Below are 69,283 nucleotides of genomic sequence, written 5' to 3' on the forward strand. Positions count from 1 at the left end.
CCAAGTGGGGCAAGAAAGGCTGCCCAGGTCCCAGCATTATCAACGTCACCATCAGCCAGGGCTCAGCCTCAGATCCAACAGGGGCAGGCAAAGGTCAGGGAGGCAGGCAGAGCTGCAGGGACCAGTCCAGCACTCACGGATTGGTGCCTGTCAACCTACTCCTTGGTCCCTGACCTTTCCCACGTGGCATTGTTTTTAGGTTCATGGACACTTGAGAGAGCAGAGAGCTCCTGGCTCAGTGCATCCTCTCTGGCCAAGCGGAGAGAGAGCTTCTCCGAGCTCCTCGCCTTTCTGACATTTCATCGGCTCCTGCTCACCACTCAGAGTGTACGCCAGGGGAGGGGAAGGTTGACTAGAGGCAGTCCCCCCTCCCAAGGGGTCCTCTGTCTCACAAAGGAGACAAAAGTAGCCACGCTCGAGCAGAAACGTATACAAGATATCCGATCTCATGCTGGGAAGATTACAGACAGTTTCCAAGGACACAGGCATTAGAGCAGACTGCATACATAAATAGTAGAGGGAGTGAAGACGTTAGTGACAGAGTCGGGCATAATAGAGCCACGAATACAGCCTGTGCACAAAAGGCACTTGATATCCTAGACATTTGCTATGGTTGAGTCGCAAGATCGATGTCGAGCTTCCTAGCAGTCGGTGTGAAAAGGGAAAGTCGGTCAGTTACACAACAATGATCATGTCGTCTGAATAAAGGAGTTGCCCAGGAGAATTACAATAATAGCTAGCGTCTATGGGGCATTTCCTAGTCCTTATATGCCTATACAATGGAGGAACTATCATTACCCTCACTAACTGGTTAAGAAAAGAGAAGGTCACCACCTGCCCATGGTCGTACACCTGGTGGGACAAGGACTGGCCTACATCGAAGTTCAGTGCCTCAGCTCTAACCCTTCTCATGGTCCTAAGACAGGAGTCCCTCCCAAGGGTCCTCCCAAGTGTGGACGCTGCACTAACCAACATCCTTGCAGCGGACACAGGGGGGTTCTCGTCCCATCCCTGAACACATACATTGTCTGCTCTCCCGCCGACGCCCACTCCGGGTCTGTAGCTGAGTTCCCATGGTGAGCCTTCGCTCCCAACTGGCTGCCATCTGGCTGCCGCCGGCAGAGACTGGAGCATATCTGGAACAGAAAGTGGACAATCTGTCTTCCAAGCAATCCTTACTCAGTACTGCTTCTCTCACTGAGCTTTGGCTAAATATTGCCTTGCTCATTCAACAAATGGATCCCGAGTGTGCACGTGGCCAGGCACGCTCCTTAGCTCCAGCCGACCCTCCAGGAACACAGCAGCCAGGACCCCCACCCTCGTGAACTTACAATCGTGCAAAAGAGACGAACATTGAGTGAGTCAAAGCACAGAGGGAACACACCTTCACATGCAAAGGAAGCATAATGAAGGGGGCGTCATTTTGGCTGGGGGCGGGGCCGTGCAAGTTCCCTGGGAGGAAGGAGCATTTGGTCTGGCAACAAAATAATAAAAAGGAAGAGGAAAGCCCTCAAGGCCCAGGGACTGGGCATGGGCAAAGGCCCTGAGCGGGGAAATGGCTCGCAGCAGTGTCGAAGGAACCGCAAGTCCCCTGAGTTGCTGGACCGCGGTGGGTGAGAGGGAGAGCGGCAGCTCGAAATCACAGACATGGGCAGGCTTGGGTAATGAAGGCCGGGGTAAGGAGGTTTGGCTTTTCTGTTTTAGTTTGCTTGAAATGAGACTCTTTGGCAAGCGCATGATTTCTGTAGTCCTACGTTGTAGCTGAGAATGGGCCTGAGCACCAATGTGTTGGGATGAAGGGATGATGGATAGATGGATGCATGGATGGATGGATGGATGGATAGATGGATGGATGAGTGGATGGATGGGTGAGTAGATGGATGGATGGATCGATGGATCAATGGACAGATGGATGAATGAGTGGATGGGTGAGTGGATAGGTGGATGGATAAGGGATGGGTGGCTGGATGGATGGATGATGGATGGATGAGTGGATGGGTGGGTGGATAGATGGATGGATAAGGGACGGATGGATGATGGATGGATGGGTGGAGAGGTAGGTAGATTATAGGTAGGTGATGGATGGATGGATGGGTGAGTGGATAGGTGGGTAGATGGGAAGATGGATAAGGGATGGGTGGATGGATGGCTGATGGACACATGATGGACAGGTGAACGGATGGACGGACAGATGGGTACATGATGGACAGATGGATGACATGGCTGGGCGGAAGACTGTGCACTGGGAGACTCGTGACGCCAGCCCGGGCAGGACAAACTGTCTGTGGGAGAGACAGGAGGCGGGAGCCCTGTTAGGACACTCTTGTCCGCGGTCAGACAAAGCCAGAAGGACCTGATGGAGGAAGCTTCTTGGAGAAGACTTCGGCCCCACTCTGAGAAAGTCATGTGCGGGGTCCGGTGCAGACACTGGGCTCCAAGAATCCAAAGGGGCCCCAGTCCACTGCAGGGAAGACGCACTGGCCCTGGCCACATGAGGTCCGTGGCGACCCTTCTGACCACAGCAGAGAGCCTGGAGGGAACGGCTTTCCATTCGTGCGGAACACGGTGGTTGACGGAACACCTGGACTGCGCGATAACGGTGATGATGATGATCGTCACTTGTTGCGCACCTACTACGTGCCAGGTTCTGTGCTAAGCACTTAAAATGCGTGTGCTCAATTAATTCTCACCGTCATCTGGCCTGGGCTACACTAGGACCACCCACCCCCACTCCCATTTTGCAGATGAGGACACTGAGGCTCAGAGAGGTGAAATGACTCACCCAAGGCCACACAGCTGCTTCCCCAGGACACCCCCCTTATTTGCAAAGCACCTCGGGTACTTCTTACCGCCCAGCTCCACCTTCCCTAAGCACGGGTGTTAGTTGGTGCCGGTTCCCACCGCATGCTAAGGGAGCGCTGTGACATCTCCAGGTGTATTTACCTGAGACAAAGGTAGGAGGGGGGCGTTGGTATAAGGGGTGGGGTGATTGGGAAAAGGTTGAGCAACACGGCAAGGTGCCTTCTGGGAAAAGCTTGGATGCTGTTTGGTGGGTGAATGGATCCACCACTTGATCTCACAGATAAGCAAAGCCAGGCACCTAAACCCTGATTCCCAAATTGCTTCTTAGATACCTCTAATCCCCAGAGGCTTCCAGAAGTGTTCTGAAAGTTGGCCAGAGGAAATTCCAGTTGACTGTAAATTTAATTTTCAAGTCATCCGCCAAAAGTGATCCAAATGAAAAGAGCCAGGAGCTTACCATTAGCCCGCCTACCCGCCGGTGAGATTAGAAGGATCAGAAGGGGAGATAACAGTGGCTGTGGGTGGGGCCGGGTGGGGTGAACAGCCCGGGAGCAGGAACGGATAACGTCTTCCCGGAGGGCGGGCTGGAGTGGCTCCTCCTAAGCCAGCGCTTAGGCTTTGACAGCCATTTCCCTCGGGGGAGTGTGTTCCTAGGAAAAACGGGGCCCAGATATCATCACGGGGAGGGGGGTGGGGGGTGGGGGCCACCGGGCTCATGATGCGTCATCATGCAACAGGAGCCCCACGTCGGCCGTGGCGGGAATGTGGTACCACGGAAAAGGGCAAACGACCGTCTGGGAGCTGTTCTGCAGGGTCCTTGCAACCGTCCTGGGAGGGACCCCATTTCACAGCTGAGGAAACTGAGGGCTGGAGGGTGGGGGGTGGAGTCCCTGGCCCAGAGGGGCAGAGTCTCTAATAGGAGCCTCTCTAATGAGAGGGTGTGCCTCCTTTGGAGCTTCGGGGACCCCTGTCAGGTGGTCGTGGCTAAACGATAACCACCCGCCTTTGGAAATTCGCCTCTTCCTCTCTTCCTCACTCTCTCCCAGGCAGCAAACTCGGTAGCATTCGGGGGAGAAGGGGTGCTCTGACCTCATCAGGACCCTAACACAGCCCCCCGAGAGGGCCTTAGGGATCACTTCGCTGCCCCTTCAATGAGTGGATGAATGAGGAGGCCCAGGGAGACGGGCCTTCTTCCTTCTCCTCCCAGCCTGCAGCCTTGCAGGGCCCGGAAGGGGTCCCGCCCCATGGGGGAGGGCAGGGCAGCTGCCACGCAGCCCCTGTCACTGCCCTCACCTCTCTGCCTGTCACCCTCCCTGGGCAGCCCCACCCCAGCTGCTGAGTCCTGCAGGGCCCCACTCCTGAACCCTGACCCCTGACCATCCTTCCCCCCACCCTGTCGTAGGGTCTGGTGAGGGAGCAGGTGGGCAGAAGAGCAAGCCTGGGCTGCAGATCCTGCAAAAAGCCTCTTCCTGCCTCGGCATGGCCTTCAGTCCCGGCCCGGGCTGCAGGTGGTGAGTGTGAGTCTCAGGGCTGGAGGCACACAAGCCTGGCCTTCTGTGCCCGGTTCCTGGCCACTCCTGGTTCCGGCCAGCTGTCTGCCCAGAGGTGACAGAGAGAAGGGACTCTGTATCAGCCGAGCCTTGTGCCGATCCTGGTTCTACCCCTTCCTAGCTGTGCAATCTGGGCAGGTCACGTTCCCTCTCTGTGCCTCAGCTTCCCAAAGACCTCGGGCCCTGGCAAAGGCAGCAGAGCGAGGGGGTTAGCGACAACCGTTTATCTGGCTGAGGCAGGCGCTTCTGCTTCTGACCACGATGGAGTGACTGACGGGACCTGGGTTTACCCTCCTGCTGAAACAACCCAACACCAGACATGATCTACACACGAACAGTTTCCAAGGCACTGGGTGTGAGTCAAGGAAGGACAGCGATTCCGAGTGTCAGGAAACAAAAGGTGCAGCCTGGGGTGCAGGGAGGCAGGGGAGCCAGGCAAGTCTGTAGGTCTCCCAGTTGAAGGGACAGGGACGGAACTGGGGGGCCAGAGAGGCCAAAGTGGTTAAGTTTGCAGAGCAGGGCGCTGGACCTGGGGAGAGCCGCGCACAGAGAGCTCCGGGGAAGCACAGAGCATCCCCCCCCGCCCCCCCCCACCGCCCCGAGAGAGGAAACGGTCTGAGCTGGGGAGAAAGCCCCAGAGGGGGCTGGACGGAGCTGTGCCACCGGTGCTCACACAGCCAGACTAGAGCCCCTGGGGACCCCCAGAGAGAGGGGCTCCCCTCTGCAGTGAGTCACACTAAGTGCTACTGAAAGCAAGACTTGAAATAAGTAAACTGTTTCTAAGTAATTTAATTTCGTCCTAGGACACAGGAATGCAAAAATGCTCAGTTCGCAACCAGGTAAAATTCACAACGTCTGGCATCTAATCGAAATTTTCCAGGCAGCCCTGGCTGGTATGGCTTAGTTAGTTGGAATGTCATCTTGTAACCGAAAGGTTGTGGGTTTGATTCCTGGTCAGGGCACATGCCTAGGTTGTGGGTTGGATCCCTGGTCTAGGCGCATATGGTTTTCGGTCTGGGCAGTTATGATCCCCCGTCTGAGCATGTACGAGAGGCAGCTGATGGAGGCTTCTCTCCCGCATCAATGTTTCTCTCTCTCTCTCTCCCCCCTCTGCCTTCCTCTCTCCCTAAGAGCAATGAAAAAGTGTCGTTGGGTGAGAATTAAAATAAAAAATAAATTCCAGAATTCCAGGCATGCAAAGAGGCAGGCAAAGATGACCCATAATAAGCAGAAAAATTAATCAGTGGAAGCTGACCGAGAACTGACACGAATGTTAGGATTAGCGGACAAGAACGCTCAAACAGTTATTGTAACTGCATTCCACATGTTTAAGAAGTTACATAGAGACGGGAGAGACGTCTAGAGATGAAAACTACAGTGTGTGAGAAACGACACATCGGGATGAGTGGTAGAAGGTTAGTGAGGTGGGGGGTAGCAACAGAAACTTTCCGAAGGGAAACACACGAAGAGAGAAAAGACTTTAAGAAACGGAGCCCCGGCGAGCGGCGGGACAGCGTCGGGGGGCTCCCTGTGTGTGCCCCGAGGGGAGTGGAGGACAGGGACAGGACCTGAAGAGAGGCTGGCCCCCAGTATCTGACCCGCTGATCTAGCAATGCTTGCAGGGGGGTTGCTATGTGCCAGCTGCTGTCTCCTGTGCTCCCGCCTGTTCACTCACCTACTTCTCGCTGCCTACAGAAGCTCTCTAGTTCTCCACTGACCCCCAGTTTAAAACAAACTAACAGGCATGGAGAGGTCGTCAGCGGCCCAAGTCACACGGATGGTGAGGGGCTGAGCCAGGACTAGAGTCTGGGGACTCCTCAGACTGTTCAGACCTCGGCTCTGCCCTCTGTAAACGTTTTCAACACCAGCAAACAGCAGCCATGTGTTATTTTTGATGGCTGCATAGTATTCCACGGCTATTGTTTGCTTAACAAATTCCCTGTGGTTGAAACGCGGCTTCTAGCTTTTCACCCTGACGGAGGATGTGCCCAGGGCACGCACAGGCCTGAGCTGTTGAGGCTCTTGCCTGATCATATAGTTCCAGTCGCTACAAGCATAGCAACTGGGTCAAAAGCAGGCACATTTCGAAGGTTTTTGCTGCTATAGTCAAGTTGTCCGAAGAAAGTTTGGACGGGCCCCAGAGGCCTCACCATGGACTCCCCGTGCTGCCTCGGGCAACTGACAACCTCTCTGAGCCTCGGTGTCTTTCTCTTTCCTCTTCTCACCACTCAGGGCCGTCGTGAGGGTTAACGAGACACCGGGTGCCAAGTGAGTGTCACATTGCCCTGCGTGGCATGGACGAGGCGATCCCTTCTTTATGATGGGAATGGCGTAGCGGGAGGGGGTCGGCACTTCCTGGAGGGCTGAGTCCCGCCGGGGACGTGGGAGCGCCCCGGGGGGGGCCTCGCGGTGCCAAGGACGGCCCCTGCGTCTCCCTGAGAGAGCCGTGGGCTGCTTGAGCGTCTCCAGCTGGAGCCGCCCCCCTCCCGATCCGCCCGCTGACTCACGGTCGCGCCCAGGCTGTGGAAAAACAAACGCTCACTTGTTTCTTTGTGTGGCGTGGGCCCCTCCCCCCTTTTCTACCAGCTCCTCGCAGGTACCGGAGGTTTACACGTGACAGGTACGCACACAGCGCCCCACTCCACACACACACCTGTGCACACAGGCACACACAGTGTCTCCCCGCCCTCAGTCTCACCTCCCCCCCACTCCAGGAATCCCTTCGGACCGCAGAGCTTTCTTTTTTTCATGGAGACTTCCGGAAGGCCCGGTTAATAAATACCAAGAGGGGACGCGAATGGGGGAGCCGTCGGTGCGGGGGTGCTCTGGCTGCACCCACACCCCACTGCACAGGCGGGCCCTGGGCCACCGGCTGTCCCCGCCCCTCCACAGTTCACGGCACTGGACCCTCAACGAGCATCCCCTAACTCAAACCTCGTTTTCCACTGGACCAAGTTCACGAAGCAATGTCTTTGCTTCCTTTTCCCGTGGACGCAGCTCTGAAAAACACAGTGTTGGCGTGGTTTTTCAAGCCTGCTCGCTAACACGGAGACCGGAATCCGGCGAGAATCCCGTCCTACTGACGAGCTGAATGACGGGGGGCTCCTTGGCGGAGAGGACGGGTGAACGTTCGTTGAGCCCCTCCCGGTGCCGGGTGCCGGGTGCCGGGCCTGCCGCCCCGCCCCCAGCTGCGCCCCGCACCCCTCCACCACACAGGGGCAGCTGTGGTCACTTCCCAGGTGAGGGACCTGAGGTCCAGAGAGGCCGACGGACTTGGCCCAGTCACACAGCCAGTTGTGTGTGGGCCAGTCAAGTGGGGCCGGGCCTCTGGGACCAGGACAAGGGGTGGAGGTGCCCCCGTCTTGGGGCCCCGAGGGTCGAGTGAGTCCTTGTGGCAGAGGCCAGCCCAGGGAGCCAATGGCGGTCTCTCCCCACCCTCACCTCACCCATCCGGGTCCCTCTGCTTGACTCAGCTCGGCACACACAGTAGGTCCTTCTTCCCCAGGACTTCTGTGCCTCCTTCACCCATCCTTTGGTTCACTCAGCCAGCATTTGTCGAGCACCTACTATGTGCTGGTCCCACGCGAGAAGCCAGGGACATAGAGGTGAACAGCTGGGTCTGGCGGCCATGTGCGCAGGCTCACAGTCTGGGGGAGAGGGGACGACTCAGTGACCTCGGCGATAAATGCACACTGGTACCCACAAAAGGAAAAGTGGGGGGTCCGAGATCTCATAGCACGGGGGAAGGGAAGAGGGTAAGGGAGGGCGTCCCTGAGGTCTGAAGGCTGTGTGAGCCCTGGGTGGGGAGCAGGGGTGGGGAAGGCTGTCCGCTGGTGAGACCCTTACACCGTTGACAGTGGGACTGCGAGTCCCTGATACGGAGGGAGGCAGCCCCTCAAGTGACGCTGTCCATGCCGCTGCTGACAGTGTAGGGAACGGGACTCTGTCACGGCTCTGGCTGACATGGGAACCCCTTTCCAGACCAGAGAGTGGTCCACAGAGCGCAGAGGCCAGGGAGCGCTGGTGAGGGGACTGGTGGTGTCCAGGAGGGCGGGGGAAGGTGGTGGCAGCCCACCGGGCCAAAGCAGGACAGGTGACCCAGCAGGGCACTGCGGCAGAGGGGACGGTGTGCAGGGCCACCTGGGGGCGGGAAGCAGCACCCCGGAGAGGGTGGGGACCTCGGCCGAGCAGTTTGGGGAACCCCCATCACGGGTCACGGATGGTCCTCCCTGAGCCTGAGGCCTTCATTCGGGGGATGAAGGCTGGCACAGGTCCCATCAGTTGCGCAAGGATCCACTGTTCACATTTCGGCTCAGCTGACGTCAGGGGGCCCTTACCTAGGCGGTGTCTTCGGTCCATCAGCTGCAGCGTGCCTCCCACGGTCCCCCCGAGGGCTGGACGGGAGAGTGTGAGGACAGCACCTGGCGTGGCATTTGACACACAGTAGGAGCCCCGGGCAATGTGAGCTCCCCTCCCTCCGAGCTGCTCAAAGGTTTGGGAAGTTGGCTTGACAATTGATGAAAGGGCTCCTCCCCTCCCCCCTTCACTCCAAGGCACTCGGTGGTGCCCGTCATGCCCTGTAATGACCTGCCTCTGTGACAGCAAGCTCCGCAGAGCTCCTTGTCAGAGCTGCTGGCCCGCGTGACACAGGTGTCTGGGTGGGCGGAGCGCCTGCCCTGACACCTGTGGGCTGTGATCAAAGCCCGGCGCCCCTGCGCTGGTTAATTAGGTGCAGTGTGCCCAGCCTTTCGCCGCAGGCCCCGCGCGGCTCATTCCCGGAGGAGTGGAGGAGGGCTGTGTCCGGTGCCGGGTTCCCAGCCCCAGGCCCACCGTGGGGCTCATGGGGCCGAGAAGGGTCCCCACGTACGGGCCGTGTGACGTCGGGCGACTCACTCAACTTCTTTGAGTCTGCATCTGCACCCGTAAAAGAGGGAAACCAGCAAGAGCGTGGCCGAGGGTGGCTGTGAGAAATCACTCATTCGTTTGACAGGTGCTTACCGGGCAGCCGCCGCAGAGGTGCTGACGGTGCAGCGGCCAACGAGGCAGACAGGATTCCTGTTCTCACACGGCTGACCTTCCCCTGGGAAGGAAGACAGCAAATGAGTCATCCGACCGATATAGTCTCAGAAGCTCTTCGAAGGAAATAAAAGGAGAAGTGGAGATAACCCACCCCCGAGGGAGGAGAGGCAGGAAGGTTAAGTATAAGTAGTCGGCACGGCCGGGATCCAGGGAGCCTCTCCAAGGGGATGACACTGGAGCCCACACCCGGGTGATGAGACGGGGCCACTTAGGAGACCCCGGGAAAGAACCCTCAGGGTGAACGGCAGGTGCAAAGGCCCTGGGGCTAGCAGAAGGCTGGTGTGGCCAGGACCGTGGTGAGCCCCGGCCAGCCTGGCGGGAGAGGTCTGCAGGACCCAGATCAGGGGGGGCCTTGAGAGCAGGTCAGGAAGTGGGTGGGCTCTTACTCACTGCAAGGGTGAGGGGGCACCCTGGGAGGGGTTCAGCCAGGGGCGTGTCACAGAATGAGGACTCTGGCTGCTGTGAGTAGGGTGGATGCATACGGGAAGGCCAGCTCAGCAGCTGCTAGGCCTCAGCATGATTACTGTCCCTTCCTTGGGGGGTCAGGACAACCCCGATTGCTCACACAGACCACCAGGTTTGAGCCCAGGCACACCCCCCACCGCCCGACATCCACGGAGCCCGCCAATCCGTTCCCGTTACCCTGACACCCCAAACAGTGACTCACAGACGAAGGCGGTCCACGGCTAATGCACTCAGGTTAAAACTATGCAGGCCGCCTGTGATACTGAAACTCCAGGGAGCGTGTATTTTGAGCACAGGGGACGCCAAAATGTAGCTGCTTTATTTAAGGCATTATTCGGCTGGTGTGAGCGGATGTTCATCCAAGCTTTTGCTCCTAGTGGGGAGTGAAACAGGTACATGCAGCTCAGTTGCTAAAAATAGGGGGATCCTCGGTCTGTTTTCATGTGATGGGCCCTGAAATACTGGCCCCCGCCTTTCCTGCCCCCACCGTGGGCTGTGGGTCGGAGCAGCTCACAGAGACCCACCGGGCCGTGGGCGAGCTTTGCCTGGGGAAGGACCTGTGGCCCCAGCACCTCTGGGGTCCTGATCAGGGCTTGGTTCTGGCTCCTGTGTGACACCAGGGCCAAGTGGCTGCTTGTGCCCCTTGAAGACGGGGACGGCGCTGCCCGTGGCGAGGGCTGCTGAGAGGTTCAGATCTGCTCTGGGCTTCCCTCGGGCGGGCATATGGGTTCAAGTCCAGGCGGGGACCCTCGGGGCCTGGCTGCCTTTGACCGAAGGCCAGCGCTGAGCCAGGGAGAGGGAGAGGTGACCGCTGCCTGCAGAATCCATGATGGGCCCATCCCACAGGTGGGCACATCAGCCTGCCAGGCGGGGACATAGGGAGCCCAGCTGAGTCTGGCTTCTCCCCTGAGCCTTGTGTCGGCCAGGGTTCCCCGGGCCGCCTGCCTGCTGGTCCTCCCTTTCATTCCGTCAGCCGTTCCCTCATTCATTCATTCATTCATTCACTCACTCATTAATATTTAGAAACTGCTCTTGGTCCATTTCATGAATAGGTTCACATGCTCATGTGCCAGCCTGGGGGCAGAGTGGCCTGCGTTGACAGGCCTGGGGGTCAGAGAGGGCACGGCCCCTCCGCCTCCTGGGTCCCAGCAGGGCTTAGTTAGCAAGGGCTCCAGCTGGGCTGGCAGGAGCCCCACTCTCTGACAGAGTGGCTCAGAGGGACTGGGTGGCAGAGGACCAGGTTAGAGTCTTCTGCCTCCTTCTTCTGCCCCCCGCCCCGACCTGGTGAGGACAAGGTCAGCGTTGCAGGGAGACCCTGGCAATAGTGGGGGGGCGAGAGCTGGTGGCAGATGGGTGGGAGCACACCCTTTTCCAGGCAGCTGCCAGAATATGGGGCCTGCGTGGTTGCGTCCTTTGAAGAGCTGTGGCCGCACACAGTGGGGGGTGGGGGGGGCGCCAGGGATGCCGCCTTTCCGTGCTTTCTTCTTTTACACCTGCTCAACCGCCTGCTCCTCAGAAGCCTCCCAGCCCCATGCCTTTTCTACCTGCTCCCCCCTTGGGGTGACTCTTCAGGGCCCCCTGTAGGCCAGACGCCCACTCTCCCTCCCCCGACCATGTGTGTCCCAGCACAGCCGAGCATCCCGCCCTGGCCTGTGCACCTCCCCCCCCGGCCTCTCTCCCCCAAACCCTCTACTCGCCACACCTGGGAAGACGGGGCTCTTCAAATGTGGGCCCCACAGAGCCCCTAAAGGAATTTTGAAAACCACAGACGATGCCCAAACATTTTTAGTTGGCATCTAAATGTTTTCATCGTAAATGTAAACCGTTGCAAAGGAAGTAATCCCCAGCCATCCCTACACGTAACAAGTGCTTTAAATACAGTCTCATCAATGCGTTAGAGCTATAGAGTCTGCTCATTGGTTTTCTGAGAAAGTCCACCATGCACACCCGAGGGCAGCAAAGCCAACCCTCCCTGCCGAACTGCAGGGCCAGGTCTGCCTGACTTGCAGTCAGGAAACGACGTATGTGGGTTTCTTTTTCCGTTTGTAAACCCGCTACCTCGCACCTCTGCATTTTTGCTTCCTCTCTGGACTCTATTCTAGGACGGGGGCGGCATGCCCGCATGCAATAAGGCTTTGGTGCCTCTGTGTTTCTGACGGGCACCGCCTTGCTTTTCCTGCCTGAAGGTGCTCCCTTTGGTGCCGGGGAAGTTTTTTTTTTTTTAATCTTTTCAGTGTTTTATTGTGAAATATAACACACAGGGAGAAGCCCATTGTGTGTGGCTAAAGCTTGCATCAAAACTAAAATGTTCAGCTCAATCGTTTATCACAAAGCAAACATTCAGGTCAAAAATGAGAACACGGCCCTGGCTGGTGTGGCTCAGTGGACTGAGTGTAGGCCTGCACACTAAAAGGTCGCTGGTTCGCTTCCAGATCAGGGCACATGCCTGGGTTGCAGGCCAGGTCCCCAGTGGGGGACACATGAGAGGCAGCCATGCATTGATGTTTCTCTCTCTGTCTTTCTCCCTACCCTCTCTCTAAAAATGAATGAAGTCCTTTTTTTTTAGATTTTATTTATTTATTTTTAGAGAGGGAAGGGAGGGAGGGAGAGAGAGAGAGAGACAGAGAGAGAGAGAGGGAGAGAAACATCAATGTGCGGTTGGTGGGGGTCATGGCCTGCAACCCAGGTATGTACCCTGACTGGGAATCGAACCTGCGACACTTTGGTTCGCAGCCTGTGCTCAATCCACTGAGCTACGCCAGCCAGGGCTGAAGTCTTTAAAAATTAAAAAAAAAAAAATGAGAACATGTTCCTAGGAACCCGGTCTGGGCCCCTCCCAATATGTACCCCTCCGTCCTGTTCAAAGGTGACCACTATCCTGCATTTTACGAGGGTCAGTTCTCGCTTTGCTGCACGGTCTTACCACCTCCGACCCCTGCCCGGTTCTGAACGTCACGTGGGCGGAGTCCCGGAGCATGCGCCCTCTGGCCCCTGGCTTCTTTCACAGAGCATGGCGCTGAGGAGTCAGCCGGTTGGCGGGAAAAGCGGTGCTTAGCTACTTCTCATTCCTGAATGGTATCTGATTGCATAAGTACGTCCCAGTTTACCCACCTATTCTGGGGGCGTCGGACATTTGGCACGTGCTCAGTTTGGGGCTGTTCTGAATACACCTGCCGTGAGCATGCACAAGCAGGTCTCTAGCTCATACAGGTAAGCCTTTCTTTGGGTGTCTGTCTGGGAGGTGTTGCTGGATCGTGGAGGTAGCGCTATGTTTAACTGTAAAAGATGCTGCGGAATCGTTTTCCAGCGAGGTTGGACCACCCTGTGTTCCCACGGGTGCCATGGGAGGGTGCCCACGGCTCCTCATCCTTGCGGATTCTTGGGGTTGTCAAAATTCAAGATTGTAGCCAATCTGGCTGGGGAGCCATCCTTATCTCATTGTGACTTTAAATTTCCACTTCCCTGATTCCCGATGAGACTCAGTGCTATTTTATATGTTTACGGGCCATTGGAATACTCTTGTTGTGAAGTACCTATTTTTTGCCCATTTTTATCTTGAGTTGTGGGTCTTTTTTGCATCCGTTTGCAGTTGTGGAAATAAGTTCTTCATTGGCTGTATATTTGCAATACATCTTTCCCCAGTCTGCAGCTTGTCTTTTAATGTTCTTACCAATCTCTTTAACAAAGAAGAGCGTTAAATTTTAATGAAGTTCGTTTTATCGATTTTATCTTTATGGTCAACACGTCCCATGTCTTTGTGTTAAAGAATCTTCCTGCCACTCGGAGGCCACGAAGACATTCTCTTACGTGGCTCTCCAGAAGTCAAAGCGTTTTACCTTTAACGTTTAAACCTACCGTGTCCCTGAAATTGGTGGTGCAAATGGTGTGAGGTGAGGATCGAGTTTCTTTCTCGTCTTTCTATGTAAATATCCAACCGGCCCAGCACTAGTCATCGGAAGGGCTGTCCTCTTCCCCCATGGCTTGGTAGTGCCACATCCGTCCTCAAACACGCGTCCGTCAGGGTGTGGCATCTCTTGTCCATCCCAGTGGTCTTCGTGCTCACCCTGTACCAATGCCACGGCCTCACCTACTGAGCTGTACAGCAGGTATTGGTATCCAGGAGAGGAAATCCTTCCACCTTGTTCTTCTTTTCTAAAAAAATGGCCCTGGCTGGCGTAGCTCAGTGGATTGAGTGCAGGCTGTGAACCAAAGCATCGCAGGTTCAAGTCCCAGTCAGGGCACATGCCTGGGTTGCAGGCCATGGCCCCCAGCAACCGCACATTGATGTTTCTCTCGCTCTCTCTTTCACTCTCCCTTCCCTCTCTAAAAAATAAATAAATAAAATCTTTTTAAAAAAATGTCATTTTCAAAACATGGCCACCCTTCACTTGCCGTGTTTCCACACAGATGTTATAATCTGTTTTCCAAGTTACACACGTACACACCTGTTAGGGTTTGGGTTAGGGCTGTACGCGTTGAATCTATAAATCAGATTGCAGAAAACTGACTTCTCTAAAATACTGACTCTTCTGATCCATGAATATGGTCTATCTTCCGTTGAGGTTTTGGGTTCCTCTCAATAGTGGTGTATCGTTTCCTGGGCATTTTTTAGGTGAAGCCATTTTTTTTAAGTGGGTGATAGCACAGGCAACATTTGGACACAGCCAAGTCGCGATGACAGTGATGTTCCCAGAACGTCTCTCCGAAGCCCCAGCAGCCAGTGTGGCATCACAGGGACTTCAGGCTCCGCCTATTCCCAGGCCCTCCCTCTGTACCCATGTCCCCTGCGCTCTGGAAAGCTGGTTCAGAGCTGGCACCTAATACCTATTGACGTAGTGACCACTCCCTGTCACACTGCCATGCCGCCCAGCGTACTTATGCAATCGGACACCATACCTTCTCTCCTGTTGCTCGGAAGTCTTTGGAAAGGGCAGCCCAAGAGTTCCGCGAGGTTCTGTTGCCCGTCGCCTGTTTACTAAGCCTCTCCCTGTGGTGGGGGAGGGATGTGTGACAGCAGGTGGGGGCCAGAAATTGCTGGTGGGGGTAAGAAAAGGACACGTATCTTCCTACACCTGGGGCCGCATTAATGGCCCTCATTTGTAGAGAGTCGAGAGCTTTCTGAGTTCTGCCCTCTCCTCGGCTGTGAACTTGGCAGTTCCTTTCTCTCTCTGTGCTTCGGTTATTGTGTTAATAACCAGGCTGCTAGATTGTGAGGAAGACCACTCAAAAAGCCTGGTGCCCGCCCTGTGGTGGGCGCTTTGTAACTAGGACCCGAAGAATATTGCTTTGGGGGGTGCGGGCCCGCGGGGTGTGGCAGTCAGAGGTTTGCTGGGCAGGGCTTGCCGAAAAGAAGGGCCTTCCTGTCGCAATCGTGAGGCCGAGCTTTGTGGTCTGACTGCAGTCTGGATTCCCAGTTCTCCAGTTACAGGGAGGAGGCTGAGCTCCCGCCCCGGGGTTCCTGGAAGAAGGGGTCTCTTCCCCCAGGTGTCCGTGGTGGGTACCCCCCCATCAGTGTGCACCCTCCCTCCAAGGTGCACCTGACTGCCTGCTACTGTGCAGGGCAGGGCCTGCCAGGGCACACCCCGAGAGAGCCAGGCCGGGGAGCCCCGCCAGGGCCCTCCCTCTGCCCGCTGCCCTGGAGGCTGCGCCAATTCTGCACAATCCAGAGACAGCCCCGCCCAGGGGCCCCAGCGATCCGAGCAGGAGCCCTCGTGCCAAGGGAGGGTGGCACCGTCCCTGCAGGGCTGGATGTGGTTACGGGGAGGGGGTGGGAGGGAAAGCCAGGAGAGGTTATGGCTGGAGGCTGCCGCCCGGGCCCGGCGTGTTCCTGTCCCCTGCTTCCGTTTGCACACCTCCTGTGACAGGGGTCTCCCTCTCTCCCAAAGCCACCTGCCCGACTTCTGTTCTGGGGACTACACTTCTGTGAATGCACCCCTATGTTGTTGCTCTGTTTGCTTGTTTGTCCCAGCACGTGTCCCCATCGATGACACCGGAGTCCAGCGCTGCTGTCAACTCAAACGCATTCCTGTACAACCCCTTCCTAGCCCTGTCTTCTTCCCTCTCTCCCTGCCTCCCTCCTCCTTTCTGCTCTTCTCCCAGTTCAGAGCAATCCGTCGCTGCGGTCGCTCTGTTCAAATGTGTGTATCGTGTACCTGGGTGGGCCAGTGCTGTCCCGGGCACTGGGGATTCGCCAATGAACACGGCCTGGGTCCTGCCCTCGGGAGGCTCCCCGCGGGGAGCACAGAGGGGTAACAGTCACAGCACCTGCCCCCAGGGTGCAACAGGGGAAAAAGCCACAGCGCGGTGGGCCCTCGGGGGCGGGGAAGCAGCCGCTGTATATGCCCAGCATGAGGAAAGCCCAGTGAAGGTTAAGGGCAGACCCTGCTACCCCAAAGGGAAGATACCCTGTAAGGCCAAGTACTATAACCTGCAAGGGGTGGGGGTGAATGAGACATGGGTGTGCAACGCCTAATTTATGTCTTGACCAGGACATACGTATTTTAAACCTTTTTTGGACAGGACATGATTAATTTGGAAAGACTGCTTATGTCTGGTCTCAAATTACAAGAAATGGTCGGGTGCAAATACTTCGCATGTGGCTTTGACACCAGAGTCACCGTCATCCTGTAGTGTGGGGGCGGGGGGAGGAGTTGTAGTTTTCCAGAGCAGGTCTTGTTCACAGAGACCAGCACGCTAAAACCCAGCCGGCTACTGTGTATGTATGTATGTGTGGATTGATTTTAGAGAGCGGGGAAGGAGGGAGAAAGAGAGGGAGAGAAACATGTGCAAGAGAAACAGATTGGTTGCTCTTGAACATCCCCAGCTGGAGACCCGACCCACAAACCAGGCACGTGCCCTGCCTGGGAATCGAACCTTTGACTTTTCAATCCAAAAAGCCACACCAGCCAGAGCAAAAAAAAAAACACAAAACAAAACAAACAAAACAAAACAAAACAAAAAACACAGAGCCCTTTTGGATCTATGTGTCAGGTGACCACTGGACACTGTGTCCCCGCTGCAGGTGCTATGGGTGTCATGTGAGGGCCGCCGGGGCTTCCTGTGCGGTAGGTGCACACGTTTGTGATCTGCACGACACTGCCGCTGGTTGCGGTGCTCCGACGGTTACCTTTAAAAGGCCCGTGTGTGAGACAACCCCCATCTCTCTCAGTCACAAAGGCCCGTTGCTTCCTGTGAGCGAACGCTCCTCCACTCCTTTTATGAGGATGCCGACTCTGCGTGCATCCCCAGCTCACTGGACCCAGGGCAGCTCGGACTCCCATACCCTTCCCGAACAGGACTTTCTGTTTAAAAAGGGTAGGAGCTCCTACCCTTTGCGACAGCTTGGATGGAGCTGGAGAGCATCATGCTAAGCGAAATAAGCGGTGAAAGACAAATACCACATGATCTCACCTTTAACAGGAACCTAGTCAACGAAACAAAGAAACAAGCAAAATATAACCAAAGCCACTGAAATAGAGAACAGGCTGACAGTGTTCACAGGGGAGAGGGGAGGGAATTTCAGGGGCATTTCAGGGGAAAAGGATTTATAGGAACAAGTATAAAGGACATATGGACAAAAACTAGGGGCAGGTGGAAATGGGAGGGAGGTGGGAAGGGCTGGGTGGGCGGGCTGGGATGGGAGTAAAAGATAGAAAACTGTACTTGAACAATAATTAAAATAAAAATATTTTTTTAAAAGAGAAAGAAAGAAAGCAACTGAGAGAACACCCTCCACGCAAGTTGGTAATACAAAGGCAACCTCATGTTCAGACACATTTGATGACTCAGGGCCTGGTGGGGAATACAAGAAGCCTTCCTGTAGGTGGAGGCTTTGAGCTGATCTTCAAGAATGAGAACCTTCTGGGCTGGGTCAGGCTCCCCAGGCTGAAGACAGGGGACAAACGGAGCTGAAGGAAGAGGGGGGGTCTCTCCCAGATACCCCTCTTTGGTTCACACAGCTCCCAGCCAGCCTTGCCCCTTCCTGGCTGGGGAAACCTGGGCATCCCTTTTCCACGCTCCGAGCCTTATCGTCTATCCACGCAGTGGGGGTAACGACAGATTTCGTAAGGTCTCAGCGGATAGGAGAGCATGGAAAGGAGAGCCAGAAAAAAAAAAAAAGGCGGGTTTGGAACTGGGTCGCCTGTGTTCTGATCTGCAAAATGGAGCCCAGTGGGGGTGGCGGCTAGCAGGCTTCGCTCCCGGGGGGCGGGGGGTGGTGTGGGTTCCTTCGCACACAGGAAGGGTGCCCTCAGAAAGACACCTGTGGGGTGAATGAATGAATGAATGAATGACGGATGCCTGTGACTCTCTCTCTGCCCCCCACACTCGCCCTAGCTCTTCCCGTAGCCCATCAGATGGAGCCATGTGCCCCCAGCTTCTCCCAGAGCCCCTCGGACAAAGTCACCCCATCACTCTTGCTTTATTTTCTTCCTGGCTTTGATCATTGTATTGCATGATCTCCATTGCTGGTTATTTCTGTCTTCACCCCAGCATGCTTTGCCTGTATCCAGAGCGCCCAGCCCAGCGCCAGGCCGTAAGATGGGCTCAGTAAATGAGTGAGTGAATTCATGAATATGGGGGTCCCTCCTCCCAACCTTTGGATTCTGCCTTCATTTACCCTAATTGTAGGTGCGTGATCCCACTCCGCAATCACCTGGCTGGACCGTCTTCCTCAGGCCCTTCAGCATACTGTCCGTAGTGGCCTTCTGCCTGCGTGTATGTCCTGTCTCAGACCTGGCCTAAGGCTAAGACTCGGCCCCTGTGGCCCAGAGCCTGGAAGAGGGCCTGGCACACGCTGAAGGGCTTCCCAAAACGCTGGATTAAATGAGGGAAAGGCCAGCAGGCTGACAAGCCTGGCACGCAGAGGGCATCCGGCTGCGTGGCGTGCCTGCCAGTCCCGGGCGCGGGAACAGCGAGGGCGGGAGTCTCCGCGATTTTGCTCCCGCCACCCGGTGCAAACTTTCAAAAGATGCGGCGGCCGCGGCCCCGCCTCCGCCCCTCCCTGCGCGGTTGGCGGTGGAGGGAGGCGGGGGCGGAGCCCGCGGGCCTAGGCCGGTGGCTCCGCCTCTCCGGCCGCCGCCTCCTCCCTGCCGGCGCCCGCCCCAGCTGCCGCCCGCAGGCTCGCCTGTGCAGCCGCGATGCCCCACGGCCCGACCCCGGCCCGGGTCGCTGGCCCACTGGGTAATTAGCATTCGTGCGCCCTAAGCGCGCTGCCGCCAACGCCGCGCCCCGAAGCAGCGATGGGCAACACCGTGCACAGGACCCTGCCAGGTACGCTGGGGAGCCCTGCCCGGGAGGCGGGCGTTGGGGTTCTCCTCTCCCTGGGGGACCCTCTCGGTGACTTCCGGAGAGCCACCCCTGCTTTGGGGCCCTCAGCGACCAGCGGGCTGGAGTCTACAATGCCTCTCGGACCCTGGATCCGCGTGCGCCCTGCGGCTGGGCTTTGCGCTCCGGGAGGGCGGGTACCGCGTCCTGGTTACCTTGGGGACCCCCGTTCTCGTTCTCCCGGCTTTGCCAAGATGAGCGAAGGGGCCTCTGGAGCGATGCTGTGCGCCCCCTTGCCTTTGTTCCAGCCGGAGGGCGCTGATGAGGAAGCTCGGGGCGCCCCCGGGATGGGGGTGGGGGGACGGTTACTGGAGCGGTCTCCCAAGAGCTTCCGACGGCCAGAGCCGCCCTTGTGTGGATACTGCAGCAGCTGAGAATGGTGGGGGTGGGAGTGTGCTCTCAGGGGTACCCTAGTTTACAGCCGCCCCGCGCCCCGCGGCACAAGCTGCCTCGGTTTGGCCAGGTTCCCACGCGCACCCCGGCTGCGCCCTCCTCTGGTGTCCGCTCAGCTAGGGACTCTAGCCCCTCGGAGTCACCGCTACAGAGCGCATCGCCCCCTAGTTAAAACCACCGCAGAACTGCCGGGGCCGGAGTAAGGGGATTCAAAGGGTGGGAGCTGGGAAGCAGTGGAGGCCTTACTACAATGCACCCGATCATGACGGGAACGGGTCGCCGAGCCGAACGCTCTGTGCCCCGCATTTTGCGTACCCGGACACTTTCCACACCCCGGACTTTGCATACCCTGGCGTCTTTGCAAAGGAGATATGCAAAGGCGCTTCCTGGGAAAGATGTGTATTCCAGTTTTACAAATGAAGAACTTGAGGCTTAGAGGAGGAACAGTGACTCGCCCAAGGTCACACCACGAACGGGGTGGGGGGGGGAAGAGTCCGGGTGAAGACCCCAGTCTGTCCGCCCGCCCTCTTCCCATCTCCCAAGTCCTTCAAATAAGGCTTTATTTGGGCTGAAGGCCGGGCGTTGGTGGCATCCTTTATGCAGAAGGGGACAGATGTGTGCGTTTAAAGTACACAAGCAGCGCTCAGTGGGGAAGCCGGGCAGCCGTGGGTAAATTCACCGAGACGCTTTAGGAGGAGAGGGGGGTGCAGCCCCGTCTCCGCTCCAGCGCTCCCGCAGAGCCCCACCTTGTAAGCCTCTGGGCACCTTCAGGGCCACTCACGCCTCCAAAATCTCAGAGAGGTGAAGTCACCAGCCAGTTAGTGGCAGAGTTGGGATTTGAACCCAGGTCCACATCCCAGGGAGGGTGTCCTCCACCTCCTCCTGACAGGGCTACGGCCCCGTGAGGGAGAACCCACCCACTCGGTCAGGAGGTGCCCAGGGATGTTGGCAAATATGGCAGCATCTCCCAGGCAAAAAGACACCATGTGCAGGCACGGGCCCCTTTTTAGAATTTCTTAATTAAGAAACGCTTACACTGTGCTAGTAAAAAAGCCATTCTGCCACCTGTGGGTCAGGTTTGCGTGGGTGGAAGCGCAGACACCAGGTAAGCTAAATATAGCTGGAAATTTCTGTAGTCTCCATCCCCGTGGGCCTTGGCTCCGGCCCGGACCGCCCTGCGTGGGGAGCCTGGGGCTGGGTTGCGTGCCCCCTGCAGGAGGGGAGGGTGGACAGTTCAGGCCCTCCAACAGGGCAGAAGCTTGCGCCGAGGCTGAGGAAGGGGCCAGAGCTGGAATGTCTGAGCCACGCTAGGTGGCAGCCGCCGAGAATAGGAAAGGCCGTGTACTGTTTTGCGACCTGCCTCAGGTTCCTTTCTCACACGCGCTGCCGTTTTTCACACCTCTGAGCTCAGTCTGTGCTGCTCCCCACACCTGGAATTTTCTTCCTCGTCTAGTCCGACGTTTCAAATCCAACTTAGTTGTCACCTCCTCCAGGAAGCCTTTCCTGACCACCCACCCCTGATGCCCTCTTTTGCTCTGCAACCTAGGTCCCTTCTTAGGTCCCTGCTTGTTCATCTGACTGCAGCCCGTTGGGGCTGCCCACCCCCACCACTCGCCTTGGGGCGGCGTGAGGACAGAGACTAGGATCATCCTGTACCCTCGCCGGTGGCCCAGCCCGGGGCCTGGTGCCAGGCAGGGACTCCAAACCCAGAAACCCGGCGGCGAAGCCCCGTTGCCAGCATCTCGGGCTGAAAGGACCTTGGGCTCCGAGTTGCCCTGCAGAAATCCTTGTGTTCCGTTCCCAGGAGAAGGACGCACGCGTGGGGTTTCTTCCACGGGATGGAAATAGAGAGCTGGCATTTGCGGAGTACCCGGACTCCGTGCCAGGCCCGCTGCATATGTGGCTTCTTTTACACGCCAAGCACGCTTCTCCTTCAGGCTCCTGCACTTGCCGAGCCTCTGCCTGGAACCTTCTTCCCCGGCATGGCTGTCCCCCTTGCCTCCTCCAGGCCTCTGCTCCAGGGCGGGTCCTGCCATCGTCCCTGTCCCCAGTGCTCCCTCTCCCTCCACCCTGCTTCTCGTTTCCCCTTCGCCTGGGTCCCCATGTGCCACACTGTGTGTGTGTGGTTAGCTGTTTAGTGTCTAAAGAGGGAGGATTTTGTCTCTTTCTTTCACTGCTGTATGGTCAGCACCTGGAGCAGCAGCTTGCACATAGTAGGTGCTCAGTAAAGATTTGTTGTGTGAATGAGTGCATTTCGTTCTTGCAACGGCCCTGCCAAGGAGGGATTGCCGTCTCCTCTGACAGATGAGGAGACCACAGCTTGTGTGGCTCATCCGGTTGACAGGACCTGATTGAAGTCCAAGTTTGTTTGGCCCCAAAGTTCTGCGTCCCTCCTCCGCCGTGCAGTACCCTCCCGATCCATGGTTCCGATAACATGTATGGGCACCCCAAAGGCCACCCAGCATGCTACTGTGTACAGTAGGGAGACGCCAAAGAAAGGGAATGTCCTTCATGACCGATAGTGGGGATGCCCCTTGGCAGCCCTGGCAGAGGGCGCCAGCAGTTCAGGTGAGAGCCCTGCGAAAAGAAGCGGGCAGGGCTCCGCGTGGGAGTCGGCACGTGCTAGCCTCCTGCTGTGTGTGCGACTCGTCTCTTTCTAGCTGCCACCCTGCCAGGTACGGTGCCGGCCCCATTTTACAGAGGAAGAGACTGAGGCACAGAGAGGTGGAGACACTTGCCCCAACTCACACAGCCAGGCAGTGGCGGAGCTGGGCTCGGAAGGCCCAGGCCTGTCTTAATTGCTAAGACCACGTGAGCCTTCTCTCTGAACTCCACTGGCCTTCCTCTGGGTGTTGTAAGGAGGGGTGAAAAAGTGTAAACGTGAGAGGCTAGGAGAGGGTGGAATTGCTGGGGGGAAAAGTTTTCCCCCTTTTCCTTTTTCTTTCGTTTCAGACCCTTTCCTCGGCATGCCTCTGGGGCTCGCTGGGGCTCCGGCTGGAGAAGAGGCTGGATTCAAACTACTACCCCTTGGGCTGGTTAATCATTAAGTCGAGCCGTGCGGGGGCAAGCCAACCACCTCTGTAGTGTGGGTTCCCTCGCTGGGCAACCTGGAGCTGTGCAGCGAGGGAGGTGTGCCGGCACTGCCCCGTGCCAGGCGCAGGCTGTGCATTTTAAATGCTCACAACCACCCTCTCGAGGGGGTCTGTCTATCGCCGTTTTCCAGGGAGGCAGGTGGAGGCCCAGAGAGGCAAAGGACAGGGGCGCTCTCTGGAGTCAGGGGGACCCGGTCTTCCTAGTCTAGGTGGACAGCCTGCAAATGCTGTGTCCAGGACAGAAGCACCTGCGCCCGACCCGGCCCCTCGGACGCCGTCCCCGCAGGGTTCCTGGAGAAGGAGAGCGTGGGTCCGGGGCCCGGGGCCCGGGTGGGGCAGGTCTGCTGTTCCCTGGCGGGGAGGGCGATGCTCCGAGGGCCTGAGGGCCACCCTTTGCCCTGGATCTGGACTTTCTTGGCCCTTGGGAGAGCAGGGGCCTTTGTCACTCTCTTACAGCCATCGCAGTGGCTGTGTGGCCGGTGTACCTGGGGTCACTCTCCTCTCTCCACACCTCCCTTCCTCCTCTACCCTGTCACAACTCGAAGCTCAGCTGGGCTTGCCTGCCTTATCCCGCCCGTCTGCCCCCTCCCACCCAGCTGGGCAGGAGGCCCGAGCGGAGCCTCTCGAAGTGATAGGGCTCCCCCCGGCCGCCCTGGAACCCGCAACGCTGTCAACACCTTGTCGGGGCTTGCTGAGTCAGGGTCCCGGGGGACAGCCCGTGAGGATGCTGGGGCGGGAGGGGAGCTAGAAGGGGGAGCGGTCCTGCCTGTCGGGGAAGAAGGAATGGGTCGAACGGGTCTGTCAGTGCGTGGGACAGGTGACAAAGGTGCCCGAGGAGAACCTGGAACCAGCAGGGACAACGTCCGTCCTCTGTGCCTCTTCCTGCTCCCCGCTCTGCTCCCTTCGCTCTCTCTCTCTCCCCTGGCAGGAAAGGAGGAAGCTCTGGGGCCATGGCAGGAGGGGAAGGCTTCCTGGAGGAGGTGGTATCCGAAGTCAAGTTCAATTGGATGTGTGTGCCTCGCCCCTCGAAGGTCATCTTTTTCTGTCTGCCTTTGGGGTCTTCTGTGGTCACCCTAAGGCCACCCTGATCTCCACTTCAGTGCCACATGCCAGGGCTGGGGTGGCCCTGTATTTTCCTGAGCGTGCCCCTTCATTCATTTAGCTGACAGCCGTGGGCACCTGTCGTGTGCCAGGCACAGGAGGGCCAGCCGTGAATGAGACCACCAGCCACAGGCGGTGCTCCTGGAACTGGCCGCCAGTGGGAGGGGAAGAGAATGCTCTAGCACAGCAGGACCGGCAGCTGACTAGGTTGCCGGAGGGCACGGGCGCCACTGCCCTGCACCTCGGAGGGGGCGGGGTCGGTGTCCAATGCCCCAGCAAGGCCTGGCCGCCAGACCAAGTGATCTACCATGGGTCGTGCGCAACCAGCTACTTAAAAAGCTGTGATGCCGTAGACTAGAGTAAAAAGTGAGGAGGGGTTGTGAGGAGGCCACTCGAGGGCCAGCTGCAGCCAGAGGTCAGGTGCCCCGGTCTAGAACGAGGGTTTAGAGTCAGGCCGCCTGGGTTCAAATCTCAGCTCAGCCATTCCGCAGTGAAGTCACTTTGGCCGAGGTACTTCCTGCTGTGCCTCAGTTTCCCCGCTGTGAAATGGGGAGCAGGGGGAGGCTCCCCCGTGGGTGGCGGTGGTGAGAATGAACTGGAATGGGGCAGGCAGTCTTCAGCACAGTGCCCGGGGCGCTGTCCGTCTCCATGGGCAGGAGAGGCCTGCCCCCGGGGGCCTGGACGGGCCTGGCTGACAGGGGCCCTCACTTCCTGCCTTCAAAGCCCCAGTGACCAGGAACCTACGGCCCAGGGCTAGATTGCAGGGGGTGTCCCTTCCATGCGAGCTGACAGCAACCCCCAAGGGATGCTTGAGCTCTTTCCGAGACACCTGATGTCTGATGAGGAGAATCTTCTTGACAGGTTGAATTTTCCGGTTTTTCTTTGTCCACCAGACTTCCAGGCCTGGCTCTGTGCTGGTCCCGGGGTCACCGCCTGGGTGGAGGGACTCAAGGTCTAGTGGGAGAGACTTCAAGGACAGGCAGTTACAGCAGTAACTGGGAGAGGGGCAACCCAGGGTGGTCGTTGAGAGCCTGGGGAATGCAGGAAGGCTTCCTGGAGGAGGTGCTGTCTGGCTGCAACCAGAAAGCAGAGAAGTCAGCCAAGAGAAGGGACCAGGAATGGCTGTTCAAGGCAGAGGTGTGAGATGCGTGACGGCCTGAAGGGAGAGAGAGCACGCCATATGGCGGGAGCCGTGACATTCTGGGGGGTCTCAGTACAAATGGGGGTGGCGTGTGGGGTCAGAGGCCGGGTCAGGGCATGGGGCGGGGTGTCTTGCAGGCCAGCGGCCACAGTCCCTGCCTGGATGACACGCGGCATTCGCCAGCAGGGACGTAGCACTGGCACGGGGCTGGGCCTGGAGGGCCGCTCACCACAGGCCGTGTGATCTTCCCCAGGGGCAAGGAGTCAGCTCTGCCCTCTTTTGGACCAAAGGCTTTCTGGACTTAGAGACACTCTGTGCCGGCTTAAAATAGAAGCCCAGAGGCAGGTGTGCGCTTCGAGTGGGGAGCAGAGGGGAGAAAGGGGGCGGGCCTGGTGCAGCCCTGCAGGTGGGCAGTGCCCGCCAGGCACGGAGGCAAGTGGTCAAACCTCGCACACACCTGCCCCACGCCATACCCTGCGTCTGGGTCGTCCCATCTAAGCCACCGGGACCAGCCTTCCAGAAGTAGCCTCCCATTTCACAGACAAGGAGACTGAGCTCAGGGCGGTAAGGAGAGCTGCCTTGGGTCAGGCGGCCAGGAAGTGGCAGAGCAGAATCTGACCCCAGGCCTGCCGGCTCCGGGCTCCGGGCTCCATGGCCAGGGGGCTCTGCCCCTCCCTCCCTCCCTCCCTCCCTCCCTCCGGAGTCCTGCCCGCCTCAGGCAGTGGGTTCACAGGTGCGCCTTCCCGTCTTCTCTGTCCTGGGAAGGGGAATGGCTTCCACCCACAGCAGCCAGAGTGAAGCTGCCCCACCCCGCCTCACCCCAGGCCCCCCCCTTAATCCGTAGTTCAGAAGGTGGAGGAGGCCCTGGGAATCCCACCCTGGAGAAAGGACGACCCCTTCCTCCTGCCCAGCAAGGGCTCAGCCTTCTGACCCCTCTGCCTGGTGGAAGCTGACCCGAGGCTAGCCACCCACACTCGCCATGGCCAGGTGTCGCACCCGGTGCATCCACACCCATTCCCCCTGAGCGCGGAGGTCCTCCCACCCAGAGCCCCAGGCAGTGCCCACCGGTCAGTCAGCGTGGGCAGCAGGCCGGGGGAGAGCCACTGGCGCCCCGCACGTGCTGCCCACCCCCCACCGCACGCTGTCCTTATCAGCAGAGCTGGTGACGGCACAGGCTGAGCTCCTGGATCCCCGGGTCAGTGTCTCGGCCCTGCCCCCTCGTTAGCCAGATAAGCCGCTGGACCCAGCTCTGGGCTTTGGTTCCCTCTTCTGCAGAGCGGGGACAGTGACGTGGTCTCTGAGGCACGCGCAGGGTCCGGCACAGTGAACGCTCGCACGGGACACCTGCTGGGACTGTGCGTTCACTGGGCGAGCAAGCCCCCCCACCCCTGTGGAGCCCCGGGCCCCGGGGAGACACACACCAGGGAAGCGTGATAAGCGCTGAGCTGTACCGTGCGGCCAGTCTGCGCCGGGCGCTGGTCCCAGCGGGTCCCCGCAAGTAACGCTCGGGATGAGCCCTGTGAGACAGCTTTGATTATTAGTCCCGCAGTGCATTGCCAGAGCAGAGAGAGGGGCACAGAGAGGGAAAGCTGCTTCCCCAGGGCACACAGCTCGGGCAGTCCGCTGGACGGAAGGGGTGCAGGTGCGGGGTGGATGGCGACCAGGTGGGGGCAGGGGTCAGACTGGGGGCATTGCACGTTTGCCCTGGAAGCGTTCACCGTCTTGGGCAGGAATCTGTCAGCTCTTGGAAATCCTGGAGACTGGTTTCTAGTTGTTCACCTACTTTTGTGCGCTGTGTCGCACGCCACCTCTGAGCAGGGCAGGGCAGGGTAGGGCCGGTCTCCGGGCGGCTGTGGGGACCCCGGCGGGCAGTCCCCAAGGTCTGGTGTGTTGATCTCTCACCACCTTTCCAAGCCAGTCGGTTGCTGTTCTGAGATCTTTCTGGACAGCAGAGCGAGGGCCTTGTCATCCCCAGGGGAGTGACAAATCCCCAGCAGCCTGGCCCGGGGACCCCCAGAGCTGAGGGCGGCCTGCCACTCCCGGAGGCCAGCGAGCCGACTTGATGGGGACGGGCACTGGGGACCCAGGGCAGGCGTGACCAGTGTGTGGGCATCCCGTGGAGGCAAATTTCAGCTTAGTCAAAGCAAGAACTTTCTAACTGTGGGGGCTGTCGGGAGGGGAAAGAGGGCAGGGGGCGGGCGCACCCTTGGCCGGGGCCGCACTGGTGTTCAGCCCAGCTGGGGCCAGATGTGGACACTGCAGAGGCAACGTGAGCGTTGGGTGGATCTGGGATGCACTGCCCGGGAAGGTGCCTTTGACCCTGAGGTTCATGAGGAGTGCTGTTCAGTGCTCACCTGCTGGGCACCTGCAGGGCCCTCCACACTCTTGCTTACATAATCCTCATGCCCGCTCTGCGTGCTGGGAGGTTTCAGCCCCACGGTTAGAGATCAAGAGACTCCGGCACAGAAGACAAAGCCACCTGCCCAGGCCTGTTCCCACCCTCCCCCCACCCCCCAGCCTCAGCGACAGGTGTTTCTGTGTGGGGTTTAGGATGCCAGCCATCCTTGGGGGGCAGTCCCAGCTCACCCCCCTCCCTTCTCCTCCCTTCACCCTTATAACCGGACTCAGTGTGGCACAGCCTCACCTCTGGGCATTGCGGGGGGAAAGTTCTTTAGTGAGTAAGCCATTTGGGGGAAATGGCAGGGTGGGGGTGTCTGGCGCTCCCAACTGGCAGAACGCCCATCACTATTAACAAGTGTGTTTTGTTTGCATCCTCAACATCACACATTGTTTGTACCACAATTACATCCCCCGGGCGTGCGTTTTCTTTCCTCTTCCCCCAAGGACGACGGATTTATGAGATGGGTGGAAACACGCAAACTCTGTGTCTCCGGGGCCTGCGCGGCTGGGTAACTGTCCACTGCCGAGGACAGCGGCCCTCCTCTCCGAGGCCCGGGCCGTTCCAGGGCAGGCAATGGGAGCACGGGGTCCCCACGCCCCTGGAGATGGCACGGACCCTCGTCCCTGCACGCAGGCTGCACCCAGGGCTCCGCTCCCGGGCCCAGGGAGGGTGCAGACTCACCACGCCCCACCTCCCGCTCTACGGATGGGGCCTCTGAGGACCAGAGCTGTCTGCGGGGCCGCACGGTGATGCAGAGGGCGTCTCTGGCTGGCATCCCGAGAGAGGCGGCTAGAAAAGGGGCCCTGCTGTGGCGGTGGCAGTGTCAGTCCCGTGTCTCTGCCGTGGGACCCTGGGCAAGTCTCTTCCCCTCTCTGGGCCTCCATCTGTTGCCTCATCTCAGGATGGGGATGGTGACACTTCCTCCCTCCTTGGGGCTGTGATGAGGACTACACGGGTGGCTCCACGAGAAGTCACAGCCCAGCACGAGGCAAGGTCCGTACGTGGCCCCGGAAGGTTAGATATCTGTGCCCCCGACACGGGTGCAGGGTGGGGACTGCTCGGCCCAGGCACCCCTGCCCGGTGGTTGAGTGGTCCCGCCTCTCCAGGCCGGTTACCAAACTGCCTGCTGGCTGGCTGGCCACTCCGCACTCAGGCCCCCTCACTGCACCTCACTTTGCTTTATTGCAGTGGTCCAGACCTGAGTTGCAGGAGGTCCGATGTGTGCCTGTAGGGGGCAAGAGCCCACATGGGCATTGGCTTCGGATCTGAGTTGAATCTGACCCAGCTGGTGACCTGCACGGAGGTCTTGGACCAGCCCCTCCCCCTCATCGGTGCTGAGGGTCCACAGGGCTGCCATCTCTCGGGTCACCAGAGCTTAGGGGATGCGGATGGAGATGCTGGTCAGGCGCCAGAGCTTGCATTTCCAACACATGTCCTTTCCCCACTTAGGTGAGGGGGCCGGGGTCTGCGCAGACTCCCTGCAGGCCTCCTCGACCCACACCCAGGGCTCCCGTGAGCCCTCGGGCATCCAGAGGAAGGCCAGCACGGCGGAGCGGGGGCACAGAAAAGAGGAAGCTGGGTCTGCAGAGAGGGAAGCGCAGGGGAAGAGGCAGGCTTCAGGGTCACTTCTTTTCTCGGCGGTGGGGCTGGGAGCCAGATGTGGCAGGGGCGAAATGGGCGCTAGCTGAGGACCTACTGTGTGCTGGGCGCTGTGCTCCCCTTGTTCCCTGCAGGGGTAACTTCTCCGCCTTGCCCGAGGCAGCCGTGGCCTCTTCTGCCTCACGGTGGGAGCTGGGCTGACATGAGTTCAAATGCCAGCTCCAGCACGTCCAGGCTGTGTGGCCTGGGGCAGCTCCCCTAACGTCTCTGAGCTTCCCTGCCTGCCTTACCAGCAGCGGGTCTGCTGGAGGAGCACAGGAGGGGTGGTGCGTGGGGGCCGGCTGCAGTCTCTGCCTCACCCCCCGGGAGAGCTGCCTCTCAGACCAGGCCCCACGCCCAGTCTTAGGCCTTTTTCAGACCCCGGGACATCAGGCCCTTGGGCTCCATTCCCCTGCCCCCATCCACCCCCCCTCCCCCGTCCACCCCCCTCCCCCTGTAATCAGTCACCCACTTTCCTTTTTTAGACTCTTTGTTTATTGTTCGTCCCAAGTTCCTCCGAACCAAGGCCTCTGAGCAGCTCCAAACAAGCTGATTGACGACATCCCCCAGCCCCCCTGCCCTTCCCTGAGCCCCGGCCAGGGCCCGGCGCGCCCCCTCGCCAGAAGGTGGCTGAAGCTACTTGCACGTTGTCTTGGCTTTTCCCGTGCAGGCAGGGGGTGCGTGAGGGGCCTTGGGGAGGGGTAGGTATAAAAAAGGAAGGACACAGCCTTGGGGACCAAGAGGCGGGACCAGACTCAAACAGGCACCGCCTTCCCGGGCCGGGCAGCCTCTGATGAGAATCCCCGCCTCCCTGGGCCTCAGTTTCCTCGTCTGGAAGCCACCTAGCAGGAGTGGCGATGAGTGCACGGGCTGCATGGGGGGTGCCTGGCACACTTGGGGGGTGCCACAGGGGTGGGCTGGCCGCCCCACGGGGCCCGGGGCCTGGGAAACACTCCCTCCGCCCCAGGAGTGAGAACTGGGATGTTCAAGGGTGCTTTCCCCTGCGCTGCTTTGGACCCTGGAAAGCAGGGCCAGTGGACCTAGTGTTCCAAAAAGTCAGGATGGGGGGTGGGGGGGCGGCCCGCAGGTGCCCCACCCCCGGGGCTGAGGTGAGTGAGCAGCCGGCCTTCTGCTGGGCAGCACCTGGCTGGGGGAGTGGCTGCCCTCCCCGCAAAGAGAAAGAGAAAGCTGGCAGCCTGGGCCCCTTATCAGCAGGCAGGTGCCCGAGCTGCCTGGGGGAGAAAGGCTGGCGGTGGGGGAGGGGGGGGCAGCCGTTGGAAGCAACATTTAAAACCCGGGCTGCTGTTCTCACTCCCACTGTGCCGGGTCATCCTGAAGGGCAGGGGAGAGCGGGAGGGGCAGTTTCTGCAGGGACACCCAGGACTGGGACCTCAGCCTCAGAGAGGCGGATCCTCGAGGGTCCCTTCCCCGCTCCAAACAGTGCAGTGACCCCCAGAGCCGGCCTGAGGACCCCAACCTCCTCTGCATGGCCTCTAAGGTCCTTTGTGACGCAGCCCCTGTACCCCCTCTAGCCTCCCCCCTCCCTCTGCCCTGAATCCCTTGCAGTTCCCCAAGGGCCTTCAGCTGGCCCTCCCCTTGACCTGTGCTGCTCCCTCGGCCTGAAACACACCTTTCCGTCGTTTCCCATCCTCCAGGCCCTTTGTCCTCTGTCTGCACAGTAGCTTCTCTGAGAAGCGTCCCCTTGGCTGGGGGACCACCCTGTGCCGGCATGGTGTCTGTACTGTCCCCCTGCTCTGGGCGGGGGGGGGGGGGGGCGTTGGGGGGTCGGGCAGGGACTGTGTGCAATTCATCAGGACCCGTGTCCCTGCAGCCAGCTAGCACAGGCCCTGGCATGGAGGGATGTTCCGTAGACGCCAGCTGAAGGAGGCAGTGATGTACTCGAGAAAGAATGAGGGCACATTTCCACCCCTACCTCCCACCCTTGGTGGGGCCCCAAGCCTAGGAGCTGGCGCCTCTGAGGATGGAGTTTCCTGGGCCTGTTTATCAGGAGACCTCGGCTGAGGGGCCCAGCAGGGGGTCTGGACAGGCCCGGGAATCCCGGTGCCACTCAGCGCGCTTCGAGGGGGCGCTGGGATGACCTCACCCCCCGGGCACTCGGCACGCCCAGCCCACTTGAGCAAAGAGGGCTGCCGCCCGGGCCTGGAAGGGGACGGCTTTCCTCCCAACAAGCAGTGTTGTGTGACCTCTGGCCTCCCGCCAGGCCTCCTTGTAGCTGGTGACAGGAGTGTCACTGGCTGCACTGAGGTGACCCGATATTGTTTGCAAAGAAACGGGGAGGAGAGCGGGGTGGCGGTTTCCAGCTTGGGCTGGCCCCTCTCCATTCCGGGTGCTGGCGGAGCAGGCCTCTGCAACAGAGAACAAAGTCCATTAAGCTGGCGTCTGTCCCCTGGACGCATGTCGCTGTCCCACTTGGCAGAGGTTGGAGAGCGTCAGTTGCTGTTTTTCTAGCCCACTTTCAAACCCGCCAATGGGAGAGGTGCTCTCTGGTGCCGGCGGAGACTGCAGCCTGGCCCTGCCGGCGGTGGTGGGAAGCCTCACCCAGTGCCAGCCTTGCCTCTTCTCCCTAATGCACACGCCACCACACACACGCGGACATGCCACCACACACATGCACTGTGTGGCTTCATACCGCCTACAGAGTCGGTCTGAACTGTGGACTCTGGCGCATGTGGCTTGAATCCGAGACTTCTCACTTGGGGTCCACGGCCTGCAGGTGGGCGTTAGGTGGGCCCAGGAGGCCCGCGTCAAATGGTGTGCGTGGAGTGTGGGTATGTTTCGGAGAAAGAGCTTTTTTCAAGGCCCGGCCCGGGCCCCTGGGCCCCCGGGCCCCCGGCCTCCAGGGGCTACAGGGCTGCCTTGGAGAAAGGGTGGGTGTGGGGCATCGGCCAGAGCCGGCCCTCCTGCCACTGCCCCAAGTTGCTGTCTCTCAGAGCCTCAGTTTCTTCACCTGGGAAAGGCAGGGGGTGAAGCTGACCGCGTGGGGTGGTCCTGAAGCCCGAACCCCACAAGCGAGGCCCAGGGCTGGTGCGCGGTGATGAGGGCTCCGTCGAAGGCTGGCTGTGCGAGGAGCGTGCGGGCGCCTGCCGGCGCCCCTCCCTCCCTGTGGGGCAGAATCTGCTGGACATCTCAGCTGGGCGCCATCTGCTGAGTGCCAGCCTGCGGGCAGCTGCCATCCCGGCGGCAGGAGGAGCTGGGGCCGTGGCTTTCTGCCGTCACCCTGGCGGCCACCACCATTTCCTCGGGCTCTTCTTAGAGCAAAGGGGAGGCCGGGCTGGGGCGATGAGCGGGCTTTATTCGGCAGGGGGGTCAGGGCGGGGGAGGGGGTACAGTGCACGCTGGAGACACGGCTGGGGAGGCTCCAAAATAGGCCTCCGTCTTCGGACACCAAGGGAGAGAAACCCCAGGGGCTTTCCAGGGGCCCTTCCTGGCCAAGGCTGCCGGCCCTCCACCGGAGAATCGTTTCAGAATGCGTTCACCGAACCCACGAGCAGATATCCCCGGCCCAGGAATAAACCTCTTCTCTAATAAGGGGATTTTAAAAAGTGCCCAAGTGTTTAGTGAACACCTACTATGTGCCACGCACCGAGTGCCTGATGGGCTTTCTTCGTCCTCGGCGATCTCGCCGCGTGCAGGTGGCTCTCACCGGTCTTCTGGGTCTAGTGGGGTGGGGGGGGGGGCCAGAGAAGGGGAGCGGGCTGACCTTCAGGTTCCCCGCCGACATCTCCAAACTAGGATGTTCTCTGGGGGCCCGGGTTTCTGTTCCTTCTAGAAGCCACTTCCTCCGAGCCAAGCTAAAAGCAGATATTCATGTACCAGTTGGAGGTTGCTTATTGTTCTTTCATTTTCGGCATTTTCAATTCGTGTAAATAACACGTCTTCTTAGAGACTTTTTTTTTTCACTCTGGTTTTCTTTAACTCGCATCAGGGCTCTGGGCCTCGGAGTGGGGGAGAAAATCGTGTTTATCCCTCCTTCCCTGAAGGAAGTTGGGTCATATAATCAAGATTAAACAAATATGTAAACTTCGCTGGTTACTTGGCTGCGTGTCATCCTAACATATAGTGGGTTTCGCAAGGAAACTTCCCCTTATAGTAACAGAGCGGCGCTTCTCCCCACCCCAGCGCCCGTTCGGATCACGAGGCCGCCGGGCAGGAGCATCTGCTTAGAATTCCCGAGCCGCTGGGTGTAGAAACTCTCCGATGGAGAGATAAGGTTGGGAAAGCAACAGCCACCACGGGGCAGCTCAAAATAATCATGTAAGGGCGGCTTGTGGTCTCTGGCGCTCGGGAGGGCTTTGATCCATGGTCATATTTAATGTTTCCTGGAGAGTCGGCCAGCGCTGGGGAGCTTGGAGAGACCCTGGCCGGCCGGACACCAGAAGCTGGTGGCTTGGACGGGACACGGCATGCGTGTGTGTGTGTGTGCATGTGCGTGCGTGCGGGCAGAACATCGGCTCTGCAACCCTTGGGCTGCCTTTCCTGAGCGTTTTCACGCATCCCCGCCCTAATGAAATAGCTCTCCCGTGGGCCCTTGCTCCTCTTACCTTCCCTGAGAGGGCCACAGCCCGGCTCTGTGTGCCCACTCCTTGCTGCCTCCCGGCCCCTCCCTGGCAGGCAGTGCTGGCCTGCCCACTGGAAGCCCTCCGTGGCTCCCTGACCCCTACGCTGTGCAAACTGTGCCTCTTGAGCTGGCATTTGGGGCCTTCTTGTCTGGTCCCGGTGCTGTCCATGGCAACCTTGCCCCTTACCCCCCCCCCCCCGAGGCAGTAGCTGCCCAACCTCCCCTAGTACTTGCCCACCCTACAAAGTCCTGCTTCCCCCTCCTGCCCCTCGTGTCCCCTCAGCCTGGGATATTCCCTCCTCCCCTCCCTCGAGACCCGGCTCTGTGGGTGCCACCTTCTGTCCCCAGCCCCTGGTGGAGTCCAGGGCCTCCTCTGGGCCCTGTGGTCACCCCTGCACATGGCTGTTTGGAATGGCAGCAGCACCCAGTGGGCCCCTTATCCGTCTCGGTGGCTGCTGCGTTTCCCGTGAGCGGACTGGATGCTCACTCAACATTTGACAAATGGATGGATGACTCATGTCCCTTAAGTTCCTTTTCTTATGTGAGACCTTGGCTTTATCCCTTGTGTTTTGTCTCCTGTGGGCCAGGGTCTTCTGCTGGGAGAGAGGCCCCTGGGCTTCTCAGCGCGGCCCCCTCCCGCAGTGCCTGGGGCCCTCTCCTGGGCCCGGGGAGGAGGAGCCTTGGAGTACTTGCCCTGTCATTGCCTCTCCCTCTTGCTTTTCTCCCGTCCTCACTCCCAGGAGCCTCAGTATTAACTGACACCCCCCCCAAATATGTGCAGAGCACAGTGACCCCCGGGCCGGGCATGGGAGGAGTGGTCCCTGCAGTGGCCTGTCCTTCCCTGGGGCGCACTCTTCTCCCACGGGTGACACACGCCCCCAGTGTGTGCCAGGGGTGGCCTGTGATTAACGAGCACTTGCCGTGAACACATTGTGAACGAGCAGCAGAGATTCAGGCGGTAATTACCCACCCTCCCCCGCTCCCAGGCTGTGGAGCCCCCCTAGGAACTGCCCCTGGGGCAGAGGAGGGAAGGTGGGAGGGATGAAGCGTTCGTCTCAGTCCCAGGCAACCAGGGTTCAAGGCCAGCAGCAGCCAGATCCTTCAAAAGAGACCATCCCAAGGTTCTCTAGGTCCTCCGGGGCAGAGTTCTCCGGAAACGAACCCTGAAAGGTGTGTGTTCCAGCGGAGCTACCTTGCTTATAAAGAGTGCCTTCACTGTCTGTGGGTGAGGGGGACGGGAGGTCACCGGATTCCAGCGTGGGTCTCCTCGGAACCTCGGTATCAGGGCACTGTTAGTTGCCTGTTAGGCACATACTTTGTGCCAGGAAGCATTCTTTAGAAACTTCACCCACCTGATATTTCAGCAGCTGTGAGTTCAGTGAGGGCCCCATTCCACAGGCAAGGAGACAGGCTGGGGGAGGGCCAGGAAGGGCGGGAGAGCGGGGGCCCCCGGGCCGCACTGGGTCACCTTCCCCTCTATCACCAGGGGGTCCTGAGGCTGCATTCTTTCTGTTCCTTTTTCTGCCTTGCTTTTGAACAAAACGCACGCAGAGAAAAGCAGCCAAAGACCCCTTACTCCTCCCCAAGAGTCCAAGTGGCCTTTGGCCTGACTCTGTAACCCGCAAGTGTCCCTTAGAGGAAGATTTGGAAAGATGCTGTGGGAACAGGAAGTCAGGTGACCCCGGGCCTGTCTGCTGTGGGACAGGCTCACTGGCGCTGGTCCGTCTGGGAGTGAAACAGCCCTGGACAGGACTGCGTGCATGCAGCCTCCACTTGCTCATCTGTGAAGTGGGCACGGGGACTTTGCTGTGGTAGGACTGGGCTGATTGGGGTGGCTGGAACCTTCTCAAGTTTATCAATTACTGGTCTAATTAAGACGGAAGGTGAAACGGAGATGATTATTAAAAGGCGACTAGGGGCCGCACAGTTCCGAGGGGCCCTAACCCTCCTGCCTGTCTCTCCCCGCAGACTCGAGCCCCCCAGCGCGCCTTCTGGCCACCCGGCAGTGCTGCGGGCCCGGCTTCGAGCGGCGCCCTGTCCTGGGCGAAGCCCCGCGCTTCCACGCACAGGCCAAGGGCAAGAACGTGCGGCTGGACGGTCACTCGCGCCGGGCCACGCGGCGCAACAGCTTCTGCAACGGGGTCACGTTCACGCAGCGGCCCATCCGGTTGTACGAGCAGGTGCGGCTGCGCCTGGTGGCCGTGCGCCCGGGCTGGAGCGGTGCGCTGCGCTTCGGCTTCACTGTGCACGACCCGTCGCTCATGAGCCCCCAGGACATCCCCAAGTACGCCTGCCCCGACCTCGTCACGCGGCCCGGCTACTGGGCCAAGGCCCTGCCTGAGAACCTGGCGCTGCGCGACACCGTGCTGGCCTACTGGGTGGACCGCCACGGCCGCGTCTTCTACAGCGTCAACGACGGCGAGCCCGTGCTCTTCCACTGCGGCGTGGCCGTGGGCGGCCCGCTCTGGGCGCTCATCGACGTTTACGGCATCACCGACGAGGTGCAGCTCCTCGGTAGGTCAGGCCGCGGGGTCCCTGCAGCGAGGGGGCGGGGCGCCGCTTCCTCCCGCCCAGGCCACGGCTCTCGGTCCGCCCGGATGTGTATTTCTCGGATGCAACGCTGCGGGCTCACTTCGCTATGCATAGTTATAAGCGACTGACAAATTTAACATTTATTTCTCAGGACACCTGGCCATCCCTGTTACACAGCTGAGAAAACTGGGGCACAGAGAGGTTCAGTGACTTGACTTGGGAAGCCCAGTTGGCCCGGAGTCTGTGGTCTGGCCCGGGCTCCTCCGCTCGCCCCTGCGCTCGGCTGTTGGCTCCTTCACTCGCTGAGGCCTGCATCCGTTCCCCCGCCCCTCCCTCCTCTCCGCTGCCCACGTGCTCCCTTCTGCCCTCATTCACACGTTTGTATTCATTCGCTCCTTCATTCCTTCGCTCACACATCCACTCCCTCCCTCCCTCAGCAATCAGATGTAGGCCCCGGTCCTCGAGTATCCACGGTCAGGCAGTGAGAAATGAGCGCACCTCTAGGTGGCGCGAGGGCCATGGGGGGCGGGGGCGGGGGCGGGGCAGGAGGCAGACTGGTGCGGGGGCGGAGGCGGCGGTGACTAAGGCTGCTTCCTGGTGGTGAGAACCGGGGCGGGTGGAAGTGGGCCGCCCTGACCGAGAGGGAGACACACAGATTTTTGCAGATGGAGTGGCACGTCTGGGGTGTGCTTCAGAATAATAACGCAGGAGGGAGAGGTGGCGGAGGTGCCGGTGCAACAAGACTGGTCATGAATGGGTCATTGTGAACCTGGGTGGTCAGTGTTCATTGTACTCGCTGGAGAGGTCAGCTTTTCAGAAACTACAGAAAAAAAAATTTGATCAAAGACCAGGAGGACAACCAGACAGGTCTGCGAGCCGGTCGGAACTCGGACGGCCGCTCTGCAGCCTCCGCCCTGTAGGGGGTGGTAGGAGTGTGGGGTACCATACCAGACGCTCACCAGGGCTGGGCCAGGCTTTCTGAGAACGCATGTCCGTGATCATGGCTTCCTTTTATATTGGGCAAACTAAAGAGGAAGAAGTATTTTATTCCATGATATCAGTTACGGAATGGACTATAGAATGGTAACATTTAGCAAAATCCGAGCTCCAGGGATTTGGTTTTACAGTTTGAGGAACAGGTTTTCTTGCTGTGTTTACTTAGAGCTAATAAGAATATTTTTATCACTTAAAAAAAAACTTTATAATACTTTAATGACTTTCTTTCTTTCCGATGGGATGGACCTTATCCATCCAATAAACTACATGATAACGAGGGCTGTTTGCCAAGTACAGGGCAGAGCCCCGAGAATGCTCTGCTGAGCAGACCGGCCCACACTCCACCCTCCAGGACTCACGTTCCGGCCAGGGAGACAAGCAGTCATTGCTCTACCAAAGTCTAAGGGCCTCTACGACCTGAAGGATAAATACTGTTAATTTGCCTTTTTACTTCACTGTAACAGGTAGTCTCAAGAACATGTTCTCATATCGCTAAAAATGATGCAAAAGTATTTTCACGGTTGTGGCTTCTAAGAAACTCTCCCTTAGGGACCTGGTTGGTGTGGCTCAGTGAATTGAGCACTGGCCTGAGAACCGAAGGGTTGCAGGTTCAATTCCCAGTCAGGGCACATGCCTGGGTTGCGGGCCAGGTACCTGGTAGGAGGCGTGCAAGAGGCAACCACACATTGATGTTTCTCTCTCTCTCTTTCTTCCTCCCATCCCCTCTCTCTAAAAATAAATAAATAAAATCTTAAAAAAAAAAGAGCCCTGGCTGGCTTAGTTCAGTGGATTGAGTGTAGGCTGTGAACCAGGCATTGCAGGTTCGATTCCCAATCAGGGCACATGCCTGGGTTGCAGGCCACGGCCCCCAGCAACTGCACATTGGTGTTTCTCTCTCTCTCTCTCTCTGTCTCTCCTTCCTTCCCTCTCTAAAAATAAATAAATGAAATCTTAAAAAAAAAGAAAATGCTTCTAAAAACAGAAAGAAAGAAACTCCCCCTTAGTTTCTTGTTTTCAGAGGAAGTCCACCCCTTACAGGAACCTTCTGTGTTCAGGTTTGAGCACGACCCAGGTGCTGCACTCCGGGCTGCCACTGTTCAGAGTCAGCCTGTGTGGGAGAGCCGGCTCTCTGGAGCCAGGAGCCACCACACAGCCGCGGTTCTTGGCCTGGCTTTGCCACTTAGCGGCCGCGTGACCGTGGTCCCAGTCTTGGACCCCTCTGTGCCTCAACGCCCTTCTTTGCTCCATGGCGAGAAATAACAGGGCACACCTCGCGGGCTGTGTGAGCACGAAAGGAGAGAACTCCTGAAAGGAGCTTCAGATAGCACCTGTCACTGCATAAAGGCCGCAGATACAGGGCAAAAAGCGGGGCCTTCTTTTTCCTGGAGCTTATGTTCCAGCTGGGAAAACAGACCACAAAGAGTTTTCAAGTGCCCTTTCAACCTTTAGAAGTATGGGAACCTCTGAGGGAGGAGAGGAGGAAGAAAGACAGGAGGGAAGGCAGGAGGGAGAAAAAAGGAGGGGAGAAAAGGTGGAGGGGGGAGAAAAAAAGTGAAAGAGAAAAGGGATGAAGAGAAGGAAGGGAGGGAGGGAGGGCCTTAGCTGCCCACTCCAAAGGTAAGAATGTGTCAAAGAAACTGAGGGTCCTGCTGAATCCAATTCTGTACAACCCTGATTCTTAAATCAATTCACAAACAAACCAGAGAAAGAACGGATCGGGGAGGGTGGTGAGGACGGAGCCTGCTGACAGGCAGCCGGGCAGGGGGCTCAGGGGGCAGGTGCTCCGGTGGCTGGGCCCACGTCCTCACCTGGCCTTCCTCTGTCCCCGCACAGAGAGCGCCTTCGCCGACACACTGCCGCCCGCGCGCCTCAGCCAGGCCCGCTTCAGCGCCTGCCCGCCGCCCGGCAGCCTGGACGCCGCCAACTTCGACAACAACGAGCTGGAGAACAACCAAGTGGTGGCCAAGCTGGGCCACCTGGCACTGGCCCGCGCGCCGGGCCCTCCACCCGTCGACAACGTGGTCTCCGCCATCCCGTGCGGGCCCCGCGAGCGCCCGCGCCCCGCGTCGTCGCCGGCGCTGCTCGAGGCCGACCTGCGCTTCCACGTGATGCGCGGGCCCGACGTGTGCCTGTCCACTGACCGCAAGGTGGCCTGCGCGCCGCGACCCGACGGCGGCCGCACGCTCGTCTTCTCCGAGCGCCCCCTGCGGCCCGGGGAGAGCCTCTTCGTGGAGGTGGGCCGTCCGGGGCTGCAGGCGCCCAGCGCGCTGGCCTTCGGCATCACATCCTGCGACCCAGGCGGGCTCCGGCCCACCGAGCTGCCTGCCGACCCCGACTCGCTGCTCGACCGCAAGGAATACTGGGTGGTGGCGCGCGCCGGACCAGTGCCCAGCGGCGGCGACTCGCTCAGCTTCACGCTGCGGCCCGGTGGCGACGTGCACCTGGGCGTCAACGGGCGCCCACGAGGCCGCCTGATGTGCGTGGACACCACGCAGGCGCTCTGGGCCTTCTTCGCCGTGCGCGGGGGTGCCGCCGGCCAGCTGCGCCTCCTCGGTGAGTGCCCGGACCGCGCCACTGCTGGAGCCGCCGCTGAAGCCCAGCCAGCGGTTCCCACACGAGAGCGTGCCTCGGAACCGCCCACCCCCACCTAGAGTCTCCAGGAGGGCGGGTCCCGAGATGAGGTCTTTCCCACGCGTGCTCTGGGGCGCCCAGGGTGCACCCTTTGTCCACACCCCCTAAGTACCCGCCACTGTCAGGGCCTGGCAGGCTTTATGCAGTCCGTAAGTGGCCAGTGCAGTCTTTACCCCCGTTGCTGTGACGGGGGTGGGGGGTTTATTATTTCTTTAGTGTGTAATGCATACGAAGTGTAGGAGAGAAAGGAGATACAGCTACACTTAACAGAGAAAATGAGAACAACCTCATCCATGGAAAATGGCCCGGAGGCCTGAGCCACCCTATTTTGAGGGGACTCTAGCCTTCATTCGTGCCCTGGGCAGACACTCAGCACCCGCCAGCTGCGGGCCAGGAGGGGCTGGTCAGAGGGCAGGGCACAGGCGCCACCCAGGGTGCTGCTCACCCGGCGGAGGGGGGTGGGGTCAGGGAAGGTTCCCAGAGGGCGTGGCTCCATTTTCATGGTCCAAGAAGGTTAGAGTCCAAATGACAACAGAGATGACGAGCATGTCACATGTAACCTCATCCAACTTGCCCTCCTGCGGAGGGCGTGAACCCATCTGCTGCCCCATCTACTGAGAAGCAAACTGAAGCACAGAGGGATTTAACCCCTGTCCCAGTCCTGTCGTCGGTCAGCCGTGGAGACGCCGGGCCAGTCTGAGCCTGCGTTTCCTTCTGTGTAGAAGGGGAGCAGTTACCTGCCTCCCAGGGGCGTGAGGATGAAACAGTGAGGTGGGCACAGTGCTCATAGCAGGTGCTCCCACCCACAGCGAGTTTAATAGGTAGTGACCATAAGGACGGCGACTGTGGTTTCATCGAGATGTCGACAGGGTGCCATTAGGAGTGGGTCCCTCTTTCCACCTGGAAGTTCACGGTCCCCTGTGTTGGCCTCGCTCGGGCAGGCCCCGCAGTGCCAGGCTAAGCCCCCAGCAGAATGAGCCCTTTCCCGAGAGCTGGAGGGACGGTCACGGGCAGCGCTTGCTGGCCTTCCCAGAACTGCCACTGAGACCAAGGGATGGGAGTTCCTATTGGCCCGGCCCGGCCCGTGTGAGTGAAACAAACCCCGGTGCCGTGGCCCCGGAGATAAAGGGGGATGGCGGCTGGGCAGGCAAGTGACAGGTGTCCAGCACACCTGTAGGAGTCCCTCAGACCCCGTGGGGTAGCTCTCACCCTCCGTGAGGCAGCCCAGGGGGCTCGGGTGCAGAGCCGGGGACCCGCAGAGCAGCGCCCACCTGACAGGGTCTCCTTGGTCCCAGGCACCCTGCAATCCGGCCCTGCGATCCCGTCCCCGTCGGGGTCCCTCAGCGGCTCCCAGGACGACAGCGACTCCGACATGGCCTTCAGCGTCAACCAGTCCTCCTCAGCATCCGAGTCGTCCCTGGGTAAGGAAATCGAGACCCTGGAGTGGGGGCAGGGGCCGGCCGGGCTGCGTTCGGCTGGAGGGAGGAGACACATACAGCACCCCAAAGGGTGACCTTGGTGCTTGATGCTCGGGGGGAACCGGGTAGGAAAAGGGGTAAACCCCAGAGGAAAACCCAGCCTCGGTGCCTCCCAATTGTCCCCCCCCCCCCATGGGCTCCGCCATTGAAGCCTCGCCTTCATGGGGCGGCCCCCGCCGAACCCACCCGCGAGCCCCCTGACTCAGGCCCGGCCCGGTGTTCCTCCCTGCAGTGACAGCCCCCAGCTCCCCGCTGAGCCCCCCGGTCTCCCCCGTGTTCCCCGCCCCGGAGCCGGCGGGCAGCAAGAACGGCGAGTGCACGGTGTGCTTCGACGGCGAGGTGGACACGGTCATCTACACGTGCGGACACATGTGCCTGTGCCACGGCTGCGGCCTGCGGCTCAGGCGGCAGGCGCGGGCCTGCTGCCCCATCTGCCGGCGGCCCATCAAGGACGTCATTAAGATCTACCGGCCATAGCCGGGCCCGCGGATGGGCCTCGGCCGGAGCAAGGTCACCTTACTGAAGCCCCTCGGGGCCCGGCAACCACCACGGCCACAAGGGAGTCCAGGGGCAGCGGTCATCTCGTCTGTCACTCCCCGGTGTTGGGCAAGAGGCGTGACAGCCATGGAGACGGGGCCCTGGGGGTCTGAGGCCGGGCGAGGGTTGCTTCCGGCTCCAAAGTGCTTTGCCCCCAAAATGCCACCCCAAGAGCAAGCTCAGGAACTGCCTGGCAGACCACCCACCTCTCTGGTGACCCCTCGGCTGGGGAACAGTGTCCTCCGCGCAACGCTTTTTGCTGGGGGCGGGTTGAGTTGTGCGTGGTGCTGTCGTGTGTGTCTGAGGAGGGGGAGGGGAGGGAGGGCGACCGAGGAGGGAGAGGGCATGTGTGCGGGAAGGAGAGAGAGGGTGCGTAGGTGTGTTGACCCAGGATCCTGGCTCCGGGAGTTTATGGGACACGAAGGAGTGTGGGTCCGGAGGCCGGCCGTCCCCGGGCCTAGAGGTGGCTCCCTTTCTGGGGCTGTGACGTCAGCTGGTCTCGCCCGGATGCAGCCCACCCCCGGACGGACGGAACGCCCTCGGACGGTATGGAAAGGGACACTGAGATTTTCCCAGAGGAGGAAAACGTAGCTCACTGTTTACGGCTCCAGAGCAGCACCTCCTCGGGGGTTAGGTGGGCGGAGAACATAAGAGAACAATTTGCTTCTTCAGTTTCTAACTGCGGCCTGGAGAGGCGGTTTGATGGGTGCTGCAGCCATCGGGGAGCTCCGGGCAGGGCCGCCCCCAGAAGCCTTTTCGCCCCTCACCCCCACCCCCTGGCAGCCTAATAATAAGCACACGGCACTTGACTCTGTCCCTAGATGCTTTGGGTCCGCACCGGCCCCCCATGTCCAAGGAGGAGAGCAACAGGTTATCTTTTCCTGGGGCGGGGGAGGGAAGGGAGGGAAAGAAACCCAGAGGCGGGGTCTCACCTGGAGCTGGAGAGGCCACTGCAGGGCACAGCCAGCTCCCCACACCTCCTGTTGTAACCCCGGGCCTGCGGGTATCACCAGGGCAGCCTGCTGGCAGAGTAGGAGGGACCAGGGCTTTGCAACGGTCTTCGTTCTTAGCTTGTCCTCGCCTGCTGATTGCTAAGGTGTTCATTGTCCTTGGGATGTTAACTAGTAACTGAGATATTAACTGAGAATCCTGGCCTTGGGCCTGTCCCCCTACCCAGGGCTATTTGCTGGGCCCCTGGCCCTGCCCTTGCCGCCTCCTCCCTTCTGGTCCCCCATTCTGGGCCACACGCCTCTGCCCTGCCCTGGGCTGGGCCTTCGGGCAAGTCCCCGGGACCCCTCTGTTTCTCCGTCCCCAGTCTGACCAAGAGGCAGCCTGGCACCTGCCCACTCCGCAGATCTTGGGAGGACCAGCACAATGTTCCGAGGGGCCTGAGACGCCTTGCAAAGAGCAGGTATTGTTTTTATTACAATTCCTCACCTGTCATTCATCTGCCGAGGGAGGCAGCGGAAGGAGAGCGTTCAGAGCTCAGGCCTTCCCCTTCGCTGGGTGTCCGGAGGCTCAGAGCCCCGCTGGGCCACGCCCCCGTCAGGCCCCTTGAGGCCGGTGCCCTGGTAACCATGCTGCAGCCTGCTTCTCTGCCCAGGAGTGGTCACAGTGTTCTGATCCCAACCTCGGAGATCCTGCTCTGTCCCCTGCACGAACCCCTGGTAGGTCCTTTTCCCCCAGGGAATTTGGGAAACACCCCCCCCCCCCATTGTAATTGTGCAGCAGAATCCTTGGGGGAGCTGCCAAGATAAGAGTTTGAGAATCCAGGCAGCGCTCGGGGCCCCGCTGAACCTGGTCACTGGGAGCCTTCCGGAGCCTCCTACCACCCCTGTGTGCTGGCTGTGGGCGCAGGCCCGGTGTGGGAAGGCTTGTGGCCCCCAGGCCCCCCGGGACGGCAGTTCTCCAGGCGGCAGGCCCCCTGACCAGCCAGGGCCACAGTCCCGAGCTCCGGGGGTCTCGGTGGCCTGGAGAGCCAGCTCCCGTAGTATCCTGCCACTTGCCCTTCCTGACCCCTCCCCGATGTGGGTTCCAGCCAGAGTCACGTACAGACACCACCCGGAAACCAGCGGCACAGGGTCTGGGCCCAGGGTGGGTCCGGCGGTGCCCCTGGCAACCTGTCACCTGGGTGAAAGGAGCGAGTGGCCTGCCTGACTTGCTCTGCAGTTGCTATAAATAGCTTCCTGCCTCCAAGAGGAATGAAGGGCGTGTTTCTCTCCTAAAAAGCAGACCTCTCCTGATGCTCTGAACTGATTTCTTCAGCGCTCCCTCCCGAGGAGCTAGCTGCTCGCTGTGCTCTCGGGCTTTGTCTTGAGACGGGGGCAGAAGGAAGGACAGGGACCCTCTGGTTTCTCCCGCGTCTCAGCGCCGAGAGGGAGGTGCCGAGACACGGCAACCCCGGGAACCAGGGCCCGTTCCCGACAGCAGCCAGTGTGAGCCACAGCATCTTACGTGCCTCTAAGGGAAAACGCTGCCATCGGTAGCTGTGAGGTGCCTCAGCTGCGCAGCGCATCCCGGTCAGAGCTCCTGGAAGGTGGGAGAATCCTTGTTACTTAGAACCAATGAACACTGGGATTGTCCCCACTTGGCAGGTAGGAAAGCTGAGGCCCCGGGAGTGATGTGGAATCCCAGAGCAGGGCGTGCAGGCAGGGCTGGGACGCACACCCAGCGGTGGACGGTGCTGAATCCCCTCTCCAGTGCTTGGCCCGGGGTCCAGGAGGGTGGGGCTGCCTGAGTTTTCTTCCTGGAAACTCACCTGAGCGACCCCTGGATAGTCTGGGCCAGTGCGCCTGGGTGCAGCGTCCCAGCCCCGGGCTGTGGCCCCCGGGCTACCCACACTTCAGAAGGACAAGTGTCCTTCCTTTTAGGCTCCTCTGTCTGTCCTTCACCTTCTCCACACTAAGCGGAGCTGTGCGGGAGTTTGGGTCCAACCCCGGGGCCTCCACCTGTTCCCCCGGGGCATCCGTGCGGGGCAGCTTTGGGGACGGCCAAAGGCCTTGTCCCAACACCTTCCTGGGCCTCCTGACCTCCAGGAGTGCGTCGGGGGAGACCAGGGGATGCCCCTGTGTTGTGGCCTCGGCCGGCTCTTTTTGAATTGCCAGAGACACTAGGCTGTTTCTGAGTCAAAAGAAGTTTCTTTATCTGGTCCACCCCCAGACCTGGGGGTCTTCTGGGACTCAGCTCTCTGGGGCCACCGCTCCCCAAAAACTGCAGCATCGCCTCCCCAGCCGTTCATCACCCACGGGTGGGTGTGGTCCGTGTCTGGGCACAGGGCTGGGGACCAGGGCTGAAGAAAAGGCCCCCGGGAGCTCCCACTGCAGAGCAGGAGATGCACCGGCTTCTTGAGTTTGATTGCTCCCTCCCGTATCCGCTCCTGCGCTTGCCCGTAATAGGTACTCATGAAAGTTTTGCCGATAAGTGAGCAGTCAGGTCACGAGTGTTTGGGGCGTGGATAAGACACGTGTACATGCACACAGAGTCATTCGACAGACCTCTGCCGAATGCCTGCGAGGGGTGGGACGCTCGGGGGACAGAGCTGAGGGGACAGAGCCGGAGGTCTGAGGCCAGAGGCGCAGGCATTGAGGGGGGATGAGACGTGTGGGGCAGATGTCACTGGGGCTTCTTTGGCCTTGCTGGTCCCTCGGGGTCTGTCTGGGCGAGTGCCCGACAGCTGCTCTCCGGACCCACAGCCTCCTGCCAGCGGCCTCCTCTGCATTAGGAATGCTGGGCACCTCGATGTTGGCGAGCCTGCTGCCAGATGGCCTGGGGCAGACCCCCCAAGTCCCCACCCGGGGGACGACCACCCTCAGGTCCTGCCAGGGACACGTGAGGAGACGGCTGCCTGCTCCCCTCAGGCCTTGGGACTGGTCTCTGGAGGACCCTGGTTGTTCGTGCAACGTCTCGGAGACCCGGAGGCGGGACCCTCCCACGAGACCCCCTCTCTGCCCCCTTTCTGGCAGAGGGGCCGAGGCTCAGGAACGCGGGGCCTCCCGGTATTTCATTTTCTCGCTGTCTTTTCCAAGTCCCTAATGCAGTGACTTGTACGACAATCTGTCTGTGCCTTATGAAAGTGTCTGTGCACTTTTTATCCTTTTTAAAAGCAACTTTCAAAAGTGGGCAGGGGACTGGCGTGCATTGTGGTGTTTTAGAAACCCGTGGTAGCCACTGAAATCCCTCCGCACCGCGTTTCCGGCGGCGGAGCGGTGAAGCGTCCCCTTCCCCGCAACCCCACGGCCCGTGTGCAGATCTTTTTAAAAAACTGTCTCCTGCTCTTCTTGTCCATACTTTTCTGATTCAATACTGTGACCTCTCCAATACGGTCTGACCTTTGGGGAACTGTAATCAAGGTGTTAAAACTTGGGGCAAAGTGGGTTGGGAAGGGTTTGCACTGGTTCCTGTGTGTTGTGCTTTTTTTCTGTGTTGTGTGTTTGGATTTTTGTCCGTTTTTATCTGTTTTATATTAACAGAAGTTTCCTGTTTAAAAAAAAAAAAACAACAAAAAACAAAATACAACCTGGCTTGTTAAAAAAAGAAAGTTTCTCTGGCACTCATTTTTTTTACATCGCAGTTGCATACACCGTTGGGGAGTGGGGGTGAGGGGCCCGAACCCCCACCAACCTGGAGGAAACCACTTGCAAAATGTCTGTAGGGGCCTGACTATGTCTGGTCCTTGGGCCAAGTGACTCCTGCAAAAATATCACAAGGAAGCAATTCTTGTCAAAGGTTATTTTGTGTGCAAAGGTGTTCGTGGCAGCATCATTTATAAGCATCATTTAAAAAACTTTGTGCAAATGCTACTGTACCATGACCAGAGCTCTTGGTTATAAGTAATGGAAACTGAACTCAAAAGGCTTTTAATGGAATTAAGAAGCTCAGGTACCGGGGAAGTCCAGGAGCAGAACTCAAGAGCCTGCTTCAGGAGCAGCTGGATCCAGGGTCTGAAGGGCTGCAACAGGACTTGGTTTCTGCCCCTCTGGTTCTGCGCTCCTTGGTTGTGTCCTGTTCCCAGGCAGGTTCTCAACACCGCTGGCTTTTCAGCGATCCCCTCGTGGGCCAACCCGGATCACTGCGCTCCATCCTGGACCCATCACCGGCCAGGGAGATAGGGTGCTCTGATTGGTCAGACCCAGGATGCGGCGCTCACTTCCACCCAATAGCTGCCCTCCACGGAACTGAGAGTGGGAATCACAGTGCCTGGGAGAAACCGGAGTGAGAAAGGAGCTCCGGACAGGCAAGAACTACAGGCGTCTTTCTCTAAGGGAACCTCCATAAACCATGATTACTGACATAGGCCTGGGGAACAGCATGGGCTGGGAAGCCAGACGCCTGGGCCTCCCCGCGACGCTGGGCCAGACCCGTCACACCTCTTTGTGCCTCGGTTTGCGCATCCGCAGAGCAAGAACCAGGGCTCGGGATTTCGGGATGGGTGTGAGTGTCACGGAGGTCACGCTGGTCATTGGCCAGGCACAGGGGCACTCTGCAAAGAGGTCTGCACACAGGACCATCCTTACGTTAAATTGTGGTGGGAGAATCAAGATAAGAAATTGTATACACACTCTGATCGTGGATGGAAAAAGAAAAAAAAACAGCCCGAAAACCTGAACGTACATCAGAATGAGCAACAGACAGGAAGCAAAACCTCCACAGGGGCTGGGGCTGGGGCTGAGGGATGCCGGGGCTGCCAGTGACTTCCTCCCCTGTGTTTTTCAAGTTTTCTCTCATGACCAATGATTACTTTTGATTTAACTGTTACTTGAAAACATGATCTTCTTCCTCTGCGAAGCCCAAGGAGAACCACTGGCCCTCGCTGGAATCCGTCAGGAATTCCCAAAATGATCATCTGGTCCGGGATCCAAATTTAGTCCCGGGGGAGATAAGGGCCAGCTCGGTCAGGCTGGCCAGTCTGGCTGGGCTTCCTCCAGGCCAGGCTTTGGGGCCCAGGTTCCCAGGATGAAGTCTGGTGGTGCTATCCGGGTGGGGGTGGGGGGGCAGGGACAGGCTGAAGGGGCTGCCCAGGTCTGTCCCTCCCAGCTCGCTAGAGCAGCCTGGGCTGGTGACGCTGTGTTAGCAGCAGTAGGGTAAGAACGATGAACCAGCATTTATCAGCCCAAAGAAACCCTGAGTTACAGGTGGAGTTTTCCCAGAGCTGGGGCTCCTCGCTCCCCTCCTAGGTGTCCTCCCTGTGCTATCACCCACTTCTCCAGGGGGCAGGGGGCATTTCCATAGGTGCCATCTAATAAGCAAGACTTTTTTTTTTTTTAATGATAAAGGTTTGGGGGAGGGGGAGGAACCATGTTAATCTAGGCTCTTTTGGTTATAAGAGACTAAAACCCAGTTCCAGAAAAAACCTAGCTTGAGAAAAAACTCACACAACTAAGCAGGTCAGGTCTCGCTTCAGGAATGGCTGGATCCAGGTGTTCACATGATGTCATTGGGTATGTCTCAGTTCTGCTTTCCTCTGGGTGGACATCTGTGGTAGCCAAAATGGCCTCATGGCTCCTAACATATCATGCCAGTTTATTAACCCTTTTAAAAGGTTTCAGGAGTCCTGACTGGTGTCGCTCAGTGGCCTGGGTGTCATCCTGCAAAGCAAAATGTTGCCGGTTCAATTCCTGGTGAGGGCACACGTCTGGGTTTTTGGCCTGGCCCCTAGTTGGGGCACATGCGACAGGCAACCAATCAATGTTGCTCCCCCTCCCTCCCCTCCTCTCTAAAAATAAATAAATAAATAAAATTTTAGAGGAGTTTCAGGAAAAGTCCCAGAAATATCTTTCTTGGACCCCTTGGGTCAAACACCCAATCCCTGAGCCAATCTCAGTCACATGCCCCGCACTTGATTTAAAAAACTAGCTATGACATGACTTTTCCCCTCAAGAACCATCCAGAACCATCCATCTGGCATGGAAGGCAGACCCATACACAGACGTGCTCAGACCAGTGAAGTTCTAAGGCCACTGGGACAGACCACATTCAGGGCACAGATGTTCTGGACCATGTAGCGGTGCATCCTCCTTTCTCCCGGCTGCTCAGCCTCTTACTGACGCCCGGGCTGTGCCCACTGGCACCTTCTACTCGCCCCCCGCCCCGATGCTGCAGTGTCCGGGGCCCGTGCCCTGGCCCTCCCCACCCCTCACTCAGCACCCTGCATCTGAAGCACGGCCTCGGGGGGGCTCTGCTGTGGTGCACGTGTGGAGACTTCTCTTTGCCTCGTTCCTGGTGCTCCTGCAAGACAAATAATCAGCCACAGTAATCACCACAGACCATCATTTAGTGAGCACCTACTACGTGCTGAGGGCAGCCGCTACATCCCTGAACCCTCACGACCTCTCTCTGAGGCGGGTCCCATCACTCCTTTCATTGTGTAGGACAGAAAACCTAGACTCAGAGACATGAAGTGCCTTCACCCATGCACTAGGGCCTCTCAGAGACGAAAGGATTCTTTCCCTTTCCTTTTGTAATTATTTCCCCGGACCTAGACCCAGTGGCTTTGCAGGGCAAACGGGCCTGGCCCCTGTGAGTTCACGGACCCCACAAACAGCCCATCAGGTGGGTAGTGCTGTCTCATTTTACGGAAAAGGGCAGAGAGGCTCAGAGCGGGCAGCGACTTCTCCTGAATCACACCGCTCGTGCGTTGCGGAGCCAGGATTTGAACCAGGTCTGACTCTTTCCTCAGCATCACAGCTTGTCTGTGGGCAAACTATCGCAAGGAGGAGGCCCAGGAGGGAGAAGGAAGAGGGGAGGGGCGGGGGGGATGGGGAGGGCGGGAACCAGGCTATGCACCTAAAGGACCAAGGAGAGGAAAGCCATCAAATCGTGTCCTTGACTTCTGCACCAGGTCTGCGGCTCCAGTTCCAGGACGGGGCTCTGCCTCTCCCCTCAGGCTCACCTCTGCTGGCTCTGGGGAGCTGGTTCTGGCTCCCACATGGGGGCATGGAAAACACGAATATTCCAGGCATCCACTGTGGGAACGTGGCCTCAACCTTGGCCGTTAAATGCACCCAGGGGAAGCTTCCAGAAGCCTGGGGGCAGCTGTGTCAACACAGTGCCTCGGGGCCGTCCGGCCCCCTGTCCTCGGCCCTTCTCCCCCTCCCCCTCCCAGGCTGCAGCCTGCCAGGTCTAAACCTTTCTGTCCCAGTCAAGGGCCTCCGACTCCCCACATGCCGGGGAAGGCATCCACCTTCAGAGGGGTCCCAGGAGCCTGCCCAGGAATCCCTGTCCACACCTTGTCCCCCACAAGAGGGGGCACTTGGCCTTTCCAAGGCTCCTAGCTTTGGTGTGGCCGTCCCCGTGGAGCTGTGCGATGCAGAGGCCCCCACCCCCCCGTGCCTCCCCTCCCTGCCCCTGGGTGGGCGTCTCCGACGTGATGGAGCCTGGCCCCTGTCGTGGGACCGTGGGCGAGACCCTGACCCTCTCTGCGTGTCAGCTCTGGATCTCTGAGGTGGGAGGGGTGTCGGCCCCCTTGAGGACCGTGTCAGGAGCGACAGTGTCGGGGTGTGGCTGGCACTAGGAGGGGCTCCGTACTGGGGGTTCCTGGTTTTACCGGCACCCTGGGGCCTGCCGCACCACCCCGGTCCCTGTCCCAGCGGGGGCCGGGCTGCCCCTCTGCCCCCCACGGCCCCCTGGGCCTCGGTTCAGGCCCTGGGCTGCCTCAGCGAGTCTGCCCATGACACGGTTCGCAGTGAGCATACTAACATCACGACTTGGGACGGAATACGAGGACCTTTCTGCCACTTGGTCTCCGATCCTGCTGGAGCGCCTAGGCCGTTTGGGTTTACACTGGACTCGGTCCACCTGGCCAAGTGCGTCCTTCGCGTTGCCCCTGTCACTAGGAAAGTTGTTGCGCTGCTTTATTCTGCAGACTCCCAGAGACGCTGAGGCTTCGCCCCGCCCTGTGAGCCCCGCCCTGTGAGCCCCGCCCCTCTGCTGACCAGTCGGGACTACCCATCGCTCTCACCGCACAGCCCCACCTGCCGACCCCTGAAAACCCCACCAATCAGACGATGAATGATGGCCGTTTACGGTCTTGTTCCCCCAGCGACCAGCCTTTTGACCAGCTGGCAGCTGTCACCTTTAAAACCCTCGCCTTATCCTTCCCACCTTAGAGCGCGTCTGGGGTTTATGCCAGAGGCCACGCCCTCTGATTGGCTCGTGGAGTCCGAAGGAAACTCCCCCTCGCCCCTCAGAAGCGCCCTGCGTCACTCTCGCTCGCAGCCGCAGGCGCAGGTGACCGGCGCAGCGTCTCCCGAGGAGCGGAGCCTTGGCATTTACGTCCTCTCCCCCAGCGTGGGATTTCTGGCATTAGACACCTTCTTCCCGAAAGGAGCGAAAGCGAGGAGCGGTCAGACGGCGGGGGCGCGGGGGACCCTGAGCTGGCCCCGGCGGCCCCTCGCCCCTTGCTTGTGTTGGCTCCGGGTCAGGAATGCCGGCCCGGGCCTGGGAGGCTGGCTGACCTCGGACTCCAGAGGGAAAGCCGCACTTCTGCTCAACTCCCAGGAGCGGCCCCGCATTCCAGGAGGGGCGTGGGAAGGGCCAGGCCGTCCCCAGGCTGAGCTGAGAACTGTCTGCAGCCAGGCCGTCCCCACACCCCACACCCCACACCCTCGCAGCCGGCCGCGGGCCACCTCAGTGTCTCCAGGGAGATCCACCCCACCCGGACCCGTCTGGGAGAAGGCTCTGGCCTTCCCTGCTCACCTCCAGCCCAGGGCCAGCGGATCTGCCTCTGCCTTCCCTGGTGGCATGTCTCACCTCTATGAAAAAGATCCCTCTTTGCTATTCTGAGCAATCTGCGGCTGCCTTAGGCCTCTGTCCCCCCTGACAGGGAGTCCTGGGACTCCTAGGTCCACTCCAGGGCCACCCCTGCTGCCCGGCCGTTCTGTGTGTCCACCCTGGTGATGTTGTAGCTCCGGGCGCTGGGGAGACTTCCCCAGGAGGTCACGCAGAGCTGGGCCCTGGGGGTGGGCAGCAGCAGGCCGCAGAGAGGGGGTGGCGTGCCCTGCACAAGGCGGGGCCCAGGGCACAGGCTGAAGGGCTGTGGCATGCTGGGGGGGCGGGGGCTGTCCAGGGTGAGGGCAAAGGTCCCAGAGACGCTTCCCTTCTGCTGTAACCAGCCCCTCTTCCTCCAAGAGGTTCCAACCACTTTGCTGGCTGGTGCAGGCCACGTTCAGGTGGGCAAAGGGCAGTGGCACAGCCTGGGGGGCAGGTGGGGGGGGGGCTGGGGAGCAGGTGGGGTCTGAAGGCAGGATGGCCAGGTGATACAGGCTGAGGGTCCTGTCCCTTCAGCCCCGCCTCCTCCCTCCTTCTCGCTCTGGGGCAGTGAACCTGAACCTGGAAAACCTGAGGTCCAGAGAAGAGAGCTTTCTGGGGTCTTCCTAGGGAGGGCGCGGCAGTTTTTCTGGAACATGGAGCACTGCCGCCCTCTAGTGGTCCTCATGAGATACAGCAAAGACCTGAGCAGAAAGAAACGGACTGCCGGCCACTGTCTAGGTACTGCCCAATCCACTGCCCGCCTCACCTCCAGCAGAAGCTCGATGTCACCAGGCGGCCTGGGGAGGCAGGATGGCCTCGGGGATCTGGGTCAGCTTGAGGAGGCCATGTAAGGGTGACACTGGGCCTGGTCTGAAGGGGGGGAAGACTGGGACCAGGACAGATCCTTCCCCAGACCCTGCAATGCCAGGAAGATGGTACCTGGCCCCCAACGCTGGCGCCCGTCTGGCCGGCTCAGCTCAACCCACGCATGGCACTCTGTGTCAGGCACATGTAAAAAACACAAGCAGCCCCGGCCGGAGTGGCTCAGTGGGTCAGGTGTCGCCCCGCAAACCAAAGAGTCACAGGTTGGATTCCCGGTCAGGGCACACACCTAGGCGGCAGGTTCCGTCCCCGGTGAGGATGCAAACAAGAGGCAACGGATCCATGTTTCTCTCCCTTCCTTTCTCTCTCCTTTCCTCTCTCTCTAAAATCAATAAGCATGTCCTCAGCGGAGTATAAAAAAATAAAATAAAAAGCAGGGAGGGAGAAATGCAATAAAAAGAAACGCTCAAGGAGTTATGCTAAGTGACATAGTCGCTCAGGGAAGACAAGTGCTCTTCGTCCCCACCCACAGGAGGTCCGGAGAGGAGTCAGATTCCCAGAGACGGGAAGGAGAGGGGTGGGCACCAGGAGCGGGGGTGGCGGGGGGTGTTTAATGGGGGCGGAGCTTCTGTTTGAGATGACGAGAAATATTCCAGAGACGGATGGTGGTGTCGGGGGCGGCAAGAACCACGCAGACACGCACTTTATGCCCCTGAGCTGTCCCCTTCAAGTGGCCGGGGACGGCAAATTTTGTGTTATGTGTTGTTTTAGCAGAAGTTTTTTAACTGGAAAGAAAAAGAAACCTTCCTATACAGGATTTGGCAAGAGTCGGTTTACACTTGCTCACCTGGAAAATGCTGCAGTAATTAGTAAATAATAACACGAGAATAAACTGCGTTTTCGCCTACTCACCACTGCAACCCTACTGTCGCCCCTCCCTGTACGGACAGGGATTGGCAGTACGGCTGAAACGGTCTCTGTGGCCACCGTGAGGACCCCTACACTGTCCCCGTCCCCTGGGGCTGCCCTACAGGACACCACAGGCCGGGACTTGTTGTGCAGCCGACGCTTATTTTCTCGCCGTTCTGGAGGCTGGAGGTCCGAGATCAGGGCGCCCTCCGGGGTGGCGCATGGTGACTGGGAGCGGCCTTGCCCGTGCGCATGTGCAAACCCGCAAACCGAGAGGGCTCCGCTGCTTCACCAGTCCTGGCGCAGGAGGGTGCCACGAGGATGGCCTCTCTCCACCTCCGTCACCTCCGGGAGGCCCCACCTCCCAGTGCACTCACACAGGGGGTTGGGGCTGCAACCCCTGAATCTCGGAACTATGACTATCCTCGTTTCCGGGAGAAGGGTCTGGAGAGTGGGCATGAAGACAACTGACAAGAGGTGACCCCCGAAAGCAAGCCGGCTGAGCGGAGCCCCGCGGGTCAGCGAACTAGCCTGACACGATACTCTCTGCCCGCAGCGACCTCCCCGGCAGAGCGCAGGGACAGAGACGGAAGCATGTGCCACAACGGAGGGGCGCGGTGAGCCCAAAAGAGCGGGGGCGCTCTGGTCTAGGCTGAGGGAATCCGGGGAGGCTTCCAGGAGGAGGGAACCCTTGAGGCACAGACGGGCTCCATTTGGAGGAGAGGAAGAAGGGTTTGCCAGGCAGATGGAACAGAAGGTGCAAAGTTTTCAAGACATCTTCACCCTACCCTGGGTGACTAAGCAAGCCAATAGCTAAGAAAAGAAAAGAGAAAACCCAGTTGTACAAATGGTGCAGCCCACCTTGGGGATAGCTTTTGAATATCTCTTTGTAAATAGCCCCTTTGGGGTTCCCTTCCTCCTCCCCAGAAAACACTGATGTGCGGGTCCACCCGTCCAGCCTCTCCCCGGGGCCCTGGTTTTCCTGATACACTGCAAAGCTGCCCAGCTACAGCGGGGGATGAGGACAGCGAGGCAGATTAAGAGAGACGAGTGTGTCTCCAAGGGCGGATGGCCTTTGCCTACCCGTCTGCCAGGGAAGGGGCTGTGCCTGGGTGGGTGGGGGGTGAGACGTGGGCTCTGCCACCTCTGGGACCCCCAGCAAAGTCATGTGTCACCCTCGGTTTCTGTAGTTACGGAACAGGTTGGTCATGGCCCCCAAACCACCCAGAAGACCTCTCGCTGCACGACCTGGGTAGAGTGAACACGTGAGCCCCCCAGGTGGCCTTAAAGGGCCCACTCCCTCACTCACTCCCTCACCCTGTGGAGAGAGCAGTGACCCCGGTCCGGTGCAGGTCACGCCCTTCGTCGTAGGTCAAGGAGAGGGACAGGGTTGCTGTGCTCCCTTCCTCTCCCCCAGGGTTCCCAGCACCTTGCTGTGTGCCAGCCAGAGTGAACTTCTTTACCCGTGCAGGCACCTCGTCCTTTTGAAAATGCTAACTAGCCTCCTTGACCCCCCCCCCCGAGCTGCCCCCCTTCCCTGGGGTCTCGCTCCCTCCACCCCCCAAGGAGAGATGCCATGGGGGCAGACGGCGAATAAGGTGCAAGGACCAAGCGCCTGATGGACGCTCTAGGACCGACCTGAGTCGCCACGCGTACAGATGCCCCGTGGTCTGCGCCTGCTCCCCATCAGCATCTCCGCACGGTACAAGCCCCACGAACTTGGCCATGGCCTTGGGGGAAAGCGAGGAACCCCCGTGGAATGGGGTCTCCAGATGGCAACGAAGCGGCGGGGGGAGCGAGGTCACTCGGGGGCGGGTGCCTGGGTTTATGGACAGAGATCCATTTGCACTGTGCACATCCCCCGCCACACCCCCAGTGCACACTCACACTCACACACACTCACCCATGCCGGCCTGGGTCAAGCCTCCTCACCTGCTTTCCACTCAAACCTCGCAGTCCTGTGTGGCTCCTCCCAAAGCCTCCCCCAGCAGACCCCAGCCCTGACCCCCCGAGCCACCACGCCGCTGGCTTGATCTGCGACCAATGTCTGTCTCCTTCAGTAAACCGTCAGCCTCTGGGGTCAGGGACTCCTGGATGCCTGGTGCTCAGGACAGTGCCTGCCTCTTCGCTGTCCCCCACAGAGGGTTCTCCAGGTAGACCCTCGACTACTGGGTCAGGGAGGAGGACAGGTTGCCGGGGGGGGGTCCAAGAGGGAGCTCTCCCTGCAGGCATCAGGCCACGCCGGTGGGACAATTGCTCCTGAATGAACGTACTCTGAGCCTTCCTGGCCTCCCACCTCTGCCTTTGCTGCCCCTCTTCACTGTCGGGCGGGAGTTCTGAGAGAAAAGGCAGGCGGTGGGGGGAAGCACACGAGACCCGCAGGCTGGGCTGGGGGAGGAGGTTGTGGAATTTGGAAGAGAGCCTCGGAGCACCTATGGGTGGGGGAGGGAGGGAGGACCTCCGTCCTCTTCCTGGTGACGGGGAAGTGCCCGTGGGGGAATTGGGCTGCGCTGACCCCTTTCCCACCCCTGACTCCACTGGACTGTGGTCCTGGTCCCACAGGATTTTCCTTCGACGGGACCACACGGACCTCGGCTGTGGGAGCCTTACACCCACAAGAAACCACAGCGGGCAGTTCCTGCCTCTTGCCTGCAGGTCTCCTGCATCGGCGGGGTGGGAGGGGGGAGAGAGAGCTCTCTCTCTGGGCAAGCACGCCCTCCGCCCTCCCCGTTCCTCCCCCCTTAGCTCCTCACGCTGCAGCCATTCGCCCAGCCCCCGTGAGTCCCAGGCCGGAAGGTTCTGTCCTCCCTCCTGCTCTTCCTCTCCCGAACATTTCCCTTCACACACCCCGCCCACCTTGCTCCCTGATGTGAGGAGCTACCGGGTTTTTTCTCCCCAGCCTTCATGTTCCTTCTTCTGGGAACAGCACCTTGATTTTCCTCGGGGCGGCCACCCACCCCTCGCTGCCCCCGACCCCTGAGGGTCAGGAGGGAGGCTGACCTCATCCTCCTGGCCCAGAGCCACGCCCATGGCCTGGCCGGCCGTGCCTTCCTGCTCCCCTTGACCCCACCCCACCCCAACCCATTGTCCGCACGGCAGCTGGAGGATGATCGTCTACCATAAGCCAGATCGTATCATTCCTCTGCTTAGAATCCTTCCAAGAGTCTCCTATCAGGCCCGGAGCTCCTGACCCGGGCCCGCCAGGCCCTGCCAGCCGCCAAAGGCCCTGCCAGCCGCCGAAGGCCCGGCCTGAATGCCCGTTACCCGGAGAGACCCTTCCTGCCCGCGGCAGGCAGACCTCCGGCTGCTTCAGCATGGGTTCGATTTCTTCGCAGCGCGGATCGCGTTTTGTCCGTTTCCTTTCTCTCTCACTCGGTTAGCAGGTGAGCGGAGGCGGAGACAGGCCTGCCTCTCTCGCCTTTCAGCCCCAGCACCGGGCACGTGGTAGGCGCTGAGTCAGTCTTTGCAGACGGCCGTGGGCAGTGACCGTGAGTAGGGGGGAGGCGGATAGGGGAGAGGTACGGGGCTCCCGCAGGGGTCCAGGGCAGGCGCGGTGCGGGGAGGGTCTGCAATGGGGGGGGGGGGGGCAGTAGACCCAGTGCAAGAGGGAGGGTGCATCCTGGGGGCGGAGCAAACGGAAGGTGCTGATGGGTCGGATCGCCACCAGGGGGCAGGTTTTAGGGGGCATCTGTTCATGTCTGCGGAACCCTGAAGAGCAGGCATTGCACGGGCAGCTGGAGCCAGAGCGGGGCGGTCTGGGTATAAGAGAGAGATACGGCAGTCAGCAGTGCAGGGAGGGGATTAAAACCGCGGGACGGTGTGCGTGGGGAGGAGAAGGGAGCTCGGACCCCAGGGTCTGAGGTCAGACAGAGGAGGAGCCACTGGGGGAGATGCAGGCCAGTGCGGGGTCCCCAGCAGAGAAGCGTGTCTCCGGGGAGAGAGGCCAGCCCGCCAGCCGCGCAGATGCTGCCGGAGCGCGAGGTGCGAGGCGAGCACGGAAACGGCCATTAGATCAGGAAGCCCTGGGGAGCCCCACAAGAGCGACTTCAAGGAATGGCACATGCGTGTTTGTCACTAAAGTCAGTGTTTAAATCGGGGGTGGGGGTCCTTTAAAACCTCCAAAAGGCACCAGTGCCGCTGACAGCTTGCTTTTGGGCTTTGAGCCTCTGAAACTGCAGGACAACAAATTTCTGTAGTTGTAAGCCACCCGCTTTGGGGCACTGAATTATGGCATCCGGAGGACACTGGTCCAAAGGAGAGAGAGAAGGAGAAAAAATAAAAGGAAGAGAAAGAAAGAAGGGAAAGAAAAGGGAACATGGACTAGGGTAGAACGGGTAAGAGAAATAGGAAACTCGAAGTAATGTGATAAACGCAGACAAAGTGTATAGGTAATTTGAAGACGTAAAAATAGGCTATTGCAATGAAACAAAGGATATGAGACTGCATGTCTTGAATCCACCATTTACATGTAAGGGTAAGAAAGGTAGACAGGAAAGAGATGGAAAGAGACACACCAAGCAAACCGTGATTAAAAAAAAAAAACAAAACGTAGCTGTGCAATTATCTAAAAAGCAGACTCGAAGACCAGCATCGCTAGAAATAAAGATGTCATAATAACAAAAGGTGGCATCCACTGGGAAGCGGTGACAACCCCGAGTTCTCCTGTTCTTCACGCCGTGGCCCCCAGAGGAAAGGTCAAATCCGCGGTCGCGGGGGGAGGGGAGGCGGTGCCATCCCACTAGCCCCTCCGGTGCTGCTGAGCCCCCAAGAGGACAACCCGCGGTAAAGCTCGGGCTGAGCGGGAAGGCGGCAGGTGTGAGCTGGGAGCGGGTGGGGATGCGAGTCAATGGAGCAGGTGCTGGGCGGAGCGGGCGGGCTGAACGCGGGGGACCTCCAAGGAGGGGGGTGTTTTTTGCAAGAAGGTGGAAGGTCTCGACCAGGCTCAGGGGGTCCCGGAAGCCGCCACCCCACCGACTTGCCGCGGGATCCGTGAGTGCCGAAAACTCAAACCACCCCCGTCTGAGGGACCTCAGGGAAGAGGTCTCCTCAGGACACGGACGCCACGGGAGGCGTGGGCAGGGGCTGCGGGCAGGGGGCGCTGGGGGGTCTCAGGCCCTGGAGCCGGGCTCCAGTGCCTTCGCCGCCTTCGCACGCTGACCACCAGAGGGCGCTGCAACCTGAGAAATCACCCTGCAGACTCAGGTCTTTGGCGGACACCCGCGGAGGTGCCCACGCAGGGAACTGAGCCGGTCGCCCGGGGTCTCCTCGATCGCAGCAGCCCTGAGAGGTGGGTATTGTCGTCCTCGTGTTTGATGAGAAAACCGAGGCACGGCGGTGCCTGGTAGAGCTGGTAACGCCCTGGCCACCCCCTCCCGGTGCCCGCCCCCACCGGCATCCTGCCCCTCCACACCGGTGGATCTCCAAGTGTGGTCCGTCGGCAGCAGCCTGGCCAGGACTCGCCCACCCGCAGGCAGGCGAGGCCCCAGAACCATCCGTCTTTCCAAACCATCTGCCGTAGTGTGTCCACACTGATCGCACACAGGTGAGCGTGCAGGACCCCTGAGCCACTGCGCGACACCAGCGGAGATTTTGGAACTAAACCCAAGAGTCCCGTATGGAGATTCGTCCTGGCTGACCCCGAAATGACCCAGTTGTGGACCAGCAGCGACACCGCTGGGGATAAAATCCCTTCCGCTGGCGGGCAGCGTGGGTCCCTTCACTTCCCACGAGAAACACTGGACGTGCGTGCAGCACCAGGATTTGGAGAAAGAAGCTATGCCGAAAATTCCAGAAGAGACCCAGAAGTCTACCCTCAATACAGCTGGTGGTCAGTTAGTACTAAAGGTATTCAGTATGACAAACTTACAGGGCCTCGTTTAAGAATTTGGAGAATTTGTGCTTCTAGTGGAAGGAATTATAGGGATCTAAGATGGCTTCAGGGAGAGAGAAAGAGAAGGAAGGAAGAAAGAAATGCATGCTCTGAGGTCCCCCCAAACTCCAAATCAGAGATTGGGGGGTGGGGCTGGGCCATTCTCACGCACAATGGAGTGTGACAACCCCAGTGTGCACCAGCCTTTCTTCAGGTGTGGGGAGCACCTGCCCTGGGAGGGCGAGGACAGTGAGGAGGGAGGCAAAGAGTAGCCACTGTGGGAGCCCAAGGGGGAGGGGCGAGAAGCCTGAGCTGCCACATGGACAGGTGGCCCCTGGCTGCCATGAGCCCAGGGAAGGCAGGGGCCACCAGCTGGAAAAGCCCCGAAGGATGGGAGTCTTACAGCTGCTGCGAGAACCGGAACCCCAAAGACAGTGCCAGGGCTGCAGAGGATTGGGGAGCAGGGGTGCTCAGACTCACAGGGGAGATGGCTGAGAAGGCAGGCTCCCAGGCACCCGCCCCTTCCTCTGAACCTTCTCGTGGGGGAACCTCAGGCACTGAGGCTTTGGGCCAGCCAGGCCCAGGGGGAGCTCCGACTCTGCTCCTCGTGTCATCGGCCTGTGGCCTGATGCAAATTCTGCCCGCTCTGTGGCCCTCAGATCCCTCCTCTGTGAAGGTGGCCGTAATTATAACGAGATCGGTTTCCGGAATCAGAAACAGCTCGGCACTTGTCAAACAGCAAAGCAGGCCAGGGAGGCAGGGCCGCAGGAGATAAAGGGCTGAATGCCGCCCCCAGAGCAGGCATTTTTGTCCCTGGGAGAGTGTCACTCAGGAGAGATGGGGATCAGATTTGCCCTGAGCAGGGGCTGAGATGGGGAGGAGGCCCTGCCCGGTGGGGCTCTGAGTGCCGGCTCTGGGCCGGACGTCCCGGGTCCAAATCACTGCCCCCTAGGCACGGCTGGGGGGCTTGGGCAGCTGATTCACCCTGCCTCCGCTGCCTCGTCCTAGACAGGAAGATGAGAGGGTTGTTGATAAGAATCCAGCGAGAGAACCCGTGTGGTACTCAGGGCTGGAGTAAGTAAGGGCTCAGTCCCTGACAGCCGCTATCGTTAACCAGCGAGGTCAATCTTCATTGAGGAGTGCGTGCCACAGTTTGTGAAGAGCAGTAGGGATGACAACCCTCAAGGCTCTTTGTAAGTGCCTTAGGGACAGTGTGCGCCTGGGGGGGGCATTAAACGGGACCCCTGGCCCTTCCTGGGTGGCAGAGCCAGGTAGGCGCGGGCTGGGAACACACGCTGGGTGGTTAGCCTCCCACCCCCTGTCCGCAGGCCTGGCGGGGACCCACCCACTTGACCCAGCTTCCTGTTTGTGATGCCAGCACTGGGGGGAGGAAACCGGTGCCCCCGCCCTGGGGCTCGGGGCAGGAAGGTGGACGTGTTGACGTCAAAGCGTGTCCTAGTTCAGGGAAGTGGGGCTGGGGCGGGCTTCCTGCTGCTGCCCAGCCTTTGATCCCAGGCCTGAGCTGGGGGCGGGAAGCCGGCCAGGAGGGAGCACAGCGCCTGCCCGAGCTTTCTCTGATGTGGACTCGGCTGGGGGGGCACGTGAGTCAGGGTCCTACCCCAACACGGCGTGTGACCCTGCATAGATCAGGTCCCCTTCCGGGCCCCTGTCCTCTCAAGGGCAGAGTTGGGGTTGACCGCCGCTTGAGTGTCATTTCATCCCCAGATACACACTCCGGGGCTGAGCCCAACTGCAAGGGGCTCCTTCCCTCCACGTGCCCTGGCTGGGGGCCTGGGGAGAGAGAGGGGACCCTCCCCGAGGCCAGCAGAGGCACGAAGCATTTCTGGAGGTGGCTGCAAGGAGGTTTCCCAGCCTAGGCCGGTGACTCAGGCACTTGCTGGCCCGGTGACTGTTCCCCAACGCTGCATTGCCACCACACCTGTACCTGCTCCTCAGCCTTGACGAGGCCCTGAGGCAGGCCTGGTATGCGCTGTGGGGGTCCTTGGTGCCACTTACAGAGGTCATGGGTCAGGGCTGTACGTGAGGGTTTTCACTGGATTCCCCACCGAGTCCAAAGAGGTAGGGACTGGGGTCGGCCCCTTTTTACAGAAGGGTGAGCTGAGGCTCAGAGGGCTGGAGGGAGTTGCCCAAGGTCACAGAGCTAGAAAGCGGCGAGCTGGGAAGAGGGTCCTGTTCTCGCCGACACCAGTCACGTGCTTTCCATCCGAGAGACCCCCTGACGCGCCAGGGAGCGCTCTTGTCCACCGCGAGGCCGTCATTTCAGTGCGCATGCCCAGAAATCTAGCCCGCTCGGCTCCACCTGACCCTCAGGCCCCCGGCACGTGACGTGTTAACACAGACCACGGGAACCTTTGCACAGGCCAGCCCTCCCTTCTCCGAGTGGAGCACCTGGGCGCCGGAGCACCTGCTCGAGGCCCGGGGTCTTCTTCCGCTCCTCACCCCCTGGACCTCCGTGGTCTGGGCTCTCCGCTCCTGCGCGCCTCGGTTTCCCCAGCTGTGACGGTGAGCGGGGGCGTGCACGCCCAGCACCAATGGGAGGATGTCCCGCGCAAGGCTCCGAGCCAGGCCACGCGACAGCGCGGGTGCGCTGAAAGGTGAGTAATTTTGTGAGGGCGCCTTCCTGGGACGGGCACCGGGAGGAGTTGCCGAAAGACCTTGTACGGCCCTCCGCCCCGCTGGCTGCCTTTCCTGTCCGACACAGAGTAATCATTGAAGAAATCATAGCTGTTGTTATTGCTGTCGTTGGCATTTATTTATAAACATCCAGACAACGGGCTGGCTTCTTGGGTGACTGTAGGAGGTGTTCCCCCAGATGCCCAGTAGGTGGCGGCAGAGGCCCCTTGTAGCGGCTCTGGGAGCGTTTTCTTTTCAATGAAACCTTCCCAGCGCAAGTAAGAAACCACACTTCAAAGTTAAGGTGCCCTTGAGTTCCCCGGCCTGCTAACCCCATCAGCAAACGCTCCCTGAGCACGCCCACAACGTGCCCAAGTCCAGGGGCAGTGGGACTGGGGGGAGGACAGTGACTGCGGGCCCCTGGACACCTGGGAAGGCGACTACCGTTTTGAAAGAAGGCCTGCTTTCAGTTCTTTCCGATAATGCTCAGAAGTGGAATCCTATGGTGGTTCACGTTTAACTCTTTGAGGAACCTCCCTACTGCTCCCCACGGTGTGGCTGCACCATTTTGCATTCCTGCCGACAGCGCACGAGGGTTCTGGTGTTTGCCCGTCCTCACCAGCACGCGCTGTCTTTTTTTTTTTTTTTAAATAGAATCATTACCCTAACAGGTGTGAGGTGTTGATTTGCATTTCCCCGCTAACTAGGGATGGTGAGCGTCTTTTCCTACACCTGTTGTCCATGGGTGGGTCTTCCCTGGAGCCGTGTCTGTGACGGGTCCTGTCTGTGGCCCACGCTTTAATAGGGTTGCTAGTCGTCTTGCTGCCTGTTGAGTTGTAGGAGTTCCGTGTGTGTTTTCGAGGTGCAGCTCGTACAGATACACGGTGTGCGCATATGTCCTCCCGCCCTGCAGGCTGCCTTTCCAGGCTGTTCGTTGTCCCCTTCGCTGTGCAGAAACCTGTTTGTTTTGGGGTTCCCCGCACTAGTCACAACAGCCCAATGCAGAAGCAACCTGAACGGTCACAGACAGGTGGGTGGGTACAGAAAACGGGGTCTCTTCACACAATGGAGTGTTATTTGGCCATAAAGGAAAAAGAGGAGGAAACCTTGCAATATGCAACAACATGGATGAGCTCGGAGGCCACTGTGCGAGGTGAAATGAGCCAGGCCCGGAAGGACGAATGCCGTGTGGTTCCACTTTTATGAGGTTCCCGAAGACAGGCAAACGCACGGAAGCAGAGAGCAGAATGGTGGGGACCCGGGGCTGGGGGGGCCGGGGGCACAGGAGGAGGGACGTTGCTCGGGAGACCTGCAGGACAACACGGTGCGTGTAGTTAGCGGCGCTATCCTGGCACCGGGTAGTCCGTGGGGAGGGCAGACCTCATGCCACGTTCTTACCCCAGTACAAGCACATTTACGGAAAGAGAGAGAGAGAGACCTCAAGGGAAAGTCGGCAGAGAGATCTGGAAAAGGGTTGTGGGGAGAAGCAGAGCAGGAGAGGTGAGGGGTCCCCCACCCCCAGCCCCCTCTCCCTGTCCCCTCCGCGGGCCTCCCTTGCCCCCCTCCGCCTCCTCCCACCATCTCTTCTGCTTCCTCCCTCCTCCCCTCCCTTTTTTCCTTCCTTCTCGCAACACCATGCACCTACTATGTGCTGGGCTCTGTACCAAGAGCTGGCACACAGCAGGGAGCAAGGCGAAAGCTGTGCCCTCTGGAACCTCCAGGCGAATGGGGACAGATAATACACAGATAAATAGCAGGAATAAGAAAGGTCCTTCCAGATTTTGGCAAGTGTCAGGAGAAAATAAAAACAGAGGGGCGTGATTGGAGTGCCCGAGATGGAAGGGTGAGGTGGGCGAGGGGAGTCGGCGGAGGGAGGGTGAGCCAGGCAGCGGGAGCAGCCTGAGCCAAGGCCCTGAGGCCTGCAAAGCCGGGACAGTGTCACTATCACAGGGAGGAGGTGAGAGGTGGCCGTGGGGCCAGGGGCACACGCGGGACGTGAAATGCAGTGGACACCAGACTGGGAAGGGCGTCCGCAAGGCACAGACTACAGGGTCACTGGAAGGCGGCAGCAGTCACAGCAGCCACTCACAGTGACACAGCACTAAGTACGTGCCCGGCACTGTCACCCCCGTTTCCCAGCCGGGGAAGCTGGGGGAGGAGCCACAGCCTAAGCGGGGTCCTCAGGGTTCCTGGAACCTCCGGGGCCACGGAGGAGGGGAAGGAAGAGGGACGAGACAGCAGAGTGAGCAGTTCCTGGGCACCTCCTGGGGGCCAGGCCCCCGCTGGGCTGTTGGGTGTTATTTTTAGTATGTCATCATCATCACACGAAAGGACAGTGCCGTTGGGATTCCCATTCTAGAGATAATGAACCTGAGGGCCCAAGAGGGGAGGTGATTCACCCAAAGTCACACAGCCAGCGAAAGCAGACCTGAGACTTGAGCTCAGGCGCCCCATGCCCCGAAGCCTTGGGGTCCATCCTTCCTCAGGCCCTACGAGCTCTCTGGCTGCAGCTCCTCGGGGTCCCTTGAGCCCACCCGTCAGCGAGTCCAGCCCACACTCCGCCACCAGCACTGCAACCAACTCCATTATTTCTCCCCGGGTGGCCCTGTTTCCTTCCACCCTGATACTGTGACCGTCTAAAAGGGTCTTGTTTACCCGTGTGTGGTCATCCCCCCCATAAGAGTAGATGCTGTGGACCTCTCCAGCTGCATGCCCCAACCCCCCAGGCCCCGGCCCGGAGCACCGCCACCCTGACATGCTCCGTTTTCCTGAACAAACTCGCTGTGCAGGAGAGGAGGGAGGGGCTCAGTGAAGATGGACGGATGGGTGGACGGACAGATGGATGGGTGGATGGATGGATGGATGAAGACTGTTTGTCCTGAGCCCATGTTGTCCCTGTGACTCACAGGAAGGAGGTCAGAGCACAGATGGCACCAGTGACCCAAGTAAGAGGGTCCCTCCAGTGCGGGGCCATCCTGGGTGGGGCAGGGGCCAGTGCTGGGGATGGGTCCGCAACAGGCGGTGGCCACCTCCTGTGCTCGCAGAGCGATGAGGAGCAAACCCCATGACGTGACTGAGCACGTCTTCTGGGAAGGGCAGGAAAGGCAGAGTCCCTGGAGGGGGAGCAGGGTGATGAAGCACGTCCAGGCTCTGACTCGGCCAGGCGCTGCGGGAGTTTGAGACCCCGGCTGCAAACGCCTGCCCCACACTTGGGCCTGGCCCTGCGCCGGCAGGAAGGGCTCTCACTGGGTGGCCACAGCGGAGCTCCCCTGTGTCCTCGGAGCAGGTGGGATGCTGCCCACGGTGCGGATGACACAACTGAGGCTTTTTAGACCTGCCGGTCAGGGAACGGCAGAGCTGGGTTAGGGGACCGGTGGGGCAACCCAGACTTCGCCCAGTGTGCCTGCCCTCTGTCGGGGACGGCTCCACGCACCCTCGCCGCGGCATCTTTGCCGGAGGTGGGTTTGCCACAGACGTGTTTATCATGCGATGAGTGGGCCCTAAGGCAACTTTGCCCTGGGAAAAGACATGGTGACTGCTTGACTGTCTGGTTTTTGTTGGTTGGTTAGGGTTCCTTTCTCCATGGATGGAGTTCTAGTGGTTACTCCTGTATGGTCTCTGAGTCTCAGCCCTCATAGCGGCCTGCACAGTGACGGGTAGATGTGGTGGTGATGATGGTCTCAACATAGTGAGGACCGCCCTGGCTGGGGTGGCTGAGTGGATTGAGCGCCGGCCTGCAAACTGAAAGGTCACCGGTTTGATTCCCAGTCAGGGCACATGCCTGGGTTGTGGGCCAGGTCCCTGGTTGGGGGTGTGTGAGAGGCAACCGATCCATGTTTCTCTCCCTCTCTGTCTTCCCCCTTTCCCCTCTCTCTAAAAACAAATAAATAAAATCTTTAAAAAACAGGTAGGGTTTCTTCCAGGTGACGATGATCTGCCCCAAGAGTCTATTTCTGACTTGGAAACCCCGTCACACTGGGAAGAGAAGGGGGGGGTCAAGGACCTTGTTCGGGGGTGCAGAGTGGAGCCCACATTTCCCGAGGAACCGAGACAAGTGCCTGGGTACAGTCCGCAAAAGTGACCTCAGCCGCTTGCGCAGCATTGCCATGGATCTACACGTTTCACATGTGTTCACCTATTTTGCACTTCACAATAAAGTTCTTTTTAAATTGTATGTTCTTTTTAATATCCCTTTTTTCTTAAAAAAATGTTTTATTTATGTATTTTTAGAACGAGGGGAAGGGAGGGAGAAACATTGATCATTTGCCTCTCGCACGCACTCCGACCAGGAAGCAAACCTGCAACTCAGGCGTGTGCCCTGACTGGGAATCGAACTGGTGACCTTTTGCTTTATGGGATGACGCCCAACCAACTGAGCCACACTGGTCAGGGCCATTCCTCTTTTCTTTCTTGTGATTTTATCTTTTTGTCGGCACAGTTGCCTCACCTGCAATTAGTCACACGGTGAAAATATTTGCAGCAAAAATGCTCGTGGCAAAGGGGTCCACAGCCAAGATGCTGCTACGAAAGTGCCGGACACTGCAGACGCAGCTCCGGCCTCGGGATCAGCGTATGACCTGCCCACCGGCACCTCGGCTGCCCTGCCAGGCCACCCCTGTCCCCTCTGCCCCAATTCCATGCTGAGTGATGACGTCAGGGCGGTAATTAGCTGCTTCCTCATCAGGCCTCCCCCACCAGACCGTGAATTCCAGGAGCACAGCCTCGTGGCCTATTCAGCCCGGAGCTGGAGCTGCAGCGCCCGGCACGGCACGCGCTGGGATCTGTGTTATCTGTGGGAGGGAGGGAGCGAGGGAGGGGGGAGGGAGGGGGGAGCAGTTCATCACTCGCAGAGCATTCTTTCCTCTACATCATTTTATTGAAATGCTGGGGCAGCACAGGAGCCCGAGGGGAAGGGCCCACCCGCACCCCCGCAGTGCTTGGAGAGTTTTTGCTCAGTCCGCAGAACCCTGGTTTTCAAACTGCATCTTTGTTGCCCGTTGGCTCGGAAACATTGCCTCACTGTCCTGAAGGGAAAACTAGATCACTTCCCATCAGCAACAGAAGGTTGTCATACACACGGATGTAGCTGGTGCGTCCGTCCCGGGACAGGGGTGCCACTGTGGCTCAAGTACATAGAGGGGGAAACGCAGGCCCAGAGGCCCTCCGTAACCCGCCCCAGGCCACAGCTGGAAAGCAGCAGGGTCACCATGGGAAACCAGGCAGGCTGGCTCCGGCAAACGAGTGGGCAACCGAAATAGTGCCGTGTCTTCTGTCCCGGTATTGTCGCCCCCTGCAGGCCGTGTGCCTGAAGCCGCTTTGTCTTCTTACAGAGGGAGACGGGCTAGGGCCTTTCCAGCCATGGCAGCACACCCTGAGGCTTCCCCCTCCCAGGACCCAGAGGACGGAAGGGGGATGAGAAGAAGAAGGGAGGTTTCACACGTGGCTTGCTGTTCTTCCGTACGGTGGCTGCACAAATTCGTCTCTGCTGGAGTCAGTGGTGGGCGGCCCCACTGCGGGAACCCCGGGAACCCCAAGGCAGAAGTGGCTCCCAGTGTCACCTGGCGTTTTCAGCTCTGGATTTTGTCTGGCATCGCAGGGGGCAGAGCCAGAGAGGAATCGGGCAAGGCGTTACGTCGACAAGAATAGGAAAAGCCTAAAATGAAATACAAACAGGAGCAAATTAATCTAGCTGTGTGTGACGTGGATCCCCTGCCTTGGCTGGTGTGGCTCAGTGGATTGAGCGCCAGCCTGCACCCTGAAAGGTTGACGGTTTGATTCCCAGGCAGGGCACATGCCTGGGTTGTGTGCCAGGCTTCCCAGTAGGGGGCGCTCGAGAGGCAACTACACACTGATGTTTCTCTTTCTCCCTCACTTCCTCTCTCTAAAAAGAAATACATAAAATCTCTTTAAAAAATAAACAAGCCTTTTACATAAAAAAAAAAGAAAGAAAAATTGGATATCCTCTCAGTGTGATATCATGATACCACAGAGAAGGGACAAAGAACAGAGTGAAGCCACCTCCTAACATTTTGAGTCAAAAACTATGTCCCCTTCCATCTAAAGGCAATGGAGCTGGTAAGAAACCTGAACTTCGTTTGGTGTTTTCCCTGAGGTTCGCCAGGTCTGGAGCTGCTCTGCAGCACGGAGCACGTGAGCACCTACAGCACGGGCGGCAGGAGCCAGCGTATTCAGCGGGGGAGACGCAGGCCTGGGAGCCTGGGAGGGGGGCGAGGGGAAGGCAGCCCATGGCCTTGGACCGGAAATGCTGTAAACAGATTTAAACACAGACGGACACTGATGTCTTGCTCTGTGTGCTGAAAGTGCCCGGGATCAACGACACCCCAATAACAATAAGCCCCCCCTGGGATTCTAAATAGCATTCCCCAGTGAAAAGGAACCAGGGCAATTTGGGGAGAATGGATGATTCCAGGGCTGAAACAGAAAAATACAAGAGGAGCCTGGGACATCAAGTTTGGGCAGAAAATACGGAAGTGACCGAGGAAAGATGGGGGCCCCTCAAGAGGATCCGGGAGCAGCTCCAAGAGGCCACTGTTGCCACCTATGGAACAATTTGAGTGTTGACTTATGGATGACAATTGAGCATTGAATAATGATGGCCATGGATTAGGACGTATTGAATAAAGAAGAATCCATGAACTCACCCTGAAAAACACATAAAAGAGACAAGAAGGGAAGGAAAATGAAAGGAAGGAGGGAGAAAGGGAGAGAAGATGGGATGAGGGAGAGAAAGCTCTTCCTTCCAGAAGAATTGCCAACTAACACACGAAGAGGAAGTGATGAGTTTCTGAAATCATTTGACAGCCGTCATGGTAAAAACTAATCCATTTGTCATCGATGGGTGCTGGGGAGTCATCAGATCAGAATCATCCAGGAATGAGGGAGTTAGACAATCATTTGGCTCCAAAGAGTACAAACTGACTTAGGTAAGAATCATGGGGTGGGGGTGGGGGGGCAGTTAGCTGCGGGGGGGGGGGGGGGGGCGGGGCAGGATCCTATGCAATCTCAGAGCCTCGGCCTCGGGGTTACCTATTCGTCCTACAAGGGAGGAGTGTCTGTTACCGCGGAGGGGATCCAGCCAACACCAGCTGAGCCCAGAGGTCATCTGGGGCCACAGACGTCACATGTCACCTGTACGATGCACCGAGGACTCTCAGCGCAGCTGGGGGACCCTGCCCCAAACTCAGCACCTGGATCTGATTGACGGCAACAACCCGACAACCCACGTGGAAGGAGGAGGGCGTCTCCCAAACAATGGGTCAGCCGGCGTTCTGCAGCAATGTCGAGGCCATGCAAGACAAAGAGGGCTGAGCACTCGCTAACCGTCCAGATGAAAGGAGGGAAAAGAGACTGCATGACTGAATCCAGGCCTCGTCCTGGGCTGGACTCCACACAGTGGGGGGGGGAGGGGATGGTCTCAAGGGTAGTATTGGAACAAGGGGTGACATCTGAATATATTCACTCATATATATGGGGACCTGCATCGTAGCAATACGGGACGCAAGAGAATTGTATAAACTGGACATCAGATAATCGTACGGTGTC

At 59.3% G+C, this 69,283-nt stretch overlaps 1 protein-coding gene across 1 annotated transcript; it reads left to right on the forward strand.

The window, feature by feature from the left end:
* The first annotated feature begins 18,961 nt into the window (after positions 1–18,961).
* NEURL1B (neuralized E3 ubiquitin protein ligase 1B) lies at positions 18,962–46,221 on the forward strand. The gene is made up of 5 exons (XM_036013714.1): positions 18,962–19,166; positions 35,534–36,079; positions 38,927–39,646; positions 41,020–41,145; positions 41,435–46,221. The coding sequence occupies exons 1-5, from the start codon at positions 19,136–19,138 to the stop codon at positions 41,677–41,679; spliced, it is 1,668 nt and encodes a 555-aa protein (XP_035869607.1). The 5' UTR covers positions 18,962–19,135; the 3' UTR covers positions 41,680–46,221.
* The last annotated feature ends 23,062 nt before the right edge of the window (positions 46,222–69,283 follow it).

Source organism: Phyllostomus discolor, chromosome 13 (genome assembly GCF_004126475.2).
Source record: "Phyllostomus discolor isolate MPI-MPIP mPhyDis1 chromosome 13, mPhyDis1.pri.v3, whole genome shotgun sequence".
Lineage (NCBI taxonomy): Eukaryota > Metazoa > Chordata > Mammalia > Chiroptera > Phyllostomidae > Phyllostomus > Phyllostomus discolor.

Bases quoted from the DNA above. Each gene is read 5' to 3' on its own strand.
- NEURL1B (XM_036013714.1), top strand. From the start codon at position 19,136: ATGGGCAACACCGTGCACAGGACCCTGCCAG. The intron at 19,167-35,533 runs GTACGCTGGGGA...CTCTCCCCGCAG, and splicing joins CGTGCACAGGACCCTGCCAG to ACTCGAGCCCCCCAGCGCGC. The intron at 36,080-38,926 runs GTAGGTCAGGCC...GTCCCCGCACAG, and splicing joins CGACGAGGTGCAGCTCCTCG to AGAGCGCCTTCGCCGACACA.